General features: G+C 41.6%; 1 protein-coding gene across 3 annotated transcripts; it reads right to left on the minus strand.

Moving 5' to 3' along the window:
* Window positions 1–22,470: 22,470 nt before the first annotated feature.
* Window positions 22,471–34,252, minus strand: GEM (GTP binding protein overexpressed in skeletal muscle). Of its 3 annotated transcripts, none has more exons than XM_037803308.1 (5): window positions 34,124–34,252; window positions 32,414–32,753; window positions 26,210–26,286; window positions 25,224–25,428; window positions 22,471–23,779 (listed from the first exon to the last, which is right to left on the minus strand). In XM_037803308.1, exons 2-5 carry the CDS (start codon window positions 32,742–32,744, stop codon window positions 23,502–23,504), a joined length of 891 nt encoding a protein of 296 aa, XP_037659236.1. In that variant the 5' UTR covers window positions 32,745–32,753; window positions 34,124–34,252; the 3' UTR covers window positions 22,471–23,501. The 3 variants fall into 3 exon arrangements, with proteins under 3 accessions (XP_037659236.1, XP_037659237.1, XP_037659235.1); XM_037803309.1 differs by lacking the exon at window positions 34,124–34,252 and adding an exon at window positions 34,069–34,107; XM_037803307.1 differs by lacking the exon at window positions 34,124–34,252 and adding an exon at window positions 33,038–34,032.
* Window positions 34,253–72,089: the final 37,837 nt, after the last annotated feature.

A 72,089-nucleotide genomic window follows, 5' to 3' on the forward strand; every position in this document is an offset into this window, starting at 1 on the left:
TTCAAACTAACACTTGAACTTTTTCTATTTTTTTTTTTTAAGAAAATAGTTTCACTTTAACATAATGCTATTATCTTAAAAAAAAAAAAAAAAGTACAAGAAGGAAAAAGAAGAAGAGAAGAAAAGGAAAGAGCTTGGGCACTGGAGCATAACGAACCTGGGTTCTGACCAGATCCACCACTTACTTGTGATATAGACTTGGGCAAGTCACTGAACTTCTCTGAGCCTCATTTGCTTCATCTGTAAAATGAGGATAGTACCCATCTCAGAAAGTTCTTGTAAGGAGTACACATAAGGAAATAAGATTTGTAAAGGGAATTGTGCAAGCCCAACAATCAGTAAGGGCTTCTGAGTGGCAAGTATTGTTGTTATTCCTCTGTTATATTTATTAGCATCATTATGCTTGCCCAGCAGGTACTTATAATAGAACAAATTGGGAGAAACTGTCTTGTGTTTTTTTTTATTTTGTCTTCAAAAGGTGAATGGGGTCTGTGTCTTTGGTCTTGGTCTGAATTAGATTCACTTAAACATAGTACAGTTTGATAACCACCACACTTAGCCCCCACTTTATTCTCTCAATTTATCCCAAATGAACAAACAAATGAAAAAGAGGCATGAGGCAAAAAGGCTCTTTCTAAAATGCAAAACTGTATGGAAAAAGTGTTGCATGCAAGATTGTTAAGTGAGGTACCTCAGCCTCTATAAAGCAGCAGAGAATGCCAATGACCTCATTGTCTCTCTCTCCCACACAACACACACACACACACACACACACACATACACACACACGAGCAGGTTTCATCAAAAAGTGAGTAAAGAAGCATCCAGATATTGATGCCAAGTACCAGGGCTATTGTGGTATCCTCCAAAGGGGCCATATGCCAGATGAGAGCAGCTCTGGGCATCATGCATGGATTCCAAATTAGGATTTTATTTTGTCTTCATTAATGAGAAAAAATAATTCATTGATTTAGAAAGTGGGTGTTATTTATCTAAGATGCTATTTTTTAAACTTTGAGATAGATATTGTTATGTCAACATTTCACAGATAAGAAACTTTTCGGTTAAGTGACTTGCCGCAGAATCCATCAGGTAATAGATGGAAGAATGTAAATCTGAACACAGGTCCTCAAATTCCATATCCCTTATGAATTCTATTCATGCTGCTCCAGAGCTAAAGGAAACAATAAGGTCAGAAAATGTCTCTAACAGAAGAAACCTGTGACAGTGAGAGTGTAATATTGCAAGTTGTTCCATGATTCCATCTCTGGTTAGGGAACTGCAGGGAGCACCACTCACACAGACACACATCCAAGCCTGTGGCCTGCAGGGCATATTCCCATAACCCCCTCCTCCTAAAGAGACCTGAGGGTGCTTCTGTTAACAAGACATGCCCACACTTCCCAACCCTCCACGCCCCCTCGACAGTCGTTATTTGTCACAGATTATTACTGAGATCCTGGAAAAGCTCTCACACAGGCCATGTGCCTCACCTCTTCTCTCTTAGCCTAACAGTTGCTTATAATTTGTGGCAGAGCTTTTCCAAACAGCTGCTGATAGGCAGGCAGTGATGACAAGGCTGCTCTTTGATTTCTAGCTTGGTGACCCACTACAGGACTCCCCTTGCAAAACCATGTCCTTGGCTCAAGCTCAGACCACCCTTGTTTATGGCTGAGTGTTCAGAGGGTGGGAACAGTGAGATGGAGATACACAAGAAGGTGATTGGAATAGAACTTCTGATGTTTGCTTTTAAAGTTTGTACTAGGATTTGGGTTGGGGAAGAAAGGTCTCCTTTCTTCTCCCTGTGCCTCCAAGCCTCTGAACATCATACATGGTGAAGACAATCCTATTCCTGCTTTGGGCCAGTGCCTGAACCACAGCAGGCCCAGGGGTGTGGGGAGTGGGTGAGAGGTTGACTGCACAGCAGAGCCACAGGCATTTGGGATGCAGACCTGGTTGAAAATCACACCCCAATCCATGGGCTATGACCCACCTGGAATGTACAGGGCAGGCCCACTCTGCCGTGGCCATCTTCTGTACCTGTACCAGTGAGAATGACAGGAGGACCCACCTTCCCCGGCTTAGTAGACCACTGCACATTTGCCAAAGCTTGAAAATCACAGCTAATTTGGAAAACAATGCAACGTCAGTCAGGCTAAGCCAAAGCAACTATATGCAAATACTAAATTATAGTTGCTGAAAGGGATTTCTGGAATGATCCGGAAGCAGAAAAGTGGTTGCCTTCATTCAGAAATTACTATTACTAGCACTAAGATTATAACCCTGGGAGAATTCCTGTAAAGAGGACACAACACCAGAAAGAAGACAATAATATATTAATTCACTCAGACTATCTATGATGTAGGTACTATCACTGTTACTCTTTTCTAGATAAGGAAACGGAAGCCCAGAGAATTTAGGTAAACCTGTACAAGGTAACATAACTAGCTAAGCAATACAGCCAGGATGTGAACCCGAAAGTCTGACTCCCAACTCTGAACACTTAACTGCTCTGCTATACTACATTATACTTGTGTAATCTTTTATGTTTATAAGACATTATTACATCTTTTGAGATTTTTGATTTTTTACTCCCCTATCTTATTCCGCAAAACAGTATCACATACACTGGCTTAGAATAGAGACGATAATAAAATTACATGTTTCCTAAATATCTCATAATTTAGGATTTTCTTCCCACTTAATAAGATCTTCTCCATGCCTTTCCTCCATAATTTTCCCAATATATGGTTTTTATTGGGCTGGCCAAGTTTTAACACAAGGAAATTTCTGTTAAAGGATTAGATCACATACTAGACTTTCAATCCAGTGCTCCCTCCTTTATACTACATTGCTTCCTTTAGGTCATATTAACTTTTGCTTGTTGTGGGAATGTTTCTATTTTATCAGAATTAAAACCTTAATTTAATTTCACATATCACTGAATATAAGATGAGAGGAAACTGACATGAGAGAAAGTTTTTTTGGTTTTTAGAAGGATTTTTTTTTAATTCAACATCTTCCTAAAATCATACCATGGAGATAACTTCATTCAGCATCTGCAGGTAGGTAACCAGCCAGTTCAAAGGTAAATAGAAATTGTCTAGGGGTTTTCAAAAAATGTCATTCCAATGCCTCAAGCAGTCCTTGTGGTTTTACAGCACAGCCAGTGCTGTGGCTTGGCTCTTCACTTCCTTGCTGTTATATCATACCCCTCAATTTTCTCAACTACAAAATGTAGTCAATAATATTTACTTCTAAGAGTTGCTGCATGACTAAAACAGCAAAGATAAAGTCCTAAGACAAAACCTGGCACAAGTAAGGGTACAACGACAGTTATATTCCCCTGATTCCCCCTAGTCTGAGCTCTACCAATCAGAAGTGACTTTGGATGTGCTTAATTCTTCTAAGATTCTGTTTCCTCATATGTAAGTCTAGATATCAAAGGGTCTTGCGATGCTGCCTCCCTGTGATTCCAAGGGATCCTCTGTCCCCGACGTCTCACTGTGCTGCTGACTGCCCCTGTGCTGCACTCAGACCTGGCCCAGGCTGCTGCCAGCAGATTTTTGCATCCTCACTCACATATATTATCTCCAGGACATCAGAACCGAGCTAAATATGCCAATTATGCACTACTCAAGTAATTGCTCAAGTTTGAGGCTGCCTCTATTAAAATGAATGTGTGGGCTGAAGAAACAACTTGGAAAAGAAAGAGGATACCCAAGTTGCCAGAGAATTCTCTTAATGCTCTTTATAATCTGGAGTTGGCAGAGTTGAGGGTTCCCCCAAGCAAGGAAGTGTCTCTCTTCTGCATTCTTCCAACACTGATATGCTACAGCCTGGTATAATTGTACCACTGGCTCTCTTTATCTGTAGTCATCACAGTTGCTTTGGAAGCTGGACCAAACAGAACATGAACTGAGGGTAAAGTTCACATATTGTGGGATGCTGAATGAATAAAACAATAATTACATACTAGCCATCATTTACTGAACACTTACTATCTAAGTACTTTACAATCATTTAGACATTTAATCCTCACAAAATGCTATAAAGTAGGTAAATAGCTATGATATAGGAAGTTTAATTATCCTTATTTTCCAGATGGGAAACTGAGCAGAGAGTATGGTCTGAATTCAGGGTCCACTTCCTCACCACATGACATTATATTGCCAATGATAACAATAGCAACAATAACAATAACTTGTATTTAGTGACAGGAAGGAGGAAACTGCTCATTTAAAAAATGACTTCTAGATATCCATATTTTAGGGAAGAAGAAAAATTCTTCTCCAAGGTACATTGTACTTTAGTCTACTCCCATGGTTTTCAACCCAGACTATCTATTAGAACCATCTGGGAATCATTAAAAAACAAAGAAAAACAATATCCAAAACCTTCCCCAGACCTAGGTATGGGGCTCAGGCATCAGTAATTTTTAAAAGCTTTGCAAGTGACTCTGATACACAGCCAGGCTGAGAACCACTGACTGACTTTAGCTAAACTTATTTAGGACCACTTTGGGTTGGGAACATAATTGGAAAGGAGAGAATGTCAACAAAGAAAAATAATTTGTTCTGCATGATAAAGCAACAAGAATTTAGAATCTTCTTCAAATAGGAAGAAGAGCTGGTGGCCCTAGAACAGGAATAAGAAAATGTTTGGAAAAAGATCTAGGTAGCCTAGAAAGAGAAACTGAAGGCCTGACAACAGAACGATGAGCAATGTCCTGAGGGTAAAGATGGTGTGGATAGTGTGGTTGGTTGAAAAACACAGATACAAGGCTGAACACCCTGTATCTACACCCTCTGCAGTATGACTTTGCAGCCCTTCCCATCAAAAGGCGGAGTCTATTTCCTCTCTCCTTGAAACTGTGCTAACCCTGTCTCTTTCTCTGACCAACAGAAGGCAGTGGAAGTGACAGAATGCCAGTTCCAAACCTAGTCCGAGAGAACTTGCACGCTTCCACTCACTTGCCAGGTGAACAAGCCTAGCTCGGCCTGTTGCAACTTGAAAGACCACATGGACCAGAATCTAAGTGTCCCAGCCAAGGACCCAGACACATGAGAGAGTTCAATCAAGATCAGCAAAGCTGACCCACAGCTAATTAAAGACTTATATATGAGAGTACAACTGAAACCAGAAGAATTACCCAGCTGATCCTAAATTGCCAATGCACAGAATTGTGACCAGGAAGTTTGGGGGTTATTTGTTATGTGGCACTAGCTACCTGATAGAGATGGCTAATGACATGGCCAATGGAACAGCTGAGAGACATTAGAAAGCTAATGTCTAATACTCAGTTTTACATTGTTGCCTGGTCTGTGCTATAAACCCCCTTAAACCACCCACGATTTGACCCAACCCTTCAGTAAATACAACAACCCCAGTAAATACAAAGGAGAACTGTCTTTGGGGGTTCGGCAAGTAAGACAAGGGTAGCTATAGCAGGAAAGATGCAGATGGTGGCTGAAATTTCTGCAGAGGAAAGAAATCAGAATGAGAGGTCACTAGGGGAAAACAAAATCCCCCCGAAGAATTCTGAGAGACGTGAAGGAGGGACAATCTGGACCTCCCACAGTATGTGGAATGGGTCTCCAATAAGTCTGTTGGGAGATGAAGGAACAGGTCAGCATCTTAGGCTAGAGGACTCAGGAACATACCTGAAGCAGAACCTTGAGTATGTGGTGTTATTCCATGTGATCCTTGTATCAACCCTAACAGAAAGAGATTTATTACCCTCCTTTTATAAATGAGAACCCCAAGGATTAGAGAGCTTAAATAACTTTCCCAAGATGACTCAACAGGTAAGTGGTGGAACCAGGCCTGTGTGGCTTGAGCTGTCTCAAGTATATCTAATCTCACTAATTTGTGAAACCCAAGCTCCTGGGCCTCCCGGGATAGGTGTGCCCTCCAGCACCATGGCCTTATTTAAAGCCTGAATAAAGTGACCCAAAATCCCAGAATCCAAATCCTGCCATGCTAACCAGCCACCTGGGACTTTTCTCTCCAGTGTTTAATCCCATTGTCTTCCCTCAGTCCCTCCACGGTGTTTCCCACAGGAGCCAGTGCCTCTGAGTTCCCGAGAACAACTCCTGCCCCTCCCTTACCTGGTGGACCCAGACCCCAGAACAGGAGCCCCAAACCAGCCTGGGATCACATTAAAGTTTCCTACTCCCTGCAGTAATTGAATTGAACCCCGGGAAGTGACCCTTCTCCCCAGAGCTTATGTTTGGTTCTGAAGCTCACAGCAAACCTCGCATGCACCACCATGATCCGCTGACCCTCCATCTTGTCAGAGGTTCAAAGTCATCTGTGTGAGCTGGACATTTCCCCCCCTTTAAAAAATTATGCCTTGGCACTGGCACAAAGATAGATATATCGATCAACGGAATCAAATTGAGAATTCAGAGACAGACCCCCAGATCTATGGCCGACTGATCTTTAATAAGACCCCCAAAGCCACTGAACTGGGACTTAACAGTCTTTTCAACAAATGGGGCTAGGAAAGTTGGATATGCATATCCAAAAGAATGAAAGAGGACCCCTAACTCACACCCTACACAAAAATTAACTCAAAGTGGATCAAAGAACTCAATATAAAAGCCAGTACCATAAAACTTCTAGAAGATAATGTAGGGAGACATCTTCAAGACCTTGTATTAGGAGGTTACTTCCTAGACCTTATACCCAAAGCACAAGCAACAAAGGAAAAAAAGATAAATGGGAACTCCTCAAGCTTAGAAGTTTCTGTACCTCAAAGGAATTTGTCAAAAAGGTAAAGAGGCAGCCAACTCAATGGGAAAAAATTTTTGGAAACCATAAATCTATCAAAAGACTGATATCTTGCATATATAAAGAAAACCTACAACTCAGTAACAGTAGTATAGACAGCCCAATTATAAAATGGGCAAAAGATATGAAGAGACAGTTCTCTGAAGGGGAAATACAAATGGCCAAGAAACATGAAAAAATGTTCAGCTTCACTAGCTATTAGAAAGTTGCAAATTAAGACTACAACGAGATACCATCTCACACCAATTAGAATGGCTGCCATTGAACAAACAGGAAACTACAAATGCTGGAGAGGATGTGGAGAAATTGGAACTCTTATTCATTGTTGGTGGGACTGTATAATGGTTCAGCCACTCTGGAAGACAGTCTGGCAGTTCCTTAGAAAACTAGATATAGAGAGTTACCCTTCAATCCAGCAATTGCACTTCTCGGTATATACCCGGAAGATCTCAAAGCAGTGACGCGAACAGATATCTGCACGCCAATGTTCATAGCAGCATTATTCACAATTGCCAAGAGATGGAAACAACCCAAATGTCCTTCAACAGATGAGTGGATAAATAAAATGTGGTATATACACACTATGGAATACTATACAGCAGTAAGAAGAAACAATGTCATGAAACATCTGACAACTTGAATGAACCTCAAAGACAGAATGCTGAGCAAAATAAGCCAGGAACAAAAAGAGAAATATTATATGCTATCACTAATGTCAACACTGCTGGGGGAGAATGCATGGGGTGTTGGGCTTCCCCACCTCAATGGTTGCTGATGTGCTCACAGACATTGGAGACTGGTGGTTTGATGGGCTGAGCCCTCAATCACAGGGCTTCCCCTTGGGAAGACTGTTACTGCAAGGGAGAGGCTATAATTGTGCCTAAGTGTCTCCTCCTGAATGCCTCTTTGTTGCTCAGATGTGGCCCTCTCTCTCTAGCTAAGCCAACTTGGCAGGTGAAATCACTGCCCTCCCGCCTACGTGGGATCTGACACCCAGGGGTGTAAATACCCCTGACAATGTGGAATATGACTCCCGGGGAGGAATCTGGACCTGGCATAGTGGGATGGAGAACATCTTCTTGACCAAAAGGAGGATGTGAAATGAAATGAAATAAGTTTCAGTGGCTGAGAGATTCCAAAAGGAGCTGAGAAGTCACTCTGGTGGGCACTCTTACGCACAATATAGATAACCCTTTCTAGGTTCTAATGAATTGGCATAGCTAGCAGTAAATACCTGAAACTATCAAACTACCACCCAGAACCCATGAATCTTGAAGGCAATTGTACAAAAATGTAGCTTATGAGTGGTGACAACGTGATTGGGAAAGCCATGTGGATCACACTACTCTTTGTCCAGTGTATGGATGGAGGAGTAGAAAAATGGGGGCAAAAATAAAATAAAATAAGTTCTTTGGAAAAAAAAATTATGCTTATTTGGGGGGGTGGGGACTGTACCACCTGATTTCTCTTTCAAATTGCAAGAGAATAAACTTGATTTTACCGCCCCAGGTCTCCAGGTGCTAAGAGAGGGACAATTAAGCTCATTATTTGCCCATCTTCTCATTTTTTGTCATCTACATTTTGTGCATCTCACAGAAACAATCTCCAGGCCTTGGGAATCTAGAAGGATGCTGAGCTGTGATTCCCTCTGGCCTTGCCAGAGAATTTAATCCTTACAGCAGAAGCAGAGGCCTCCTCTTAGGACATTAGGCAGGTCAGATAAAAATTAATTGAATCTGAAGTGCCTTCTCCTCATGCTGACTGCAAATCCAGTTTGGCGCCTCGCATCTGGGAAGAGCTTTTATGATAATTAATCATGTATTTAATGGGAGGACAGCTTTGGAGGTAGCTTTGACAGGGTTCCTGGGCTTACAGCAGCATGACTGTGAGTGTCTCCAAGGGTGACTCACAGATGCATGCCTCATGCCCACCTCCCTGGAGACTGTGACCTTCGGCCAATAGCGTCTGTCACCCAGAGGGTGACTCCACCAGCCATCAAAGCTGCTGCTCCGGGGGCTGCAGGACTTGGATCTTTCCCCCCACAGCCTGTGGATTCATCTCCGGGATGCCCTGCTGACGCCACCTTAACTGCTCCCAAGCTGCAGGCTACCTTAAAAGGTCCCGTCTGAGCCTCTGCACAGCCCACGCACATCCTGTTGCTAACAAAGAAGCCTAAGCTTATCATGGCTGCTTGCAAGATAATTAAAAGCCAGGGCCTGGAGGGTCAGAGTGTGGGGGCAATTACCCCAATTATCCATCACCTAGCATAAGGAACCCCTGGGCTTCACTCACATCCAGTTAGCTGTCCACCTCACTTGGATCCCTATAAATCTGGAAAGTTACAAAGTGTTGGGAGGGGTGGAGGATGAGGGGGCAGTGGGACATGGTGGGACACAGTTGAAAGAACCTGGCTTTGGAGCCAGAAGGACTTGAATTCGAATCTTGCCTTGGTCACCCTCTAGATGAGTGACTTTGGACAAATTATTTAACCTCTCCAAGCCTTAGGCTTCTCATGTGTAGAATGGAGACCTGCCTCACAGGGTTGTTGTCAAAGAGATCAAGCGTCTATAAAGACAATAGGTGTGAACTACCATTATCCTATGGACCCAGTCCCTCGGGAACTAAGGTTGGGAAATCAGGCCCAACTACTTCTGTACCTGGTTGGTAAGGTAAAAATTTCCATTCCAATACACAGCCCCATCTGTGTACTGGGGGTGCGCCCCACCACTTTTAGCCTCCCTACAATGGCATGAGGCTAAGCAGAGCTCCGAATGAGGACATGCTGGTCAGAGGTTAATTAGTTTGCACAGCCTCTGAGTGAATAAAGGAGGCATCCCAGGCAGGCTTTAGGAAGAGGAAAAGGATTTTCAGGAGCCTAAGGGTGGGAGGAGGGAGCCCAGGATGGCAGGCACAGAGGGAACAGGAGGGCCTCAACACCTAGAAGCTGCTTCCCCAACCAGTTTACATCACCCCCTCTGAAAAGTCTCAGGTACTTCCGCCTCTTACCCTGCATTTGTCTAGGAGCCCTGGGCCTATGCGACCTGGGACATCTCTGGGGCTTTTAAAGTCTATCACGTTTCCCTATGGAGGCTCCAACTTCAGGGTCTACAACCTAGGAACAGGCCCTGACCAAGGTCTCTCCACAATTAGCTCCCAGGAGTCTTCTGGCTCCCTCCTTCCTCCAGCAGAGCCTCCGGGAGGACCCTACTAAAGGCACAACTTTCAGCTCTCCAGGAGAATACAGAGCCCATTGTCCTTCCAGTCTCCTCTCTCCTCAGTTCCAGAAGGTAGTACAGCATAGCAGCCCCAAACAGACCTGGAATTGAATGCTGCCTCCAAGCTGTGCAACTCTGGACAAAGTACCCAACCTCTCTGAGCTCCAGTTTCCCATCTGTAAAATGTCTATAATAATAGTACCTAATGAGGTTGTAACCGAGAAGTTAGGATTTAAAGGCTGATTATGATTACTGAATCATTACATAGATATTCCTTTTTACTTTCTGGTAGATTAGAGCAGACAGAGAGAAATACCTGAAACCTGAACTGTAACTCAGCTGCCGTGATCTCTGAAAATGATTGTATAGCCTTTATCTTGTGCCCCTGTGATTGTGAAACCTTGTGACTAACCTTCACTTGTACCCATTTATCCAATTTTTCAACTTTAAAGTCTTCTGATCACTAAAGGCAGCCCCTAATGTTTATTAATAAAGGGTCTTGGGTCAGCCTAGAATTAACCACAAGTCCAAAGTTATCTTGATAACTGAAGCTGGATCTAACCAAAATGGGCCCACCCTGACATGCATAGTAGCCAAGACTTAAACCAGTAAGTCACCTATACCTCATTGTAATACTAAAAATCACACCCATCATCATATTAAGGCCATTTTCTTATACACGTTCTGTGACTAAGCATGCAATCAATCTGTGCATGCTCAATAATTAGATCACCACTAATTACATAATCTGGGGCCACTGTACTCATTATCCTAAAACCTGCCCATCTTTTGATGCTTTAAAACTATCAGAATTACTGCAGTTCGGAGAGGCAGATTTTGGACCGATAGGCCATCTGATCTCCTGCTTCGCGCCCAACAACAAAACTCTTTCTCTCTTTGAAACCCCTGTGTCTCAGAAATTGGTCATTTGAGAGCATCGGGCAAAAGGATCCACTGCCTTGGTCCAGTAACATGTTGCTCTCAGGTCTCCATGAGGTACTGCCTGCAGTGGGACCCTAAGTAAGTTCTTGGCAAGTGATGGCTATTATTACATTGGAAGGGGGAAAATCTGGGAGGGTGGGGGCAGAGTCATAGACAGCAAGCTACTGTGCAGAGCACAGACCTGAGAATCAGAAGATCTGGATTCAAATCCAGTTTTGTTGCTTAATAGCCATTAGTTAAGTCACTTGACCCCACTCAGGGAGAACAACAACACATCTCACAGTGCAGTTGTATGGCTGACCCCGAAAACACATGTGAAAGTACACAGTGCCTGTTCAAGGGCTACCATGATTAGGCATTATTTTATAAACTGTAGGATGTTAGAGCAGTCAGAGACCTCAGAAATCATCATCTTCTCAAGCACACGCATCATGTCTTATTTAGTGTCACATCCCTCCAGCAGTCTGGTACATAATCAAAGATCAGTAAATGTTTATTTTTGAAATAATTGATTTAGCCCAACTCCTTTTGTTTTACAGACAGGGAAAAACCTGAAGCACAGAGGTGACAGACATTCATGGAAGAGCAGAGGCTAGGCCCCAAGTCTCCAGGCTCCTGCTTCCTGTGTCACATCCCAAAAAACACCACCCTTGTAACTGGAGCACACCCATAGGCCCCAGCTTCTTGCACTCAGTTTGTAAGTCATTAACCTCCACCCTTCACCTCTGGGGAGTAGGTGTAGTGTCTAAGATCAGAGATTAGGAGGCCACTTTCGAGCCTGCAAAGCCTCAGTTGTGCCATCCCAAATCACCCTGTCAATATGCATAAAGTTTTGGAATGAGAAAAGCAGGAGCTCCCCTCAGTCATTCCCACCTTACCTGGAGCTGGTGGGGGTGCTGAAACAGCTGAGTTCATGGCAGGGAGCCATTCATTTCTCCCATACCAGGATTTATGAAATGGTAGAACTACTGATGTCTGCTGCAATTTGGAGAAGCAGGAAGGGATGGTGCTGGAATCAAAAAACAAGGCACAAACTCTTAAATTCACAAAAGATCCCCAAATCAGTGATGGATTCACAACTGTGCCCTTGGGAAGGTGAGCCTTTCCTGTGGTCACAGGACACTGCCCATTAGCTGGGCCTTCAGCCTGCCAGACACTCAAGAATGAGCAGACCAGGCCTCCAGCCAAGGTAATGCCAATACCCACCAGGCCACAATAACCAGATTCTCTCCTCTGGGTTTGCTTCCTAAACCCAGCTCTAAGGGGTTGGGGAATAGCAAATTTAACAAATCAGGGTATGCAAATGAAACCATGTATGTTGTTGCTGCTTTAGAAAAAGTATGCTGTCCATTTTTGGAAGCTGGGATACCAGCTACTGCATTTTTGAAGACTGAGCTCTTCTACCCCATGAGGGTTACCAGTGGTTTGTCCCAGAGTCTAGACCAGTGCTCATCAAAGCGTGGCCAGAGGACCCGCAGTATCAGAGTCTCCCAGGAAGCTTATTCTGGGCCTCACTGTAGACTAACTGAATCAGAACCTTTGGAGACAGGACTTGGGCTCTTCTAAACACCTTCAGGGGGACTCTTGTGAAGTTTGAATTACTAGTCTAGGCTCCCCTATCACCAGATATGGTGTTTCAAGCCCTTCAAAAGGAACTAAAGTGGATCACTAAGTCCCAGAAGAGGAGGGAAGCTTTGATACTTTGAAGGTAAGAAAGAGAAATGACTCAGTGTCCAATGGGATTTTGGAGCCCCAGAGCCTGGGGAAGGGGGTGCTCATGTAGGTCTGTTCCAGGCTTCCACTACTGTACTCCAGATGCAAGAGAACCTCAGTTTTGGGTTGGCTGCTTGGGCATACAGGACACTAAGAGAATTCTGGGAGCCCACTAAGAGCCCCATGCTGATCATGAGGTCAGAGAAGAACAGTGCAACAAGGGGCATCTCAGTGCCCAATACATGGTGGGGACCAGCCCCTGTAGGGTACTGTGTATCAGAAAAAACAACAGTGTTGGAGGCAACCATTCTCTGAAGACTAAAGACCAGCTAAGGAGGATTTATGTAAGTTCCATGGTATCATGAACAATCCAAAGGAGTGGAGGTCTCCCAAAATGACCAACCATGACAAGAGGGGAGCTGGACTAGATTTAATTTTATTTAAAACAATAATGAAATGTGTCATTTCTTGTATCCCACTGGCAAGGAGACTTCTGTACCTGTTGCATCGATACTACCCATTTTAAAAAATCTGTTCTCTGCACAGCATCCCTCTTATGTTTACATCCTGCCACAGGGAAGACCCCCATCCCACCCCCCTGTGACAGATGTACCACCAGGGTGTGAGCTGGGTGCCCTAAAATATGCCCACCGGAGTCAGGCTGCCTCCAGTGAATGTTTACACATGCTCAGGACAACAGGGGAAGGCATGTCCTGGCTGTCCTCTATCTACTAGGGGTTTGTGTTTTATCCCAGGCTGACACCCCTGGTCCTAAGCATAGGATATATTTGTGGGTCCCAGGGAAAGCTGACAGGCTGTGCTAGGACCACCCCTAACACAGCAGGTCCAAATCCACTTTCATCAGTCTTTGGATGTATGAGCTGTGTATCCTTTCCCTTTGTGTATGCCAATATGGAAATTCAAGGGGATTTGGGGACACACTGAAGAAAAGGACCAACTAGGATTGAACTTGCTATTGTAAAAGTACATAATTCTTGTCAAACAAATGCTATGGTATAATTTTTATTAGCCTATGGCAGCATTCCCCAAAACATGTTTTTGTGAAATGATAATCCTGTGAGATACTCCTAAGGGTTCCTTGGATGAATAGGTATGGGAAATGATGCATACTTTTTATTTCACCCTCCCCAAGACAATAAAGCAATAACAAAAAGTCTGAGAATGTCTCTAGTGAATAAAAGTGGTGGGTATCTATTGTTTTGGCCAGTCCAGCATCCTTTCTCCCTTCCTTTGGTAACAACATTCAAGTTTTCCTTTGGGGAAAGTTTTTCCTTTCCACTGCCCTCCCCCCCATATACACACACCAACACACACACACCACAGCCAAATGTAGAATCCAGAATAGAATTATAAACACACACAAGATTATTGAAACGAATTTGTCCCTTAGAGAACCCTTAGAAACAGTCTATGAGTTCCTGTCACTGAAATCCTTAAATCTTTTTCAGATCCTGTACTTCCAGAGGTTTAGCTGTTCAGCTTTTCCCTTAATTTTCATGAATTATGTAGAATCATTTTAATTTTCTTTTGTCCTTTTTGCCCAAGTCAGTTTTTGTTGCTTGCATTTAATAAACTCTAGTTGATGCAAGAAACCTATTTCATTTTCCTCAACCTAGATTTCCCTGAATGTGTTTGACCATGGAATGCCCCCTTTCCACAGAAATCATTAATCCCACAGAGAGCAAAGGTCCTAAAGAACACACTTTGGGAAAGGCTGGCACTGGGACTGGACCTTCAAGGATAAAAACCCCATGGCAGAGTAGGGCAAGGCTGGTACATAAAGTCTGGAAGAAACATAAGGGGCCAGTCATCTAGGGAAGGAAGATGCCTGTATCACTAGAACTACAGAAAGCAGAAAAGGCATCTACTGCTCGGGGTCTTGATATCAGGATATCTAAGAGGTAGCTCCTGAGTGGGGATCCTTAAGAGGAACCCTCTATTGGAGACAAGATTGGAGGCTTTGAAATAAGAAGCCCTGGCAAGAGGTTTGAGAAGCTACGCCCCTTAACATGCACCCCAAGAGGCTGGGGGCTAAATACCTCTGACATTATAAACTAACCTGTTTTCATACAGAATCCAGGTTGCTTAGCAACCTCAGAAAGTAATAAAGGCTTTTGGAAGAATTCAGTCTTCGGTCAGCTACTAAAGGGAACTCTCTTGGGTAGAGAGTTGGGTCCATTTGTCAGCCAGAGAATTTAGGGTGGATTACGACCCACCCCTACACACTCTACTCCTAGTACCAGAATGCTACATAGACTGTCCAAGGGGAAGATAGCAAAGAGAATAACAGAGTAGATTGTTCTCTTATTAGGCAGCCCCTTCTTACTTGTAGAATTCCTCCTTGGAAGCCTTGGAAAGCTCTTGGGTTTTGCTCTAATAAAGAAAACAACAAAACACAGTAAAAGTTTCTAAACTTTCACAGTGTGCTAGAGACTGTGCCAAACACTGTGTGCATTTTCCCATTTATTCTCTGTAACAACTCTATGAAGCAGATCCTTTTAAAAATTTACTCAGTTTCTCCATTCAGATGAAAAAACATTAGAAGAATTAAGTGACTTGCAGCTGGGAACTGGTGGAACCAGATTCAAACTCAGGCAACTCAACTCCAGAACCTGCCTTCTTCACCACCAATTTCATCCCATCTTTTCAGCTTCCTTCTCACACAGCTACACAGTCCACATGTTCTTTCTCAATCACAAAGGAAGTGGATTCTTTGTGCCCTCTTCTGTCTTCGTTCGCATAATTACAATTATACCCAGGAGCATCTGTGAAATCCTAGAGTCCCATTTATCTGTTGGATGAAGCACTGTTATGCGTAAAAGCAGGGGAACAGACTAGGTCACTATCTACCTGTTTTTTTAATGAGTCAAATGTGTTCATCTTCAGCACCTAAAACAGCAATTCTTGTTGCCCACTCTGTATGGAGACTCAAAGACACAATAAAGGAAATCAAATTAAGAGTCCCCTTCTTTTGCTGCCAGAATAGACTGTGTTGCTGTTTTCCCAACTGCTAATGTTTTCCACTGACTTTATACACTCAAAGGGACAACAATCAAGGCTAGTCCAATATGTCAGCAAAGCAGGTGAACGTCCACATGCTGTAATCCAGAGGGTGAACTGGGGGGTAGGCAATGAGAGGCCCAATTACTCCAAAAGAACTTTCCGCATGCCAGTTGGACACGTGCCCGATGTTCTCCCTCAAACATCACTGAAGGCAATCGATGTGCAAACAACCCCTAATACAGCCTCATATGTGCACAGCACTTGAGTAAACTTTTAGAGATTTAAATGACCCTTTAGAAATTACAAAGCACTTTTACTTATCACATTCTGTCATTTTACAATTCCTGTGAGGTTGGTGTCATTTGTCTTTATTTTATATATGAGGACTTTAAGGCTCAGCTAGTAATTGGCAAAGTCCAGACTAGTACCTAAGGCTTGTTACTCCAAGCTCAGTGCTCTCTGGATATGTTAACTCTCAGGAACACCTCTCATGTAATTCTGTCACCCAGCAGAAGCCTGAGCAGGGGACAGATGGGAGTTCCCCTAACTGTTCCCTAACTGTTCCCATCACAACTGTTCCCAAGTTGTGACGGGAAGTTAGAAGACCAAAGTCTAGTGTATGGCAGAAGGAAAACCCTAGAGAGGTGTTAAGAGCTCTTCTCTGCAGCAGAAAGAGGTGGTGGTCCCATGTGGATGGCACCATATTCTTCTGGAAGGAGCTTCAAACTGGACACCTGGAGCCCTGGGTTCTGCCAAACTTGGCTACTGAGTCACCTGGAGCAAATCACGGCTCATCTGGGTGTCAGGGTATAAGAGGCACAAGGAGGAGTGCTGATACCCAAGGCCCTTTCAAACTCTAAACTCGTGTCATCTTTTGGAGGCAACAGGGCTACATGTGCTGCCATGTGGCCTTGGGAACTCAATAAACATTAGCTACTACCATCCTTATCAACATCATCTTCTTGGCTGTGGCTCAGATAATTCACATGTGACAATTCAAGCGTTCCCTTTACATAGAGTGCTAAGTGATGGTGTAGATAGGATGATATTCCAGCTGCCTGCCTGACTACTTGGATTGCATATTCAAGGCCTTGCAGTTCCATTAGAAAGAGTTCTGGAGGCTCTGGTTTCACTTTTGCCCAATTTCTCAAAAAATCCAAGTTCCTCACACTGCTACTGCCAAATACACGGCAGGCCACCAACTCGATCTTATAATCAAATAGATGAATTGAAGGACAATTTCCTTTGGATTTTTAATAGGATTTCCACTCCTACCTCATTGCCTTGTCCAACCTCATGTTTACTCCCCCATCCCCTCAAAATCACTACTTTCAAGCATATCTGGTTGAATTTTTTAGTCAAATAAAAGCTGACTAACTGCTTGAGTTGTACTCCTTGTAACTCTATTCCTTGCCCATTTTCTGATATTCACACACTCACTCTTCCTTTGTGTCTGATAAGGTACTCTTCCTTCAGCATTCACATGCTGGGCCATAATTCTTCCATTGGATATTTATTTTAAAAGTCTGCCATCTGGTAGCATGTTGTGAGAATAACTAACAGTGCTGAAAGGTGTGTGAATGTGTTGGAAAGGGGAAGCTCAGAGTCACATATGTCACCAGAAGGAAAGCTGGAGGTTAAAAGATGGGAATGTATAAAACAGTGAATCTTGTGGTAGACAATGTCCATGATTAACTATACAAATATTAGAAATCTCTCTCATGAACTAGAACAAATGTATGACACTGTAACTAGAAGTTAATAATAGAGAGGCATATAGGAAAAATATATACACTTATTGCAAACTATATACTACAGTTAGTAGTATTTTAACATTCTTTCATCAACAGTAACAAATGTACTATATACCAAAACTATGAATCAATAATGGAGGGGGTTGGTTAGGATATCAGAGGATTTGAGTTTCCTTTTTTCATCTTTATTTCTTTTCTGGAGTAATGAAAATATTCTAAAAATTGAAGAAAAAATTAATTGTGGTGTTGGATGCACAGCTGTATGATGGTACCATGGGCAACTGATCGCACACTTTGGATCTTTGGAAAGTTGTATGATATGTGAACAATCTCAATAAAAAAAATATTTTAAAAAAAGTCTGCCATCTGTACTACAATTATTCCCTATCATTAAACTACTCTGGTTTAAAATGCATATATGTACACACACGTGTATATACAGGTATGCATGTATATGAATATAAATTTGCAAATATTCAAATTCTCTTCAACCACATGCCCTCCAAAACTCTTTCCAATTACCCACAAGGAGGCCAGATTTCTCCAACTCCAAGGACTGGCTTCGGCCTCTGGGTGATACCAGCAAGAGTATCACCGCCCCCTACTCCCAACTCCAGTCCTGCTATATTTCCATTTTTCTAAAGGCCTGAGTATAATTTCTCTACTTCAAAGCCTGTGGTTAAAAACTTTAGTAAAACAGAAGATGCAGGCACACTTTTATTTTGGCTTATTTGACCCCCATCCAAGCAAACTGAAATTACCACTTGCCTTGAGTTTCAGAAAGAGTATGTGCCTCTCGAATACTCGGTTACCTCTTGACACTGAAATACCTAAGACCTGTGATGGCATTCCCATTTTTCAAAAATACATACTGAGAAGTGGAACAAGATGAGGGTCCAGTTGCTACTTGAAATTATTCTACTTGCCAGTACTGCCCCTTTTCCTTTAACTGTGAGCCCTCCCTTTCCCACTCCCCCCCACCCCCAACACACAGGTGCACACACACCAGCACGTGCAGAGCCACCTGTGTAGACAGATGACGGCATTCCTCTGTTAAACACCTCAGGGCCTTTGTTTATATACCTTTTTTTCCCCTGGCCACAATACAAGGAAAGCAGATGTTTAATATTTACTTTCTCATTTCCCCGGGAGTTCAGACTGGACGATTACTGCAGGTTTGGGGTCTGCTACCATTGTCGTGGTTGTTTCCCAGGCAGTCACAAAGTCAGAAACGGCATCTCGGCTCCAGCGTAACTGTGTAACCAGGCCCTTGGCTAACGCTGTGACTCCCCTGTTCTGTTTCCTTTCTCTCCCTCCTCTATCATTTTGGACTGCTGACTGGCTCTTGTCGGAATCCGGGCTTCATTGCTTTGTGAGTGCTCCCGGTACAAAACCTTTAACGCTGCCAGACACATGCACTCAAGTCCAAGAAGGACGTCGAATGCACTTCCTGGGCGGGGCTTCTCGCGATGAACGACTTCCGACTTCCGTCTCTGCCTGGAGCCCCGCGCTCCCTGCCCTGAGCTCTTGCTGGCCGAGGCCGTGGGTCTCTTGCCTTCTGGTGCTTGCCAGGCTCCGCTCTTCCGGGCGTTTTCCTGAAGAGGCACCACGTTGACCTTTTCACATTCCCATTTGGAAAGATCCAGGCGCTCCCATTGCCTTCTAAACCAGGTCCAAACTCCTTGGCCTGGAACTCAGCATATTCTACAACTGAATCTCAATTTATCACCCCAGTTTGCTTGCACTCCACCACTCGGACAATGAGTTCGGCGCCGTACATTTAGTCCTCATGATAATCCTATGAGACGGATATCATTCTTGTTTTTCTTATGAAGAAATAGAGGCTTGTGGAGGTGAATTTGCCCTAAATAAACCAAGTGAGAATTTTAAATGATGTCTCATGCGTTTAACCACTCCACTAAACTGCCTCCCAGAAAACCCCTGCCCAAATTGTACTCTTCTCATTTCCCTAAACAGGTTTTCTACTTTCCTATCTCCCTGCCTTTGCTCATGCTGTTTTCTTTACACAGACCAACCTTTCCATTTTTCTTCCTGTCTACCAACCCTACCGTGGAAATCGGAAATCACAAGTAGTCGTCAAGATCAAGCTCAGAGCCACTTCCTCCAGGAAGACATCCATGATGGCACCAACCAAGCAAGGAAGTTCACCCAAGCTCCAATTGCCATGGCTCCCAGTTTCTGATGGCCCTTATTACCTTCTTTATCATATTCTAGTTTTGTTGTGCACTTGTCTTCATTCACCAACACCCCCACTTCTTTCCAGTTAGATTCCTTAAACGTAAAACTGTTTTTTCTCCCTCCTTATAGTCTCCACAGCACCTTGCACAAGCAAGAACACCAACAATTAGGCCAAATTAATTAATCTTCCTTTTTCCCTGTATTGAATAGTTCATATATTTGTAAGCAAAAATGTAGGATGTTTAAAAAGCAACTTTTCTGCAATGCTCCCACTTCCCAAAATGGAATTTAAAAAAATAACCCAACTTACTTTTCGAGAGCTAATCCAATCATTTTATAACACTTTTTCCTTCATTTGAATTTTATCTAATGATAGCAAACTCAGTCCCTCCCAGGTATAATTCTCCCACAAATTTCTTCCTATCTCCAGTGCCACCTTCTTTGGCTTTTTGGGATAGGCAAATTTATTACTCTTGAGGTCTCTGAGGACAAGGACAATGTCTTAGTCATCATCGTATTCCCAGCACCCAGCCCTGCATGGATACCCAAGAATGTTTGAAGAATGCATGAGTAAATGAAGGTGTGAAAGCTGCAATAGAGTACAAGTAGTCATAGCTCACTCTGGGATAATAACTTACACTTTAGCAGGCCTACATCATCTTCCCTACGACCCTATGAGGTAGATGTGTTATTATCCCCATGTTACAGGTGGGAAACTGAGGCTGTGAGAACATAAGGAATTTACCTGATGAAATCAGATACAAACCCAGGTCTGTATGACTCCAGAGCTATAACTCTTAACCGAAAAGCTTCTTGGGTTGGAATGCAACCTCATTGTACTGCCTGGGTGAAGCTGAGGGAGCCCAGGTAAAACAATCCTGAACATGCTCTTAAGCCTGGGATGTTTGGGATCTGTTGGCCATTTATCTGGGAACGTCTGAAATAAGTGATGAGGAACGTTGAATCTGTGACAGTGGAGAACAACATGGACAAAGAATGTGTGTATGTATGTGTGTATGTGTGTGTGTGGCATGTGGAGTGGGGTATGTGTGGTGCGTGTGTATTGTGGGGTGTAGGTGAGACTTGGGGGATGTAAGAGGTGTATGTTGTATGTGTGTGTGGTGTAAGGGGGTGGTTGAGGTGAGGTGTGGGGTATACGTGTGCTATGTGGGGGGTGCTTGTGTGTGTGTATGGTATGTGTGTAGTGGGTGTGTGGGATTTGTGATGGGGTGTATAACGTTGTGGGGGTGTAGGGGGTGTGGTGTGTATGTGTATGTGGTGGGGGGTGGTGAGGGGATGGAGGGCTGTGTGGGAGTGTGTGGTATGATATGTGTGGTGTATATGCTTGTGTGTGGATGTGTGGAGTGGGAGTGGGGGTGTGTGCTGTGAAGGGTCGTGTGTGTGTGCTATGTGTGGGTTACACAGGGATGAAAAGGGCTGTGTGTTTATAGGAAAGTATTGAATACTAGAAAATGGAGAGGATTAGGACTCACATCTGGACTCCACTCCTAGCCCAGACCCATAGCTTCTAAACAAACTTGGACTAGTCACCTTTGCCTCTGAAGTTGTGTGCTGTAAAAATGGCCTGTCCACTTCATGTGGCCAGTGGGAAGAACTATTAAATTGAAGAAGAAACAGTTATGAAAGCCCCAATGTCTGCAAGGTACTGCACTGAAATGTAGAGGAATAAGAAGGAAAATAAGTAGTGGTCCCTCATTTGAAGGAGTGTCCATTTGAAAGGAGGGGCAGGCATATAAAACTAATGCTAATATATGCATAATGGAGGATGTGCAACAAAGATAACTAACATCTACTGAGTTCTTAATGTATGGCAGATTAAGACTTTAATCTCACAACCACTTTATAAGATAGGTATTATAATCAACTCCATTTTACAGATGAGAAAGCCAATGGTTAGAAAGTTTTAACTTTAACACAAGGACACACTAAAGTTAAATGGCACAGCCAAGATGCATCTCCAGGCCTGGGTAACATGAATCCTTACTCTTAGCACCTCCTTGTACTGCCTCCTCGAGCAACTGGAAGATGCAAAATGTACAGCAATGGGAACCTTGGCTCTCAATCTGAGGGCAGGAGCCAGCAAAACAGAGCAGGCAAAAACCTTCTAACACGGTGCTTCTGTAGGCAATATGGAAGATGCAAAGACTGTGTCTGTTAGTGTGTGTCTGCTACTCAGAAAGAGAGGCAAGTAACAGTGAAAGTCAGGGCAAGGAGTGGCAGAGAAGACGTGGTAGGGAAACCCCAGGAAGCCTCACTCTAGCAAAAGGGTTGCACGTGCTGTTGGACACATGCCACGTGATTAATGTCAAACTGCATTAATGTCAGAGAGGAGAATTTGGTTAAAGCCTTGCCTGGCTCACTCTCAGGCTGCAGATCACCACTTTACATTTTTTCCTAATCCTTTATAATTTCCTCTAATGCTTTCATCAAGCTTAAGACCATGAGAATTCGGGGAGCAAAGCTAGGCCCATCTGTTCCATTAGGAATTTGCCTGACCAATATAAGAGATCAATCTTTTACTACAATTCATTTAGATAATCCCCAATACTTCCCAACTGTATCAGCCAAAAATAACTTTGCATTACTGTAACTCACAGTTCCAAAGGATCAGATGTAGGGGATATTCTTTAAAACAGATAATGACTGGACCACTGCTAATGAAAAGAAGAAATTAATAGATATGTCTCTTTAGAATGTGATTGCTCAAAAGCTATATAAAAATAATCATAATCATCTTGTTTTGGGGAGGAATAACATTTAAGAATGACTTTTATTTTCCAAATTTTATTTCTGTTATTACAAGACATATAGGTAAAAACTTGCATATTCTGAAAAAGATAGAAAATGGTAATAAAACGGACATTTTTCCTGTTAAAAAATATGTTCATAAATATACTTTATCAAATGTTAAAATGGTTATTATTTTGCAAAATAATAATAAATAGAGCAGAGCTGTGGTGTACAAGGGTCAACCCAAAGTACTGGAAGAATTTATGTTATGTAGTTTATAAAACTTCAGACCATTTATTCTATTTTTAAAATTTGGCATTATCTGGATTTTTTAAATATGATTGTGTTGGCTCTATGATTTCAAAAATAAAGAAACATAAAAGGTGGTTTAAGTAAAATTTGATTAAAATAATTTTCCCCTAAATAAAAAAAAGACGTAAGCCACATATAAGTGAGATATAATTTTTGAACCCATAAATTGTAAATATATCAGTTCCCAATTCTACAAATCTCTGAATTCTTAACTGTGAGTATTGAACAAAAACTGTTTGCTAAGCTTTAGTTTCCAGCAAGGTCCATCATTTCTTTTCACAGCTTTGTGGAGCAATAATAGTCATGATCATGATGAATCCAGGTCTATGATTCTAGCTCCAGGGAATATAAGGAACATAGAAAGTCCTCTCTCCTTTGAATAAGCCCTTCCATGGCTTTCCTGTATTTGGTTATGACCCACTGGGCTCAAAATCACATATCAAAACACTAGGCAAAATTTTAATAACGAAAAGTTCTCATTCTAGGCATTCTCTTGTAGGCTTCAATTTTCTACCGTCCAAAGGAGAGAGAAAACACATGTGAACACCAAAGACATCCTCTATTGAGTGTTGGGTGTTCTAGTAGCAAGGGCAAGGCTTTTCCTGTGAATAAATACAGACTCTACAAAGATCGCTCATTTCCCATGCATTATGTTGCCCATGAGGCTAACTCGTTAATTCCCAGCTGCAATGGGGGAAGCCACAACTAACAGCACTTAAGTATCCAATCTAATATAGATTATTGGTCCGATGGCCTTCAGCGATGTCTGGGGGAACATCTGGGTGACTCTGGGTGCCTAGAGCACAGAGAGGTCATGGCAGGATTTGGACTTGAGCTTGAAGGCCATATTTTTGTTGTTTTTGGCCACAATCTTGCCCCAGAAACGCCTGGCTTTCCTGGGGATGCTCTCCCTTCTTTTCTGGTAGGCCAGACGCCGCTCATTCTTCTCCTTGCTGTCCCGTCGAAGGCGCACCTGCCGCACAATGCCCTCAAACAGCTCTTTGACGTTGTGCTGGACAGCCGCGGAGGTCTCAATGAACTTGCAGTCGAACACCACAGCACATGCTCTCCCTTCTGGTAAGGAAAGGAGGGGAGCAGAAAGTCAGAGAGGCTGAAAAGTGTTATCCCCCAGAGCATGCAGCCAAGCTGGACAATTCCTGGTTTAAAATTGTCCTCTAGGTCCTAAGCCATTCATATTTGCAATGGATACTGGAAGCCACATGTCCTTCCAGGGCATAAATAGAAGCAAAGAGTGTCACCAAAGAATCTGTGGAAACCCAACTGCATCAAACATAGTGGCATTAATTATAACAGTGAAAAACAAAGCCTTAATTATAACAGACCTGCTATATGCCAGGAACTGGGTTAGGTGCTTTCTAAACATTTTTTAATGCTTAAAACAATCTTGAAAAATATTATTATCCCTATAAGATAGAGGAAGAAACTGAGGAGAGTTTACTAAACACTTGAGGAAGTTCACACAGCCTGCAAGTGGCAGATTTGAGTCCAGACCTGCTTTACTCTCAAGCCCATATTCTTAACTCTACTTCCTGATTCAATTTTCTGAACTTTAGAATTCTACTACTTGGATTTTCCCTCCTAAAAAACAGAAGGTTTTATGAGATATTTTGAAAAAAATTTGAGGATTGTACAAAGCTATAATAGAATTACAGCAAACTATTCAAACAGGCTTTTCTGGAACAGTCTCAATTCCAAATATTTCATCTCATTGGAAGACCATGTGTTCAAGTTTTTTTTTGGAAGAAAATGATTACTATACACAGTCATTTCCTAATAGGAAGGTATTCCCAAACTAGCTGTGTACATTTAGCTCTTTATTGTTTTTTTCCTCCTAAATAGCTCCCAGAAATATAGTATCTTATTTTTTATGATTGTATCAAGACCAAACCTATACTAGGCCAATAAAATCTCAAGGGCCATAAAAGAACATGGGTGTTTATTCAGCAATCATGAATTATCCATAAACTAAGTTTGAAAAAGTGTATGTGACACTATTCAGACTGAAGTCTTAATTGGAATTTAGGAAAGGGGTGGGGTTGTTTCTTGGGTCCACACAGACCATAGGCAGCCAGAGTATAATTCTTATTTCCAAGTGAAACTTTCTCACATATCCATTAAATCAGAAATCCCCATCTTTGTTGCATGAAGATGTTACTCGCACTACCCTGACTTTTGAGATCTCCCTGGAGAATAAAAAGGACAAGGAGAAGAGGTTCGGGGTGCTGCCAATAAAGCTTGGCTCATAATATCTCCCCTAAAGGAATTCCAGAGAACCCCTTGGAAGTGGGGGAACTAGATCCTGCAGGTAGACCAGATGGACAGGGAGCAGCAACCAGCATGGAGAGGACCCTCAGGAAAGGGAGTGGTCCATAAAGCACATGTAGTATTTTAATGAGTCCCTGGTTCCAGCCTCAGGAAAGAGGAAGAGACTAGCACCTTTGGGAAGGAAAAGCTTGTGACCCAGAGACTGTTTCTGTGGCACTGGCATCACTCTTACCTGATACAGACACTTCTCGACACCGCACCAGGTCACTTTTGTTGCCAACCAAGATTATAGGAATGTCCTCTGTCTGCCGGGCCCTGCGCAGCTGGATTCGCAGCTCAGACGCCTTCTCAAAGCTCGCTCGGTCAGTGATGGAATAGACAATCAGGTACGCATCCCCGACTTGCATGCAGTGGTCTTGGAGCCATTCATTCTCTCCCTAAAGAAATGAGAAGATTTTCTAAGAGCTCAGGCTGGCCTGGTAGATGAGACATGCTTTTGTTAAAAAAATAGTATGTTTACCCTAAAGCACCCTTGCTGGTAAGAGAAAGGAAGAAAACAGCTCCAGGCTCCCCAAAATGCAGCTGTCTTCCATGCTTACTAGATGTCTGATGGCCGTAAAAATTGATAGCCTAATTAGTACTTCTAAGATTTTACTTTCTAATTTTGCTTACAGCTTCAGTTGATAAATTACACAACTATTCTGCCAAATAATATTTCCAACTCCTATCTATCCTAACTACCAAAAATGAGCCTTTTCTGACTTCCCCCAAACCCCCTTTTGCCCTTCCTAAGTGATGAAACTAAGAGTTCTTTTATGAGACTGGGAGGGTTTTCAATAAACAGAAAGTCTAGTATGTATGTTCAAAAGCCCCAAATCTTTAAAAAGCAAATACTGAAGAATACTGATAATGTTGACTTTATATAAGATGGTTTTATGTAGTTTAAAAAAACAGACCATACTTGATTACACCTTCCCTAAAACAAATAGGGAATAGAACTAAGGGTAACTCACTGCAACTTGTTTGTTATTCAGAACTCATCTGTGAATGACCTGTTCCTTCAAACAGCCTCATTCTTCAGAAGTGTATGCTTTTAATCAAGAAAATGCACCCACCTCTTCTGGAACTACAGCTCTATAAGACAAGGTCACCCTCCCATCAAGAGCCTATTGGAAGGGAAGCCTGAACAATTCACAGAGAGCTATGGGCTCTGCATACCTTATTTTCCCATATGTCCAGGAGTATAATTGTCGCACTTTCTCCATCAACAATCAGGGTTCGCTCATATGTATCTTCTAGAAAAGAAAGAACAGCGATAATGGTGTCAGGCAAATATGTACTTTTACATGAGGATCATGAAGAACATTATGCTAGACAATAAGCTTACAAATATGCAATTAATTCTGTAAATACACAGATATTCACAAAGTTCAATTACCATTTTTTATTACCTTCAACAACATTCTACATATATTCCTTCAGTACTTACCAAGCAGCACACCTATATCTTCTGACTGTATCACAAACCACCTGAAGTGAAAGGCATTCATTTCATCATTCCTGGACATTTTATATAAGAAAATCATTTATGAGGATAAACTCATTTAAAGAGCTTTTCACTCATTCAATGAATGCTGCTGTGAGAAAACATTAGCTATCCAGTAAGACTATTGGCTGTGTTTCCATAAGCCTCACGTGGAAATTCATCTCTTCATGATGCCGTTCAGTGAGCTGATTACCGATCAGTCACTGATAACTTAAGAAGCTTTCAGCTCAGACACATTTCTCCTCTTTGGAGAAGTACAAGAAAAAAATCTTGAGATAATCCCTGCTTTGATGGATGTTCTCCTTTAAAAAAATTTAAAAAAAGTGGGGCTTGTTTTTCCATCTGAGTACAGCAGAAGCACAGCCTCCAGCTCTACTTGGTAATGGAAACTTTGCTCCCTGCACTTGAGCCCAGACTGAGTGTGGGTGAAGGGTGAATGCAGTACAATGGGCCAAAGCCCAGAAAAATCAGTGTGGGGTGTGGAGGAGAACTGGAATTTTTGCAAGAGGGATTCCAATCTACACCATACAATTGTGCCCATCCCCACTCTCTCCATTTTCACAATGAGATTTCCTGTTTTGAATTTCAACATTTGAAAATCATGATTTTTATAATGATTTTTTTTTTAAAGTCATTTTTCTTGCTGTTCCTTTTACTTGGAATCTCTTCCCTCAGATATCCACAAGGCTTGTTCCCTAACCTCCTTCTGGGTGAGGTGTTCTTTGATCTTCTATTTAAAAGTGTAACACCTCTGCCCCCAATATTTCTACTCCCTCCCCTGCTTTATTTCTCTTCATTGCACTTGTTGCCATCTAACATGCAATACAATTACCTTACTTATTTTATTATTTTCTGTTCCTCCTACCCCCGATCCCCAGTGTTAAGGAAGAAATGTGCATCCGTGTTGTTCACTGCTATATCCTCAGCACCAAGAACAGTGCCTGGTACACTGTAAGTGTTCAATAAATATTTGTTGAATGAATGGATGAGTGAATGAATGAATGATAAATATATCATAATGCCTATTAGCACAAGCAAACCTGAATTTGAACCTTATTAACTATGTGGCATTGGATCACTTAAGCTCTCTGAGCCTCGATTTCTTTATCTGTGAAATGGAACTGATAATAATAGCCACCCCTTAGAGCTGTGTGACAATTACATATATTAAGCATAAGCACAGAGTAGAAACTCAAAACCTATTAGCCGTTATCACTTGTTCAGATGAAGGAAGATGGTTCTTGCCATCTTTGTGTTTCCTACTATAGGTAAATCATAGCTTGAAAGTGCTACGTTGGTTCGAAAGAAAAGAGTGTTAATTGGGGGAACCAAGGCATTGCTTGTTTTATAAAAGTGAGGAGCTTATGAAAAGCAATGCTCCTGTTTTAATGTTTCTTCATCTAGGAACTGGAATCAGAAGAGAGAGAGGAAGGAAAAAGTGGGCAAATGAGAAGAAAGTTAACAGCAGATGACTCTTTCTGGCAGTTTCTCCACCTCCTAAAACGTCATTCTTCTAATCAATGGTAATTGTTTCCCACTGGTTGGATTAAAGACCTGTTATGCCCATCGTGTCTGCCACAAGATTGAGCATGAATGGGATTCAAAGTGGGTATGAATCCAGAGGGAGGGGCCTCATTACCTCAATATGCAAATTTATACAGCCATATGCAAATCAGCAGAGACCAGGCAGCACAGATCCCGGGGACTGACTGCCCCTTACTACCACAGTTTTTGTATTTTCTCTAAAACCCCTATCTACACTCAGAAACTCTCTCACTAAAGCACATTTTCTGCCCTCAGCCCACCACTCACGACTCAAAAGCAAGTCAAGCAATTCACTTGAGCCCCAAACAACTCAAATGGAAATATACTAAAAGCCAATAACTAAGAAAAAAAACAAACTTTCACTTGGTTTAAGGGATATCAAAACAAGCATAGAGGAAAAAGTGGATTAAGGATTACAGCCATGAAAATAAAGCCAAAATGCTTTCCCATTCTGGAATTTTCCTGACAGGCTCTTTCTGTTTTGCTTTGCTTCTCTCTGCAACTAATACATTTTACTCTGCTTTGTGTGAGTATTCTGGCACCTGGGTTTATGTATCACCTCTAGCATTGCGCCCCTAGGATTCTTCAAACACACAACACATCATGTTTGACAGCCTTCAGCTAACCATGGGTGGGTCTATATGTGACCAGAGCTCTAGGTTTCTCTTCTTTTCTTAGTCACTTTTGAAAGTACTGATCAGATGAGGAGAGGAGAGATAAAAGAATATGAAACTCTTAGAAAAGCTCTTTGACATTTGCTTGGGTTAAGGTATACGGAGAAGGGTTGAGGCCTAATGGCTTGTGAGGCTTTTGGTAACCTGGATTTGGGGCAGGCCTCACTTCTGCTCTGCTCGAAGTGAAAGCTGGGGGTGTGTGTTTACACTCTGTATAGCTAAAGAGACATCCTGATGGGGTGGATGGTGGCTCTAGGGAGAGGCAACTGCAGTCAGTAGCCATTTTTCCTGGACTAGTGCACCTCGGCTTGTTTTGCTTATTTGATTCCTGATCCCCCTTGTGCCTTGAGGCTTCCCTAGCTCACGACTGGCTCAAGCAATGTGTGTGGCACCCACACAGGAGTCTCCCATACACTGGGACTGGCTCCTGCCATCCCTGAAAAGTTCTGAACCTCCAGCATCCTTCCCCAAAAAAGCTCCAACTGCTTTCAGCATTCATCCTCCAGGAGCCCCAGGGAGCCCTGGAAGAAGCACCTGCTCTAAGTTCAGCACTCCAATGACTTGTGTCTCCTCTGCACATCTCAAAGGACCCCAGCTGAGAGTGACCAGAGTGCACGGGGAACACAAGCAGCGAAACTGACAGTTTGGAAAGGTAACACATGGAAAGAAAATGGGAGATTCTGAATTAGCTCTGATTAATGTTTATTTTGCCCTTACTATGTGCCAGGCACTCTACTGCATGCTTAATACATGTTATTTATCTCCTTTAATCCTCATAAAATTACCCCTGCTTTCTAATGAGGGAGCTTGAGGAGGTTAAGGAGCCCAGCTAAGTAAGTGTCAAAGCTGGCATCCAAACCCACATAGTCCAACTTGCAGCCCACTCCACATTGTCCCTTGATTTACAGTCAGTGTATATCTGATCTCCACTGCATACTTAGAGCATCATTACAGAAGGAGCCTCATGCATCTCTGTATACCCCATAGTACCTCACCAAGTTCCATGGTAAATATGCAGTAATTGTTTAGGAATGAATGAATGAATGGCATTAAATGTGTACCAGAGAGTCATACAATTATTACAATATAACTGTAACAACATTCATCTTTATTAGGAGAAATAATAAGAATATTGTGTTTTGTTTTGTTTTGTTTTCTTTTGGCTAATGCCGAAAAGGAACAATTTGGGGGCATGCCTTTGAAAGGCTAACCCTTCCTCTTTGGAAACATAAAGCCAACTAACAATTCCAAGTCACCTACAGATAAAGGATATAATCCTAGATGGTATAAATTAAGTTCCCCAAATAGGACACATTAGATTGGATGGGTTACCAGAGACATTTCTCATTGTCAAAGATTCTCTGAGGAAGGGATTCTCTCTCTCTCTCTCTCTCTCTCTCTCTCTCTGTGTGTGTGTGTGTGTGTGTGTGTGTGTGTGTCTAATCTATCTATCTCTGAAAAAAGAAGAGGCTTCCCAAGCATAGAAGGCTGTCTTTCCCAAATTCCAGGTCTGAGTTGGTCTTCTTAACTCTCTATGCCTATGAGAATACCACCCTCTGGATAGACACCATTCCATTCTAATCAACAAACATTTTTGAAAATCTACTATCTACTAATGTTTTCAATTTCTCCCTCTAAAAAAAAACAAAAACAAAAACATCTGGTTGATCTCTTCCTTATCTCAATCCCCATGCACCTTTACTGTCACTTCTCAAGGTAGTCATTACTTTTACCCTGTCCTGTATCATAGCCACTGATACTTAGCAGCTTTCTAACAGGGGCTATCCCTTATCCATCCCTGTGTACCTGAGAGCCTAGCCCAGAGCCAGGCACATGGCTCATGCCCAACCAAATGTGCTATATGACTTAACAGAATTTGGGGGACTAGGTCCTGGGGCCACATGGTATAGTGAAAGAACACAGGATTTCAGGTCAAACACAACGAGGTTTGAATCCTGGCCATACCATGTACTAGCTTTTCACCCTGGGAAAGTCACTTGGCTTTGTAAGTCTCCATTTCTTCACCTGTAAAATAAGGATATTATTACCAAACTGGTTCAACTTTTTAAAGTATTATAAAAAACATGTGTGGGAAGTACTTAGCAGAGTGCTGGCACATAGCAGGTGCCTCACAAATGGTAGGATGAGAAAAGCACTGAACTAAGATTCCAAAGTCCTGAGTTCTAACCCCAGCTTCACCAACAGGTAGTTCTAAATAAGCTACTTGGTCTTTCTGAGACTCGGTTTACTCATATGACTACAGGAATTTTGTGAAAACAACAACCACCAAAAGCAATAGCTTTTTCTGCCATTGTATATGCTCATTCTAAATGTTAGTTCCTTCCTCCCTTTCCCCTTTTCCCAGCAACAGCTGCCCATCAACCTTTTCAAAGAAAGAAAGGATCAATTGTACAATACTGGCCCTACTTCTTCCTTGATTCTTGGTTTAGCTATTGTCCCTGAGGTCCCAGGAGTAAGGAGAAAATCTGTGTCACATCAGTGAGTCATCATTTATAGCTGCCTCATGATGAGGTGAACACCCTGACACTGGAGATAGTCAAAAAGATTAAAATGTTTAGTTCAAAGGACTGTGGGCAGTGAGCACCAAATGGAGGGTAGAAATGAGTCATCACTAAGGCATCTTCCTACTCCAGGAGGGTGTGATTCAGTTGTGAGTCGCAAACGAGACTATGGACAGACCATGCAATTTGGGAAAGCACTGGACTGTTCTTCCTTCATTTCTACAGCTGCAAATAGGGACGTGTGGCTACCTTGATCACGTATGGCAAGTCTCTGGCAAGTCTCTGACACTGAATGAACACCATCGGCTATTCGGATTCACATGTTACTTCCCAGAATGTAGTGCTGTGCTTTACAAAGAGTTAAGGAATATATCTATTTATGAGATGTCACCTTAAATTAGTTTTGGAAATAGGCAAGCCTTAAATAAACAGATATTTTAAATGAGATTATACAGGGAAAATTGTTTGGAAAAGCAGTAAGACTTTATACAATGTATTTACATCATTATACTACAAATATAAATAAAATGTACTATTTCAAGTACGAATTTTAGCCTCCTTTAATTTCCCCAAAAGACTCTAATATTGGCAGAAAAGAAGCTGATGGCGCCATCCTAACAGTTTTTCAAATTGGTTTGGTTTTAGGTATAACCATGGAAACAAGGCTGTACCATACTTGAGCTCTTGGAAAAAGGTGCCTCTCAGGCTAAGTCACGTGTAGCTCCCACCCTGGCCACAGTCCACCTTCCTCCAAGGGGTGCAAAGCACTTTTCAAAATAAACCCTCAGGGGGAAGAACTGAGGCAGGAAGAGGGAGAGGACAAGGTCCAGGTCAGAGCCCTGACTCTCGGGCTCTGCCCTCTTCAATCAGACTTCCCCAATTCCTTTAAAGTTGGAACACGAGAAATTCCCTTTCTGGCGCAAACGCAACAGATTTTGGTCCTTCTCTATAAGCGTTTTTATTTTCTTGCCCTGAGGACTTATGCCAGGGCTCTTCTGGGGACTCAGCTCACCCAGCCATGCCAAGAATCTCAGTACCCAATTCTGCAGACAAATGACCCACCCGCTCGCCCTTTCTGCTCAGTCTTTCTGACCACTGCTGATGGACAGAAGCCCACTGGGACTGAGCCACCTACCTCCCAGCACCTCACAGTCGCTGTCCATGCTGTCGTGCACGCCTGCAAAGATGTTGGCCAGAGTGGACTTGCCCACCCCCTGCTCCCCAATGAGCACCACCCGGTAGTAGGTGTTCCCTGATTCAGAGGAGATGACCGAGTCTGTGGAGTCAGAGGACCAGCTCCGGCGGCAGGGGTCCTCAGGGGCAGCAGAGTGACGGTTGCGGTGGTTGTACTGGTGGGGCTCTTTCTGAACCATCAGATGCCTGCCATCAGCCGGGATGCTCCAGCGCTGCTGCTGCGGCTGCATGGCCACGGTGCCCTGGCGCATGGTGACATTATTCAGAGTCATCGTTGGGTCCTGGGGAGCAAAGCAGCCAAGATGCCAATATTAGGTAGGCATAGTCAAGAGCTCAGGGGGCTCCAACACAGGCAGTCATTACTAACATTTTATTAGAAGGGGTGAGAAGTGAACATCCCTGACATAAAGAATACCAATGAAGCAGCCCCAAACCCCAATCAAGCCAAGCTTTCAACCTGGTGCGTGCGTGCACACACACACACACACACTCTCCCCACACTATTAGTAACCACCTCCTCATGGAGGCTTCCTAAACTGTTATATTAGCAAAGAGAAAACAATACCGTTAATAGCATCCACTGCCTGCCAGCTTCCTCCATCCTCAAAGCAGCCTTGGGATTCCCACTCAGAGCCTGCACAGCAGCAGCCAGAAAGAACCAACCGCCTCCAGAGATAGCGTGAAAAGCAACAAGTTAATGGAGCAGGGGACCAGCTGGCCAGGTTAACGGCTCTTGTCTAAACAAGGCTCTTAAGTGCACCCGGACCAACAGGCTTTTGTGCCTTAGTGGGGAACACGTGGCAATGACATCACTCCCCCAGCTGAACTGGACAGGCACTTATTGGAACTTCCATGTTTAGTAAAGTTGCCTTGACGCTCTCCAGCTGTGTGACTAGGCTATTATTTGGGGAAAACAGAATTTCTGTTTGAAGATTATGCCTCAGCTCTTGCCCTCTTGCCCACAGATATCACATTTAAAACATCCCAGACCCAAGCCTCCCCATTCTCACTTGGAAATGACCTGGCCACGTTCAGACCTATCAAATTTGCATTGAAAGTGCTTCACTCTGTTAAGCTACATCCACTCTTGGAGTTCCTTAATTCAACTCAGATTTCCACCTGAAGCAAATCAGAAGTCTCAAGGCTCTCCTAAATGACGCACAATAACTTGTCTACAACTTTCCCCCTTGCAAGACTCCCACCCCTTGCATAGACGTCTGCTCTCCCACGCTACTTTAAAGTAGTTTCACATCACAATCAGCAAGAGCCACTCACGGGAGCGTGATATACACTCCCACACCCCCACACTCCACACGCCAACACCTCGGCCACTGAATCGGAGAGCGGGCTGGTGCTTAAACCGTAAAAGCAGCGCCTTAGTTGGCAGACTTGCGGTCAAACAACAAAAGCAGCAAGTATCGAGTGCTGCCGTCTGACCTCCACCTAGGAGGAAGTGACCCTCCCACTGAATTGAACTAAGTATCCTTTACACCTTAGGCTCTGCCCCCTACTAGAAAACCACAGCGCAGACAACTGTGGGTCTGTTCTCAACTCGACCCTGGAAGCAGTCCCGCGGGCTCGGAAACGCCCACTTACTCCTCCCGTAACTCCTGCGGCGCAGGCAGAGCCCTGCCCTTAGCGCCCCCCTTACTTGGCACTGCGGGGGGTCAACCGGGTCGTCGTCGGTGCGTCCGTGCGTCCGTCCGCGCTGGGCTGCCGGAGCCGCGGAGCGCGGTGGGCTGCTCGCGCCGTGACCGCCCTCCGGTGCCCGCCGCCCGCAGCCGCCACAGCCCGGCGGTTTATAGAGTCCGGTGGACCCCAGTCGGGGCTTTTCCGTGACGTCAGCGCCCCCGCCGGGAGGGGGCGGCTCTGCAGCAAACTCCCAGTTGCAACGACTTCGCGCTGAATCAGTTACTCGCAGTCATGTGACCCCTCTCCCCTTTTAAAAAATGACAGTTCAACTCCGGGCTTCCTTTATTTTGTTTTAATTTACTTTTACCAGGCGGAAACAGGAAAATGGAGAAATACACGAGATGCCGCTTCATCGCCGTTCCCAGCAAAGCACTTGAGAGCTGTCGGGATAAAGGACGGAGGAAGAAGCAGGTATGAGTTGCGAGCCCAGCTTTACAAAAAAAAAAAAACAAACAAAAAAAAAAACATGGACCAGCCCAGCGGGGCGAGGTGTTAGCTGCATCTTCTGCAAGGAAAACAGCCTTTGCGGGTCTCCTGTCACCTTCTTTCTGCATAAGGGGTGAGGAAAGAGGGAAGCTCCACACTGCCCTGTTCCCTTTGTTTGGCAGGGACCCAGAGAGAAGGGGCCAGAGAAGGGGGGAGAAGAGGGGACAAGACCTTGAAAGGGGCAGTTTGGAAAAATAACTTAATTAGGGAGCTAAGCAGATTGTCCTAAATATTGCCTGATCTTCTGCTCCGGGCCAGGAGGCTGAGTCTCCTCAATCAGGGAATTTAATCAGCATCCCAATCAGCAGCATCTACTGTTCCAGGATTTCTGGCACACTGGGGCTTGGGCCTGGAGCCAATGTCTCCCAGCCCTGGGGAGGGACACTGAGCAGAGGCAGGGGGCCCAAGTGCCCTGAGAGACTCCTGTGAATAAAGGGCACAGGATAGTATTAATACAGCAGTGATTACCATTTTCTGAGTACCCTTTACTGAAGATGTACTGTGTCCTGTTAGTCCTCTGCAGACCTAGATTCTTAAAACAATTCTGCAAGGTAGATATACTGCATACCCCACTCTATCATGGAAGAAAATGAAGCTCAGCCAGAGAACTTGCCCAATGTCACACAGCTTGAATAAGAGGCAGCGTCAGGATTCAAAACCCGGGTTGCTTGACTCTTTGCACTGCACCACCAGGAGAAGGATTTTGATGACCTCTTCCTAGGGACACGGGCATTTCCCAGATGCTGTGTTTGGAAATGACGCTGGCCTTTCCAACACATCCATCCACTATTCCAGCCAGCTTCATCTCTGGGTTGGCTGGTGGCTCCAAGAAGCAGCTAAAGGTCTATTTGAGTACCTAGACTCTGCTGTGATTAGAATTTATATGGCGTTTCAGTCCATTTTCAGTTATCCTGCAGGCAGTTATCTGTTTTAGGGATTATCCCAGTGACCAGCTGCTGAGATGTGCCAGGCCTCAAGCTGGCCAAGGTGAAATCAGAGCATGGCCACAGAGCAGTGAAAACTTAGAGCACCTTTAGTCCCATATGTAAGGAAACTGGGACCCAGAGAGATGACAACCAAACAGTAAATGGCAGAGCTGGGACTAGGGGTGTCATAATTTGCTGGCTAGTGCCCTTCCTTCTGGACTTAGGAGGGAATGCTACAGAAGTGGGAAGGAAAATAGGGGACGGGGAGAGGGAGAGAAAGAGACTCCCTCACTCCATTTAAAAACACATGTAATTTGTGAATTGTCTGCATATCAGAACTATCCATGCCTTTTCCATGCTAAGCCTCCTCCTCTGTCAACTGGTCTCAACAGGAACTTTATGAGGATGAAAAGTAAGATAATAAATCAGAGTTCATATGCATATCACACATCTCAGTTTTACTTTTGCCCACTGATAAGAACCTAAGATAAGAACCTAATTCTTCACATTAAAAAGAATAGAATTCTGTGTCTGGGCAATTTACAGTGAACTTTTTTTCGTTATCATATTTGAGACACAACAAAGAAAATGATCTCAAAGAAAATGTGTAGGAGGGGAGTTGGTTGGCTTTCAGTCCATTACTGATTCAACATGTACAGCAATGTTTTGTTTGAATAAAAGAATCTGCCTTCTTAAATGTGCTGTCCCACAAGGAACCAGATGAAGACAAATGAGAAAAACAACTACTTAGGGAAGTTTCAATAATACGACAGTGAAGTTGGTGTGAATGTTTAGAGAGAAATCACAATTGCACCACATGAAAAGGAAATTTGAGAGCTAAATCTTATCCAGTAGAGTCCCAGCTGCCCTGTCCAGGATTCCATTTTGCTGGGACTATCGGAGGGTAGGAGCTGGAGAAAAAAAAGGTAGAATCAGGGCAAGTGAGCAAGTGGCAAGTTCTAAAGAGGAAAAATTGGCAGATAGTGTAGTTTCTTATTCTATGAATTATTGTTTCCATATTCTTTCTGCCAGAATTTGAAGACTTCCTCAGGTCTGGACTAAACTGAAAAAGCCAAGAGTTAGCTAGGTGGCAGAATTTGAAGCAACATTTACTGAATAACATTGTTCTGATTTGCTAATGCTGCCAGAATGCAAAATACCAGAGATGAATTGGCTTTTAAAAAGGGGGTTTATTTGGTTACAAAGTTACAGTCTTACAGCCATAAAGTGTCCAAGGTAAGGCATCAACAAAGGGTACCTTTACTGGAGAAAGGCCATTGGCATCTGGAAAACCTCTGTTAGCTGGGAAGGCACGTGGCTGGCATCTGCTTGCACAAAGTTGTGTTTCAAAATGGCATTCTTCAAAGTATTGCTCTTGGGGCATTTGTCCTCTCTTAGCTTCTCCAGAGCAAAAGTCTGCTTTCATTGGCCTACTTCAAACTGTCTCTCATCTGTAGCTCCTCTCTCAGCTCCTGTGTGTTCCTCAAAGTGTCCCTCTTGGCTGTAGCAAACATCTGGGCTTGTGTGGCTCTTTTTAAAGTACTCCAGTGATCCCTGAATGGGCAGGGTAACACCGCCAGGGAAATTATCCAATCAAACGTTTCACTCACAGTTGATTGCATCACATCTCCTCGGAAACACTCGATCAAAGGATTCCAATATAATCAACGCTAAATACATCTGCCCCCACAAGATTACATCAAAGAACATGGTGTTTTGGGGGACATAACACATCCAAACCAGCACAGACACCCATGGCTTATCTCATTGAATCCTCATCACATCTGCAATTATCCATATTTTATGGATGAAGGTGCTGAGGGATGAGATTGAATGACTTGCTGAATGTCCCAGAGCTGCTAGGTGGCAGGGCTGCACTCCCCAAGGCCACAGTCTTAACCACTGTTTTATTTGTTGTAGGGGTTACCTGTCAGTCCTGTTCCCATGCTAGCCCCACCTCTTCCCACTCCTTTTCAACTACCCCTCAAAAGAGGAGTTTTTGTCTGATTGGCCAGAGCCCATGACCTTCACTGGGTCACATTTTGCTAACAGGCAGGATTAGTAAAAGACATGAACCCATGCTTTCATGCTTTTCTCTTTTTATCTCCTGGGTCCATGCCCTGGGTGAGAAAGAAAGTGAACTTGGGGTTCCTCTGAGGGCCTGAACATCTCCGTGTGGCTGTCACTCTCTCTCTCTCTCTCTCTCTCTCTCTCTCTCTCTCTCTCTCTCTCTCTCTCCATGCACCCTGAACAACCAGGTCCCATGATTTTAAGCAGGATGAGAGAGGGAGGAAAGAGGTGAAGAAGCAGGAATAGAACCTTTGACCGGACCTGTGAAAGAGGGCACTGGGGGCTTGTACAACCATTAATAAAATATTATTTTGAATTCTATCCCTTGCGAATTCTCGGAGAGGAGAGGTGATGGGTAGTCACAGGCTCTGTACATCCCTGGGTCTGTGATACTGTCCTAAAAGCTATAATACCGTATTGTAAAAGCAACAAAATGGCACACTTAATCTTTCATGCACTACACTGCCTCATCTATACTGTACACTTAGTACAACTACAGCAGTGCTTTCCCATGCCACCAAGTAAATGCTACTCAGTGGTAAAGGTGACATCTCCCTTTTCCACCACGAGAGGTAACTTAAACACTGGGCACCGTGAACATGCCAAGAAGGGGTTGTTTTAGTGCTTTTTACATGTTTTGCGTTTTAACATCTTTAAGCAAGGCATGTGCTCTCCAGTTCCCCCACAGTCCTCACAATCCCTAAAGTATCCACCTCAGCCAGCTTTTCTCATTTATATTATCTGCCAGGTTCCCAAAGGCACCTGGCTTTATGACCCCTGCATGGGATTAAGGAGAAGAGTAGGGGATTTGGCAAGGACGTGCCTCTTCTTAGCCATGTGATACAGGGCATCTCACCAAACCCCAGAGGTCTTGGTTTCTCCTCTGCTGTTCTAAGGACTAAATGAGCCACAGAATGTGGAAGTGCTTTATTAACCATGGAGTGATTATGATTATGATGCAGGGGCTCGGGCTTGGAGCTTGGCCACCTGCGCTGGGCTTTGCTGCCTCTTAAGCCACAAGTTAAATTGACCCAGTAGAATTCAAGACACATGGGGTGGAGGGAGGACGGGTGGGGAAATGTACTCACATTAGATGTTACTAGGAAAAAATAATTAGCAAGGAGAGTGGTGTGGTTAAGTTCTTTGTAAACAAGCAAGGCGATAGGGGTCACATACCCAGAGCATAATAGGTCTCCACCAGCCACAAATACTCAGAGGAGGAGTTGGGTGGGAGGCAGTGTTCACTGTCGGAGCACAAAAAGAACCACCCGCCCACTCCGGGAAGTCTAAATGAAGGAAAGAATTACTATATGGAAAATCATTACTTTACAGAGGGGAAAAAAAATGGTTCCAATTGCAAAATCAAGAGAGCCCTGATTAAGAGAATAAAGCCTGAAGAAAAGATGGCTAAGAATAACCTTTCTACGTCCAAAGGCCTGCGAGATCCAGATGGACTGCCCCTCCAGCTGTATCCTCCTTCAGACCAGCCCCTGCTTCTCATCGGACCCCTGTAGAGCAGATTTAATTTTCCATTGAAAAATGGCTTAGCTAGCACCCCTCCCCCACCCCATTAGCTGAGCCTGCTGCAGGGCCTTTACCACATCCATGGCAGAGCTTGCAAGAGCCATTTCCTTCTAAAATCCCACCCAGTAAGTGCAGAAATGTAGTGCATACCCTTTGTGACCCATCTTATAATTGCAAAAGGAGACAAACACAGGATGCTCATCAAAGCATTGTTTGTAATAGCAATAATCAGGAAACACCTAACTGGTCATCAGCAGGGTAATGAATAAATGCATTGTGGTATATTTATGTAATAAAATATTATACAGCAGTGAAAATGAATGAATTAGAGCTGTTTGTATCACAAAGTTAAATACTGAGACCATAATGGTGACTTGATAAAGCAAATTGGAGGACATCTACAGGGTAATAATTTATATAATTTTTTTAAACCACACTACATATTGTATGGTTATATAATTATTTTGTGCCAGTATAATAACAGGAATGAGAAAAATATACAGCAACTTCAGAATAGAGATTATGCTAGGGGAGAAGAGAAATGACAATTAGATTAACAGCAGAGGTCTCAAAACAACCAAGAAGCAAGTAGTCCATTGCATAAGTTCAAAGTGCTTAGAGAAAGTAACTGTCAATCTGGAACATTATGCCCAGCGAAATTAGTTGATCAACAATTTGCGCTAAACAAATGTTTATTAAGTGCTTGTTATTATGAATCAGTATCCCAGGCCTCAGAGACACAGAGTTATAAGACAAGGTGCCTGTCCTCAAGGATCTTAAAATCTAGTGTTCCTTTCCCTAGAAACTACCAATCATCCAGGAGCTGCATTAAAAGCTTTGGCCCAACATACATTTGGTTCCCCAACCAAAACAGTCAGTGTTTCCATTGGGGCCGCTTCCTTCAGAAACAGAAAGACGAACGAGGCTATTTAATCCAAGGAGCTAAAAGCAACCTAAGACAAAATCCTTTATTTGGCCAAATACACTGACACGGGAATTCTTCAATTATAAATCAAAAAAGGCCAAAAGAATGAATAGTGAGTTGAGAACCCAAGCAATTAACACTTTTCATAGATAGTTATAAGTATTCCCATTTGCCTGCTTAGCTCACTTAATCTCCCTATCTTCTTGATTCTCTAAGTCTTTATTTAAACCATTGGATGGTTTCTTTAATACTTAAAAGGCAGAAAAACTGCATTTAACACCCTGCAATGAATATCATCCAGAATTTTCTTAAAAGGAAAATGAAATCAGCCCTTGATTAAAAAGAAATTACAAACCTAAATTGTTATTTTTAAGAACTTTTCATAATCAATTTAAAATCTGGCAACAATCTTTGACTAACAAGAATTTCCTCACTAATCCAAAGAAATCCTTCTTGTACCTGATTTTTCTGTAAACCTGCAACTTCTCTAATGAGAAAAAATTTTTTAATTAACTTTAAAAAATTTTTTTAAATTTAAAAAAAAAGAAAGCCTTCTTTGCCATCCTTTCCTGGTCTTTTCCCTGGAAATACAGGTCTGAGGATAGCTCCAGCCTGTAGCTATAGCTCCCCTCTCGAGATCATGAGGCAACATTCGGATGGTGAAAAGCCAATAGCCTGGGTCTTTAATGACATCAATGAGCTGCTGAACTACCCCTGGAATCACCCTCCTCCAGATTTTGTGTTAGGTAAATAATAAATGTCTTTATGTTTCAAGCCTCTGTTTTCTATTAGTTATAGCCAAAACAAACTGATAGTAGACAAACTGATAGTAGACAGACAGGTGACTTTAATTCTGTAAAGAAAGTAAGAGAAAAAAATGGAATTTGGCAAATCAAGTCATGTTCTTCAATCCAGCAAAACTAGCTATAAAGCTGGTATTTTGATTTCCATCTGTCTCCTGAGTCTGTATCTCAACTGGTTGAGAACGTTGAAGTTTATCACTTCCTCAAGCCCCAACTTCTATGAGGGTGGGGATCATATCTGATTTATTTACCACTGTGCAGCCATTGTCTAGCATGGTCCTGGCTCATTATTGGCATTTAATAATTATGTTGAATGACTGAGTAAAGGGTGAGATTACTTCTAGCTAGAGTGATTGAGAAAGACCTCATGGAACTGATACTTAAGATGAGCATTTACATTTAATATTAATAATAACATTAATGAAAGTATCAACTAACATTATTGAGATCCTTCCATATTCTAGGCACTGTGAATGTGGAGTACCTTTTTCAAGCCTCACAACTATCCTATGAGCTAGGTACTATCATAATTACCATTTTACAGATGAAGGAATTGAGCCATAGGAAGTTTAATTAATTTGCCCAAGATCATACAGCCAGAAGTGGTAGAGCTAAGATTTGAACCTCAACCTCTTACTCCAGTGAAAATGGACTTAATCCATGAGGTCATTGGGAGCCATTAAGCTAACAATTCAACTCAACAATCTCAACAACTCACCTATTCTGTGCCAGCCTCTAGGAATACAAGGATATTTAAGAGACAGTCCCTGTACAAGATGGTTGGGAAGAAAAACTGTGCAATTAATATTAATAGCTCAACTTCAATGAGCAAGGTATTATGTTGAGCAATTTACAAGTAACATCTCATTTAATTGTCACAACTGTAGGGGCCAAAATTAATACTCCCCCATTTCACAAATTAGGAAACTGAGGCACAGAGATATTAAGTAACATGTCCTGGATCACACAACCCAGTGGTGAAGCTGTAATTTGCAGTCAAGTTATTTGACTTCAGAACCAGAGCCCTTCACCTGAAAACCATCAATGCACAGGGGCATGACAGATGCTATCACAGAGGCGGGTATTCAGAGTAGTGACGGCAGCAAGATGGGAGTGATGAACTATGCTTGAGTACGTCAGAGAAAACTTTCATCTAAGTTTTGAAATATAGATAGAAATTGACAGATGTGTACGTATGTGTGCCTGTGTATGTGTTCACATCCGTGTTCGGTGCATGTGCACACACCACCACATGGACAGGGTCTGGGAAATAGGAAGCATTCCAGGCGGAAAGTAAAACAGCATATGCAAAGGCTCAGAAGTAAGGGCATTCAGGGGACTATGGTAATTTGGGATGGGTGGAGAACAGGGGAAGTGTGGCAGGAATGAGAGCGGGAGCTGGAAAGGTGTTAAGAGGTCCTCAAAGATTTCTGAGCTATGGGGGGACAGAGCCAATGCTCTGTTTAGTCCTATCCCAGTTACTCAGAGTTCCAGCAAGAGCTCAAGTGTTGGGGTCATGGGAGGCCAACCTCTGCAGGTACAGAAGCCAACAGGAGAAGCCGGCTCCAACAACTTAGGGCCAATGGGAGCAGGAACCACGACATGTGGGGTCACGTCCACCCTTTCCCTTACAAGGGGCAACAGGCTCTCACAATTTTTATGAGGGAGCAGCTCCATAAAATGGAGCTAAGAGGTTCATGAGGCTGCTGGCTACACTGCAGTGGTTGAGGCTGGGATCCTTGAGGACCAGCCAGGCCACCCAGGAGGGATGTGCCCACACACAGCACCACCAGCGGGAGCTGGGAGAAGTTGCCTGCCCAACCACAACTTTTATTGCATCTTCCGCTTTCTCCACCCCCACCCCTTCTTCACACCTCTCCACTTCTTTGTCCTTTGTCTACATTATTCTTCTCAGCATCTAATACAAAGGAAATATAGTTTGTGCTCTGCCAAAGGATTGCCATCTATACCTGTTCTAGTTTGCTAATGCTGCCGGAATGCAAAACACCAGAAATGGATTGGCTTTTATAAAGGGGGTTTATTTGGTTACCAAGTTACAGTCTTAAGGCCATAAAGTGTCCAAGGTAACACATCAACAATTGGGTACCTTTGCTGGAGGATGGCCAATGATGTCTGGAAAACCTGTTAGCTGGGACGGCATGTGGCTGGCATCTGCTCCAAAGTTCTGGTTTCAAAATGGCTTTCTCCCAGGACGTTCCTCTCTAGGCTGCAGTTCCTCAAAAATGTCACTCTTAGTTGCACTTGGGGTATTTGTCCTCTCTTAGCTTCTCCGGAGCAAGAGTCTGCTTTCAGCGGCCGTCTTCAAACTGTTTCATCTGCAGCTCCTGTGCTTTCTTCAAAGTGTCCCTCTTGGCTGTAGCCCCTCTTCAAAATGTCCCTCACAGCTGCACTGAGATCCTTCTGTTATGTCAGCTCATTTATATGGCTCCACTGATCAACTTAGACCCACCCCGAATGGGCGGAGCAACACCTCCATGGAAATTATCCAATCAGAGTCATCACCCACAGCTGGGTGGGGCACATTCCAAAGAAACACTCAAAGAATTACAATCTAATCAACACTGATAACGTCTGCCCACACAAGATTACATCAAAGATAATGGCGTTTAGGGGACACAATATATTCAAACTGGCACAGTACCCAATGCAAGACAGCATGGTTCGATGAAGAACAGATGTTTCTTCCTATTAAAATTTATATGAAAACTATAAACATTCCTCTGACTAGTGAAATAAATAGAAGCCTTCAAAAAATTGTGAAATCACCCCCTCTGGGGAATTCAGCAAGAATAATAAGGGACCTGATGGCAACTCGGTATGCTATTTTTCTTTCAAAATTAAAACAAATTCTGGGATAGAGAAAAGCAAACCCCATGCAAATGACACAAAACCCAATATTTTTATCTATGTTTCCCATACCAGGGAACTCATGCCTTCAGGGTTAAGAAATTGCACAGTGAAAACAATCATCATAATTATTACTCTGAAGAATTCTATTAGGCATCCATCCATTTGTACGCTCAGTTTATGTTATTTAATATATGTTTGGTTTCAGATTTTATGTTCTGTTTTTGTACCTTCAAATTGTCAAATTTATTCAGTCTTTCATTTAATATATTTTGGTTGAGGGCCTATTAGATATTGAGCCCAGTGCTAGGCTCCTGGGTACACCAATAATGTAACACATACTGTGAATTCAGTAAAATCACACATTTCATACATTGAGCCCACATTTGTCACTGAAGTGTCTGTTTACCAGTAAAGCCAAGCTCCTTCAGCATGGAGGGGCAGGATCATAGTGAGACTTCAAATGGGGAAAGAGTGATCTCTGAACCTTAGAAACTGGTCTTGGGGCTCCTCCATTCCTACTGTACCAAGACACACCCTGCCCTCCAAAGACACAAAGACACATATAAAAGCAAAGGGTACTCAGAAGACAAAACAGCAGAAGTGTCCTCAATAGAAATTGGTATTTGGTGTTTGAAAATCTAAAGCAGTGGTTTCATAGTCCCATATTCCACTATCCATTATTATGGAATAATTCCATTACATGTCAGATTATCCAGATATATTTGTTTATTAGTCCCTTTTAGGTTGCAAGAAACTGGGACACAAGAAACCATCTTGATAGCTGACTTGCTGGGCTTCATGGAGAACACAAATCCCTGGCAGCTGTAAGTCCTTATTGAGACTCTTCATTGCAAAGACTGGAAACTATTGAGCCACCTTAACTTTAAAAAAAAAAAAAATTATAAAAATACAGGTATTTTGTGGCCCTAAAGGACCTCTGTGAGGGATCAAAGCCAAGATACAAAAAGCTATTAGAAGCCAAGACTCACACACTGGCTTCCCCACTCTCTCCACATGGGCTCTCCACATCTGCTTCTCATTGCATATGTTTCCTCCTTTTCTTTTCACATACCAGTGTTGGCTTCTCACTCCCACAGCCCCATGGCTCATTGCTACAGCCACAGGCAGAGACAGACTTTCTCTCCATCCCAAATCCCAAGTCCCAAGAAAGAATCTATGATTGGCTCAGCTTGGAACTACCATCCTTGGTCCAATCAGATGAGGCCTGGACAGTGGGGCCATGTAGCGCAAACATGGCTGCCTGCCACAGAGAACCCTTACGAGCATAAAAGAAGGAAGTTCTCAGAAGAAGGGATTATTGTGAACAGAGCAAACACCATAAGATTTCTACTGATCTCAGGCTATTTTGTTCTCTCCCACCAGAGCTTTCCCTAGCTCCCTGTTCTGGGCTCTACTTTACAATGACTCAGGTACTGATAGTCTCTGCTTCTACTCTACTCACTAGGTTCTCCAGTCTCTCTTTCTCTACTTCATGCCTTCTGCTTACCTATAGCTACTAGTGTTCACGCCTTCTACTTACCGTTTATCTCTGTGTCTCTTGGTTTCTGGGACACTTTACTGCCTGCATCTCTCTGAGTGAATGGAATTCACTCCTCCCCAAAATATACTTGATTGGACTATCCAGTCAGCCTCAACTGGGAGCTCTCTTTGGGTCAGTCATCGATCCATCGGTCCAATCAGTTGTGGTCAGGGTAGTGTTCCAAGGCTACACAATAGAATCCAAGAGTGAAGACTTGTCTGCTTCTGCTCTTCCCAAAACAGAGCTGCGGGCCTGCCAGTTTTCCTAAACAGAACCATGATCTTCTAGAACTCTGATTATAGAACACTTGCCTTCACCTCCAAGACCATGAATGAAGCAGAAGATTAGCTCCTTATGAATCTCTACGAGCTCTTGTAATTTTCAAACAGTAACTAGTTTATTTCTTAACATTTAGTAGAAATACAGCTGTACTATTCAGATTACTATTTTACCCTCAATTGTTATCTTAAGTTTTTTTCTCAAACACCTAGTTCTGAGAGTCTTAAAGTAAAACAGGACAACTGATTGATGGATTAAAGGAAAAAATTCCTCACACATCACAAAATCACCAAGACCCATACATAACTTCTTGATGACTAAGGCCTTCTATCTTGGTAGTAAGATTGCAATTCTTCTTGTAATATCCTCTGTAAATTACTTATTTAAATAACTACAGGCAAGCAGTATACAAGTATCTACTCTCTCTCCTGCCACACACTGCAGAAATATGAGCTAATTAATGTTAAATGTTACAACACTCCATTCTCACTATAAATGAGGGGAAAATGTAAAACATAAACACAAAGTAACAGGAAAGCATATATTATTGTGAACAAAAGAATATATCGTCTAGAACCAATGGGAGTTTTAGAAAAAGGCACATCATGTCACACAAAAGATCCTAAATATTTTGATCTCCTAAATACAAGCCTAACTTTCACTTCATTTATGAGCTAAAACATCCAGTCACTGGTAAGCACATCCCTATACGAAAGAAGCAGAAGCCCTGGCATCTGAAGTTCTCTTACCCTGAGTAGAGACAGCATCATCCTTGGTGCCAGCTCAGGATAGTGCTTCCTGACTAGGAAAACTCCCTTAGGGATATTGTATTATCTGCTGGCCAGGGAATGGTGAACTCTCTTACTTGCCACTCAATAAAGATTTCCTTTGGGGGCTCATTTCCATCCCTGAATTGTAAAATTATATTTTAAATGGTAATGGAGTGCAAAAGCATGACCCAACTTCATACAGTCCTTCAATAAGGAGGGACACCAGTCAGAATTGCTCTAAGGATCAGACCCAGCAGAGTACTCTGGAACATCCAAGCTCAGGAGTCAGCAGGAGAAGTAGCCTGTCCAAGAAGAACCATAGCCCTCTAAGACTTGCAGTCAGCCCAAATCCAGTTTATACAGTCCCTCCATACCTCAGACCCTCCCTCCCATCTTGTGGTATAAAACAGCTCTTGCCAAGCAGAAATCCAAGATAACCCCAATAGTAACTTCTCTTGACACACTGGATCTAAAATTGAATAAACCCTTCTTAGCAAAGTCCAAAAGCAGCATGTGACATCCAGAAAATCTGGACTAAAAGGACAAAGAAGCCAAATAGAATGTGAATGTGAGAAACCCAATGACATGCATTTTATCAAACTGAAATATAGAATTCCTGCATAAATCTCTTAAAATGATAAAGCCATGGGAAATATATTGTGGTATAAAGACCACTCCAAAACTTAGTGGCTTAAAACAACAATAATTTATTTGCTCATAATACTGTGGGTCAGCAGTTTGGGCTAGACTCAGACGGTGGGTTCTTTTCCTGGTCTCAACTGGGTTTACTCATACAGCGACTGTCAGCTGATGGTGCAGCAGAGGCTGGGTGATCTAAAATAGCCTCGCTCATACGACTGAGTTAGTGCTGGCTGTCAGCTGGGCGTCTCCTGCTCCACGTGGTCTCTCATCACCAAGGAGGCTAACCTTGGCTTCTTCCACGGCAGCGGCAGCATTCCAAGAGAACAAGCCTGGAAGCTACAAGGCCTGGAACTCCCACAGCTTAGAACTCCCACAGTGTCTCTTGCCACATTCTGCTGGACAAAGTGAGTCACAAGGCCAGCCCACATCCAAGATGGTGGGAAACAGACTTCACCAATTAATGGGAGGAGAGGCAACGTGACATTGCTAGGAGCTAATATACAGGGATGGGAGGAATCTGTAGCCACTTATTGCAATCCACACAAGCAGGAAACCACATCTTAACAAGCCCTGTTCTCCTTGCACCTAATATAAAGTTTGGCACAAAGAAGGTATTTCAAGTCTGTTGGTGTAGAAATATGCAAGTCTTTAGAAATATAGTCAGTCAGTTGCCAGCTAGGTGGAAGAGGAATTTCAAAATTAAAACAGCCAGTGCTTTTTAAAAACTATGGTACTAACATGTTGCTCAACTCTACACTTATGCCTCCATCCTTCCCCTTTTCTCTACCTATGTTGGGCTGGAAACTTGTTTTCTCTAAATATCTAAGCTGGGATGAAACGAATGTTAACATTTCCTTGAAAAATTGTTCCAGTTTTCTATACTAGCTTCTGGTAGCATCAAAATAATTCTAGATAGTATTATATAAACTGCTTATAAATATAATGAGATGTTCTGCCCCACAACATCTGGAAGGACCCACAACCACAATTTATTGCCAGAAAGAGTGCAGGTTTACTTGTAGATTATCACAAACAAACTGGGAGTCCATTTCATAGAGATACTGTCTAGGAAGGGAACCCAGAAATGACCCCTTTTACAATCTCCTTCCTTCCTATTCCAAGCACATGCCCCTCCTTTCTCAAGAAAGGTAGCACATGTTTGCAGCTGTAGGTTTATCAGCCTGTTTCCTACCTCTAGAATTTGGGGGATCTAACAGCTTTCCTTCATGTTGTGCACTGTTCCTTCCAAGCTGGCAGCGTTTCTGATGATATAAAATTCTCAAGAACCTTTTGGGTGTTTCTTGTATGTTACAGGGTTTACTCCTTTAGGCAAGAGGCTTGTCCACAGATCTTTCCTAAATACTCCCATATCTATTTTTTGCTTTTGCTGAAATGACTGAGGGGCCACATACTGAATTTCCTAGGTGCTCTCTGATTTGTTTGAGGGGCTCTGTGAGTCACACCCTTATTTTTTGTGTGCTACTGAATACTCTGCCTTTTGATCTTTCTGAGTGTGCTGGTTTAGATATATCATGTCCCCCAGAAAAGCCATGTTCTTTAATGCAATCTGGGGGGGCAGACTTAGTAGTCTTTTGATTAGGGTGGACACTTTTGGTTGTGTTCTTGGAGCTGTGACTCGGCCAACTGTGGGTGAGAACTTTGATTAAATTATTTCCATGGAGGTGTGGATCCCACCCATTCCAGGTGGGTCTTGATTAGATCACTGGAGTCCTTTAAGAAGAGAAGCTGAGAGAGACATTTTAGAGAGAGAAGCTAAGATGCGTGGTCCAGAGTTTCCTCCCAAGAGAAGCTAAGAGCCAACACAGACGCTGATGCTTGGAGACGCTTGGAGATGCAGACAGAAGGACATTTGGAGATGCTAAGTAAGAGATGAAGCCCAGAGTTTGCACCAGAGAAGCTAAGAGAGGACCCCTTGATGCTTGGAGATAAATGCGCTGGGAGAACGAAGCAAGAATGCACAGGAGCTGAGAGAGAGGGGCAAAGACGGAAGCCCATGGACATTTTGGAGAAAACCATTTTGAAACACAACTCAGGAGCAAAGGACCAGCAGACACCAGCCACGTGCCTTCCCCAGCCAACAGAGGTGTTCCGGACACCATCGGCCATTCTTCAGTGAAGGTATCCTCTTGCTGATGCCTTGGTTTGACACTTTTATGGCCTTAGTACTGTAAATTTGTAACCAAATAAACCCTCTTTATAAAAGCCAATCTATTTCTGGTGTTTTGCATAACAGCAGCATTAATAAACCAGAACCCTGAGACATTAGGGAAAGTGTGCACAGCCACATACTCAGCTTTTTCCTTAGAACATACTTTCCAATCAATAAATCTCTTAATTTTAGTATCTTCTGCGATCTGAATGGGCTGATAATTTCTCAAACCATCAAGTCTTGGAGTCCTCACCAACAGTGTCCTTAAAGTCCGGATACCTGTTAATCATCTGTTTACAACCATTTAGGCATTCTCTAAGACGATTCTTCTGAGCCCTCACCAATAGACATTTTAACATCCATATTTCCACCAACATTCTGTTCAAGGGAAGCCAGGCTTTCTTTATTCTTTTCTTTTCTTTTTTTTTAATGGTCTTTTTTGAGAATAATGTGCCTCAAAAGTCTTCCAGCTTCTGCCCACTGCTTAGTTTCAAAGTCACTTCAGCATTTTTAGGTATTTGTTGCAGCAGTATCCTGCTTGCAGGTACCAAAATCTGTATTAGTTTTCTATTTCTGCTGTACCAAATTACAGATTTCACAGCTAAAACAACACAAGTTTATCATCCTACAGTTTAATAAGTCAGAAGTTGACAGTTATCTCTGGGTTAAAATCATGGTGCTGGCAGGGCTGCTTTCCTTCCTGGAGGCCCTGGGGGAGACTCTATTTCCTTGCCTTTTGCTAGCTTCTAAAGGTCACCCACATTCCTTGGCTTGTGGTTCCCTTCCTCCGTCTTCAAAGCCAGCAACAGCAGTTTGAGTCTTTCTCCTGTCACAGCTCTCTGACACTCCTTTCAGGCACCTGTCTCTAGGACCACAGATGGGAAAGGTTCTCTGTTTTTAAGAGAAATAATCCAGGATAATCTCCCCATCTCAGGGTTTGTAGCTTTAACCACAACTGCAAAGTCCCTTTTGTCATGTTAATTTCCAGAGATTGGGGGGTGTATATATATATCTTTGAGGGGCCATTACTCTGCCTACCACAGAAAGAAAATTCTATCTTGTCTAAGTCACTGTTATTTTGGTCTTTGCCATAGCAACCAAACGGGTATCCTAACTGATATAATCCTCCCGTCCAGTTTCATGATTTTGAGTGGTATTAGGGCCAGCCTTTTTAAAGTAGTGTCTATAAGGCAGGATGAGGTAATGGGTCATTGAGAAGGAAAGATAGTAAACTATAATAATCTAAGTGTACCTCATTTAATATAAAAGTTTCATGGGATCACATATATAGATATAACTGCTATAAGTGGAATGTTTTACATAATCTAGGAGAAATTGCTATTAGAGAATCATTTGTAAAGTGAAACAACACTTTGTAAAGCCAATATGCATCTCCTAATATATCTTTTTAGATCCGTATTTTTATATTTTTTTTACTAAAGCAGGACATGCCTGCATATAATATATAAACATATTACATAGCTACTCTTTATTTTTGGATGCCTATAAGGCATTAGGCTTATTTTTCCCCCCAATTTCTCCCTATGTCAATGGGAACATTAGGCATTAGGCTTTATGCTAGTTGTTTTACAAAACTCAGAAGATTTGTCTTAATAGAGTATTGTTTTAATTTTCTCATTGCTAAAGCAAATACCATGCAATGGGTTGGCTTAAACAATGGGAATTTATTGGCTCACGGTTTTGAGGCTAGGAGAAGTCCAAATCAAGGATTTATCAAGATGTTTCTTCCCAAAGACTGGTGGCCTGGGGCTGGCTGCTGGTGATCCTTGGTTTCACTTTTCTGTCACATGATAATGCACATGGCAGCCTCTTCTGGCCTCTCCTTCTCTTCCGGGTTCTGGTGACTTTCAGCTTCTCACTGCTCCTCTATGGCTTTCTTGCTCTCTCTCTCTGAATTTCATTCTGCTTATAAGACTCCAGTAAAAGGATCAAGACCCACCCTGATTGGGTTGGACCACACCTTAACTGAAGTAATCGCATCAAAAGATCCTAGTTACAATGTCTTCACACCCATAGAAATGGATTAAGTTTAAGAACATGTATTTTCTGGGGTACATAGCTCCAAACCACCACAAGTATATAATGTCTATTTCTTTATTATTTAGAATATCCAACTCTGCTTGAAAAGACAAGAGAAACAAGCAGAATGGATGAACTCCTTAAGAAATGTTAAAAACATAAATAGTAAGTAAGCTATATGAGATATAAGGTAAAGGATTTGCCAAACACAGATAATGAGTAAACAAGTAGCTTGTGAGGATTCAGCAGAATGCTTAAGATACATTAAATGTAAAGAGTAAGTAAATCAGTAATCTGTCAGAGCTGTTAAAATAGATAAGTGAAATACATAATAGAACGAGCAAGAGCATTACTTATAGTTAAAAAGAGGTGGAAAGACGCAGCCATAAGGTACAATTATGCCACCTTTGAGCTCAAAGCCCCTCACTGGCTCCCCTTGCCCTTAGCATAAACACCATGATATTTGAAAAATTCCGTAAGTCCCTGGAAGACTAGTCCCTGCCTCCCTCTCCAGTCCCACCCCCTCCTCATTCTGGCCCCCTTTCTTTCTATGCTCTTTCAAGTACTGTGCCATCCTTTCCATTGCTAGAATATGCCAAGCTCTTTCCTCCCTCAGTGCCTAGGCACCGTCCTCTACTTGGAACCCTCCTTTCGCACGTCCTCCAAGTTAATTCTCACACATCCTTCAGATCTTGGTTCCAACATCACTAGCTCAGGGAAGCCCTGAACCCCTGTGGCTAAGCTAGGTCCCCTGATGTTTACTCTCTGGACTGTCTGTAGTTTTCTATCCTAGGGATTACCATAAATTCAACTCATATTTATTAAGGATTTATTGAGCATTCTGGCCCTGTGGATACAGCAGTTAACAAACTAAAGTCCCTGTTCTCATAGGGTTTATATTCTACTGTATTAACTTAGGTGGTTTTTAAAATAATATCCACCTCCTCCTCTAGTCTATAAGCTCCATGAGGACAGGCACCATACTTATTTACTCACCATATTATCTCCAGTTCCAGCAAGACCGTTCAGTAAGGCCTGGAATTCCATGCACTGCCTTATTTTTTAAATGCATTTTTAAAATTGTGAACTTTAACAAATATGTATAATAGCAATAACTTTCAAAGTACAATTTAACAAGTAGTTATAGAGCAAATTTCAAAGAACATTATGGGTTACAGTTCCACAATTTCAGTTATTTCCATTATTGTAAAATATAACATATATACAGAAAGGTGTTAACTTTCAAAATACAGCTCAAGAAGCAGTTGTATAGGTAATTTAAAAAAATGTTATGGGTTACAGTTCCATAGTTTCAGTTCTTTCCTTATTGTGAAATGTAGGGTCCATACAGAAAGGTGCTAACTTTCAAAGCACAATTCAATGAATAGCTATAGAGCAAATTTCAAAGAATGTTATAGGTTACTGTTCCACCATTTCAGTTATTTCCTTCTAGTTATTCTAATACCCTAGCGCCTCTCTCTCTCTCTATATATATATATATATATACATATATATAATATATATATATGCATATATATATATTTATTTATATAAAATTTCAGTATTTGTAATCTTTTGTTAAATCCTATCTTGTCTGTTGCTACCCCTTCTTCTCGTTTAATCACTTCCTCAATCTTCAGGGGTGTCTAGGCAGTGACCACCCTAGCTTGTTCATATTTAAATGGGGTGTTGACACTATGGGGAAGCGGGCTGCACCTGATTGTTGTTCTTAAAGATGCTCTTGCCTCTGAGTTTTAGGACCTGTCTGGCATAGGAACACTCTGGTGGATTTAGGTTTCTGAGCGATAAAACTTAGTGAGAAAATCTTTTGTAGAATCTCCAATAGGGACCTAGGTATTTGGGGACTACTTTTGTAAGGGTATGCCATACTGTGCCATGCACTGCCTTATTATATTTGAACCTCACAGGGCCCCAAAGGCCTAGCCATGAGTTCCCCTGCTCCTGCCAGATATGCCCCTACCCAGCAGGAGAGGCCCCCGACCCAGGTAGAAGTGCAACTGAATTAGCTGCACTTCTCCCCACCCCTCAACCCTGTCCTCAACTTAATGGGTTTCACCTTCTTGCCAGGACATGGAATTATTCAAACAAGCCAATCACATCCTCCCACCAAAACCAAGAGTCACCCCACTTTCTGGTCACTCCAAAGCCTGCCTCCCACAACCCCAGCTGGCCCATTCTGCACCCAAGTGCATCTCCCACATGGTCCTGCATGGCGTGCAGTGTCCTCCTCCCTGCTGTGACATAAACTGTTGCCAGTCGTGTCTGTCCAGTGCCAGGTGTCGTGTGGTTGCCCATCTTGTACTACTAAGAGTGAGTAGTGCTCCTTCACCAATGGCATGAATAGGAGATGGTCAGAACACAGACACAGAGAAGGCACTTAGTGACTATTTCTTTAACAGATAAATGCACCCTTAGAGCCAACATCCTTTAGCACAGATCATATTTCCCACCAAAATCTGGTTTCTGCCTAAGATTCACACCTTTTCTGGAGCCCTTGTGCTTGAGGCAATTTTAAGAGTAGCTTCAACGATGCTGACCCTTCTGAACAATAGCTTCAATTTATATCATAGTTTGCAAAGCGCCTTTTTATATTATCTTTACAACCAGGAAGCGAAGCAGAGGCAGTATTTCTAGCCCCAGTTTTCAGATGTGGAAACTGAGGCTCAGCGACATCCTAAAGTGTGCACACTAGTAAGTGATGAGGCAAGGGTTAAAATCTTAGGTCTACTGCTTTCCACCTTTAAAACTCTTCTAAACTGCCTCCCTTCTCTAAACATAAAATCTTATTCAGTTGATAGTTGATAGAGAGAACTTAAACCTTTGAAAATTTAACAGGCCCTTATTTTAGTTTCTTTTGGGAGATGAGGGAAGGAAGTTTTTCTTAAGGTTTAGCAGCAAGGCAAGAACAAGAGTCAGGGGAGAAAAATGGGAAGAGATCTGTCAGCAATGCGCATGGTCCCATTTGCAGAGGACATTTTGGGTACTATGGTGCCTGGGGCTGACATCTATGGCGCTCCAGTGGTAAAATCAGAACATAGCTTTAGATAAACAGTAAGTCTTCATCAGTATTTAGCAAGGAAAAGGCTGGACATGGCAGGAGTTTAGCAGCTAACTTTCAGCAAGTGTGGATGATTTGCCAAGGACAAGGAAGCCGTTAAAATCAACAGTCTTTAGAAATATTCAAAGAAGTTAAGAAGTTAATCTATCTAGGAGGCTTCTTATCCAAGATGGCAGATGAAAGAGCCCTTTACCTGCCCCCCTCCTTAAAATCACATTGATATGACCGTCAAGAAGAATAAAAGGGAATGAATGTATCACATAAAGGCTTCAGCAGGTCAGAAATTTGATAGAGTTCTGGGAATAAAAAGAGCAGATGGGATTGTACTGGCAGACAAAACAGAAGAAACAGAAACAGCCCAGAATGTACACCAGAGAAAGCTGTAGCTAAAGTTGGGGTCATTTTGGTGAACCTGATTGGCTCTGAATTTAAAGTCAGCTGGAACAGAGCATGGAAGTAGGACGTGGAGCAGGAATCAGGGTAATGATCCGAAGGCCTGCCACTGGAACAGTTGGGTGAGTCAGGCTGTGCCCCCACCCTTACAGCTGGGGAACAACTGTCAGTGGCAGGATTACCCCCAGGCAAAAAACAGAGATGGGCTTGCTAAAGCCAGTGAAGGATCTCCCTAGCAAAGGCTGTGCCTGCTGGTTCTGGTGCTGGAAACTACAGTGGGCACCCATCATTTTGCCTGTGCTGCATCTATCCCATTCCCCTTTCTTTTAGTACCCCCAATTCTGCTTTTGGGAACCACCCATCTTCCATTGGCCCAGGCTGGTTAATCAAGAAACTGAGCCATAAAAAGAAAGAAACCATGAGCCAAGGCGCCCTTCCTCCCTTGGCCACTAGGTGGACATCTGACCCAAGGAAGGCCCTATCAGCTCATCTATTTAACAGACTGATGCAAAAATTAAAACTGGCTGAAGTTCTTTCTCCTTCCAATAGTTCCCTAAAGAAACTGTTGGTTTCTAAATCTTAGTTGTTGCCAACCGGTAATTCCCTTGGAGATGTTCTGTTTCCTGTGAGTACTGACTCCTGCCCTGCCTGAGCCTGATTTTTCCACTTTATCTTAGACTTTATAGACTACCACATTTCTTTTCTGTAAGTTCCCCTTGTGTCCAAAGAACCTTAACTGATACATAAAACCAGGGTCAAGACCTTCTTATTTAGCATTTGCCTCTTCATCCATCTACCCTAAGCAAAGATATGATAACTAAAGGTTTAAAAATCATAAGAGGACATACCATCAGGGAAACCGGATACTGAATATTTCCTCCTTCTGTGACCTGAGCTTGTTCTCGTGTGGAAAAACCTGAGTGGGGTGGCCTAGGAGGTCAGATGCCTATACAACAAAAAACTACAACCTACACTAAGAAAAATGAAGTTATGGCCCAGTCAAAGGAACAAATTTACACTTCAGCTGAGATACAGGAATTTAAACAACTAATGCTAAATCAATTCAAAAAGTTTAGAGAAGATATGGCAAAAGAGATAAAGGCTATAAAGAAAACACTGGGCATACATAGGGCAGAAATCGAAAGTTCAAAAAAACAACTGGCAGAATCTATGGAAATGAAAGGCACAACACAAGAGACAAAAGACACAATGGAAACATACAACAGCAGATATCAAGAAGCAGAAGAGAACACTCAGCAACTGGAGAACAAAACACCTAAAAGCCTACACACAAAGGAACAGATAGAGAAAAGAATGGAAAAATATGAACAATGTCTCTGGGAACTTAAGGACAAAATGAAATACAAGAATGTATGTATCATTGGTGTCCCAGAAAGAGAAGAGAATGGAAAAGGGGCAGAAGCAATAATAGAGGAAATAATCAATGAAAATTTCCCATCTCTTATGAAAGATATAAAATTACAGATCCAAGAAGCGCAACGTACTCCAAACAGAATAGATCTGAATAGGCCTATGCCAAGATACTTAATAATCAGATTATCAAACGTCAAAGACAAAGAGAGAATCCTGAAAGCAGCAAGAGAAAAGCGATCCATCACATACAAAGGAAGCTTAATAAGACTATGTGCGGATTTCTCAGCAGAAACCGTGGAGGCAAGAAAGAAGTGGTGTGATATATTTAAGATACTGAAAGAGAAAAACCACCAACCAAAAATCCTATATCCAGAAAAACTGTCCTTCAAATATGAGGGAGAGTTCAAAATATTCTCTGACAAACAGACAATGAGAGATTTTGTGAACAAGACACTCACCCTACAGGAAATACTAAAGGAGCACTACAGACTGATAGGAGACAACAGGAGTGAGAGATTTGGAACACAATTTTGGGAGATGGTAGCACAGCAATGTAAGTACACTGAACAAAGATGACTATGAATATGGTTGAAAGAGGAAGGTTAGGAGCATGTGGGACACCAGAAGAAAAGAGGAATGATAAAGACTAGGACTGTGTAACTCAGTGAAACCTTGAGTGTTCAACAATTGTGATAAAATGTACAAATATGTTTTTTCATGAGGGAAAACAAATGAATGTCAACCTTGCAGGGTGTTAAAAATAGGGAGCCACTGGGGGAAAAATACAATCAACATAAACAAGAGACTATAATTAACAGAATCATTGTATTATGCTTCCTTTAATGTAACAAAGGCAATATACCAAGGTAAATGCAGATAAGAGGGGGGCATGGGGGAAGGGTGTGAGACACTTAACATTGGTGGTGTTGTCTGACTCTTCATTCTACTTTGATTTAAGGTTATCTTTCCTTTTGCTGCTTCCTAGCTGTCATGTATTTTTTCCCCTCTTTCTTTTTTCTTTTTCTTTTGCCTCTCTACCTTCTTTGACTCTTCCTCCTCTTTGTGGAAGAAATGTAGATGTCCTTACATAGATAGTGGTGAGGGTGATGAACACATAAATATGTGACTATACAGGGAACCATCAGTTGTTTATTAGGATGGAATGTATGGCATGTGAACAAAACCATCTTAAAAAAAAAAAATAGGTTGATGACGAAAACTTGACGGCAATATACTGAGTGAAATAAGCCAGACACATAAGGACAAATATTTCAGGGTCTCACTGATAGGAACTAATTATAATATGTAAACTCATAGACATGAAATATAAGTTACCAAGATATAGACCGAGGCTAAAGAATAGGGAGCGGTTGCTTAGTATGAGCAGAATGTTCAGCTAGGATGAACGTAAATGTTTGGAAATGAACAAAGGTGACGGTAGTACATTGTGAGAGTAACTAACAGCGCCGAATGATGTGTGAATGAGGTGGAAAGGGGAAGCTCAGAGTCATATATGTCACCAGAAGGAAAGTTGGAGGTCAAAAGATGGGAATGTATAAAACTGCATCCTGTGGTGGACAATGTCCGTGATTAACTGTACAAATGTTAGAAATCTCTTTCATAAACCAGAACAAATGTATGACACTAGAATTAGAAGTTAATAATAGAGGGGCATATAGGGAGAAAATATATACCTATTGCAAACTATATGCTACAGTTACTAGTATTTCAATGTTCTTTCGTAAACAGTAACAAATGTACTATACCAATACTATGAGTCAACAATGGAGGGGGGGTGGTTAGGAACATGGTAGGATTTGAGTTTCTTTTTCTTTCTTTCTTTTTTTTTTTTTTTCTCTTCTTTGACTTTATTTCTTGTCTGGATTAATGAAAATGTTCTAAAAATTGAACAAAAATTAATTGTGGTAATGGATGTACAGCTGTATGAGGGTACCAGGGGCAATTGATTGTACACTTTGGATCTTTGGATAATTGTACGGTATGGGAACAATCTCAATAAAATTTTTTTAAAAATCATTAGAGAGACAACAAGAATAAATCAAGGAGATCTCCTAGAATAGAGAGTAAACATCAAAGAGAAAATACAAACAAAACGTTAAGAGTCACATAGAAAACTTGTCCAGGACGTATACCTCATGTGAGTTTCAGAAAGAGAAAACAGTGAAAATGCAGAAGAAAACAATGAAAATACAGAAAATGAGGAATAAATAACATAGGAAAATTTCTCAGAGCTGAAGAAAGATATATCACCTCAGATTACAAAGGCTCAGCAAATACAGCACAGAGAATAAAAATAAACAAATAAATAAATAACCCACACAAGAATACATCACTGTGAAATTTCTGAACACTAAGGCTAAAGGGAAGATCCTTTTGCCCAGAAACACTCCCCCCGCTAAAAAAAAAAAAAAAATGGAGGCTAACTATAAAAGAATAAGGATTACATTGGTATCACACACATCAGCAACAATGGATGTTAGAAAATAGTTATCAAAGTTATAAGGGAAAAAATTATTTTGAACCTAATATTCTGTAGTCAAACTCTCCATGAAGTGTGAGGTAATGATATTATCTCAAATAACGGAACTCAAAAAAATCTCACACAATCTCTTTTGGAAAATAAAAACAGTATCCCAGCAAATCAAAAGAAAAAAAAAAAAAAAGAAAACATGAGATCCAATAAACAGGAACCTAACCCAATAACTAAAAAAAAAAAAAAAAAAAAAAAAAAAAAAAGAGCCCAGGGGAACAGTTGTGCAGCAGTTTAGGAAGTAACCAGTCCAAATTCAGCAGTAAATATGAGAGCTCTGAGAATTCAGATTAATAGATAGTCTGACTTTAAGCAACTGGATGATATTGATGATAATGTGATGTTATATGCTTCTTTTGTTCACAGGAGAAAAAAAGACAACCAGAGACTCCAGGGGCAAAGAAAGTATGAAAGTAAGAAAACCACAACCCAAATGTGAAACCAGCTAAAATGCAGTATAATTTTGAAATTGTGAAAGTGAAGAAAAGAAAGCCCATTTGATCTTGATGCTTGGAGCTTTCTATTTTGTGTAGCTCAGTGTTCATGGCATAGGACGACACTTCTTTTCAATTGCAAGCTGATGTTCTGCAGTAAATAATATTTACATGATTCATAATATTGTAAACACTTTTTCTTACAATACTTCCCCATTTAAACCTTTTTATTGTAAAATAAAAATACAGAAACCACACAAAAGTAGAGCTTAATGGGTTATTATGAGAAGAACATCCATCCAACCATCACTCAGCTCAACGATAGAACTGCCACATACCCAGGAACCCCCACATGTTCGCGCCCCCAATCTCAGCTCTCCCCCTCCTCCTCAAAGAAAAATAATCCTGGCTTTTATAGCAAAAACATTCCTTGGCAACTTTGTCATTTTATCTCCCAAATGCGCAGCCCTGGTATTATAGTTTAATCTGGATAATTTTAAAAATTTGATGTCTTTTAAGGCTTTAACTTACAGGTTTCCCCTCCATTTTCTTCTTTTTCTAAAATGTGTCTATGAAGAACACATAGCCTGGGTTTTGCTGACTGCATACTACTGGTGCAGTACAGCATGTACCTGTCCTCTTTGTTCCCGCAAATGGGCAACTGGATCAGACGCAGATCCCACCCTTTTATAAGATCACAAGTGGTGATGTGGGTCTTGTCTTTTCCTCCCCTTCTCTCCCCTCCCCTTCCCTTCAGCTTTATTGAGATAAAATCCCATTCAACTTGCCCATTTAAAGTGTACAATTTAATGGCTTTTAGTAAGTTCACAGGATTGTGTGACCATCACCACAAGTTTAGAAAATTCATCACCCTGGAAAGAAACCCTGTACCATTTAGCCATCACCCCTCAAACCCCCACCCGACCCCAGCCCTAGGCAACCACTAATCTACTGTCTGTCTCTATAGATTTGCCTATTCTGGACATTTCATATAAATGGAATTATATGATATGTGGTCTTTTGTAACAAACTTCTTTCACATAGCATAATGTTTCAGGGTGGAGATATATCCTTTCATCAGGTGGCACAAAATGTCCAGTTTTTATTCTTTTTTTAATAGTAAGGGCTCCTGAAGCTCAATGTCTGCAATCAGGGATTGCAAAATGGTGATATTCCAATTTTGTCAATTCTTTTGCTTTTATCAGTTCAAATACTTGGATGAAGAGTTTTGTCCCCTCTTCTACTATATTGTTACACAGTAGTATAACAGTTCAAATAGGAAAGGCAGGCTAAATGCTCAAATCTTTACCTTTCTTTACCAATTTTCAAGATAATGAATTGTTCCTCTATTATCCTCCAAAGGTGATAAATTACGTTTTTTAAAAAATCTATCTTGAAGAAACCATGGATTTAAACATATTTGACAGATTTCAGTCAATTTCAATTACTATTCTTTTTCAAGCTCCAATTGTACTATCTTTGGTGAGTAGGAGCCTCTTCCAATTGGCTCCTGAGTCCTATTGACATGACTCTGCATGCACAGAAAAGTCTCAGGGTAACAGTACAACAATGACTGCCACTAATACCGAAAACAGTCAAAAATGGTGCTTCCTGTTTTTTAAATAATTGTACTACATCTGCATCGTTGTGCCTGTAGCCTTTTCATTCTATACTCCCTCCCTTTTAACTTTCTTTAGTTGTAATTCTACATGTAACCCTGTGTTTCATGCTCAGTACCCGTCTTTATGTCTGTGTCTCTCTGGCCATTTTGGCTCTCATTCTCTAGTAGGTCCTGCAGGAAGGGCTCAGAGTCTCTGATTTTTTTGCATATTGTTAACAGTTTTTGCCCTTATACTTGAAAGTCAGTTTTGCTGGATATAAAATCCTCAGATTAAATTTTCTTCCCTTGAATACATTACATGTGTCACTTCATAAGAAATAAGTATTGCTATTGAAAAGCTTCATGATAATCTAATTTTCTTGCCTTTATAAATCACTTGCTGTTTTTGCCCAAATGATTCTTTAGCCTTTAAAGTCCATTAATTTTACTAGAATATGTCTTATTATCCCTCTGAGGCAATATTCTCAGGGATGTGGTGTACTATTTCAATTTGTAGTTTTAGGTCTTTTTTTTTTTTCTTTTTTTCTTTTTATTTACGTATTTATTTATTTATTCATTTTTTTGAGGAAGCTTTTCTTTGGTTATAGTTCTCTGTGTTTGTTCTTTTCTCTTGCTTTGGTTTTCTTCTTCAGGAACTCATATTATCTGTATTTTGTATTTTCTTTGCCATCTACAATATTTGTCATTTTTCTCCTAAATCCTTTTTATCTCTTTCTTCATTTCTTTTAATTTAAACATTTTCCTCTTTTTCACTTTCTATTTATCTTTAGGTATTTTCTGTTATGTTTATTCAGTCTTGTGCTCCTTTTAGTTTACCATTCATTTCTGAAATACTTTTTTCTTTTATTTCTAATTATTTCCTGAGCTCTGTCACCTCAGTTCTGAATTTTCCAATTCTGATTTATGCTGTTCTTTCATATCATTTATCATTTTCTTAACATATTTTAGATCATTTTGAAAATAGAAGGCAACAATTTTGATCTGTTGGTAGGTCCTTCCGGCATGCAGTCATTGTTTGTAGAGATATCATTCTGCTCCTGTCCTTTTATTCTTGTAATAATTTTGTATAGTATTTGAACTCAGTCTTTTGCTCTTATTTATTTTTATGTGAAATCCATTTTCATGAACTTTCAGATAAAAAATTGGGGGTAGCTTTTTTTTTTAATTCAGTTTTATTGAGATATATTCACATATCATACAGTCATCCATGGTGTACACTCAACTGTTCACAGTACCATCATATAGGTGTGCATTCATCACCCCAATCTTTTTGAATATTTTCCTTATACCAGAAAAAGTAAAAATAAGAATAAAAAATAAAAGTAAAAAGAAACACCCAAATCATCCCCCCCACACCCTATTTTTCGTTTAGTTTTTGTCCCCATTTTTCTACTCATCCATCCATACACTGGATAAAGGGAGTGCAATCCACAGGGTTTTCACAATCACGCTGTCACCCCTTGTAAGCTACATTGCTATACAATCATCTTCAACAGTCAAGGCTACTGGGTTGCAGTTTGATAGTTTCAGGTATTTATTTCTAGCTACTCCAATACCTTAAAACCTAAAAAGGGTTATCTATATAGTGCGTAAGAATACCATCAGAGTGACCTCTCGACTCCATTCGGAATCTCTCAGCCACTGAACCTTTATTTCATTTCATTTTGCATCCCTCTTTTGGTCAAGAAGATGTTCTCAATCCCATGATGTTAGGTCCAGATTCATCCCCAGGAGTCATATGCCGCATTGCCAGGGAGATTTACACCCTGGGAGTCAGATCCCACGTGGAGGGGAGGGCAGTGAGTTCACCTGCTGAGCTGGCTTAGAGAGAGAGAAAGGACCACATCTGAGCAACAAAGAGGTACTCAGGGAGACTCTTAGGCACAATTATAAGCAGTTTTAGCCTCACCTTTGCAGTAACGACTTCCATAAGGGCAAGCCCCAAGACAGAGGGCTCGGCATACCAAACCGTCAGTCCTCAATGTTTGTGAAAACATCAGCAACAATCCAGGTGAGGACATCCAACACTTCCACATTTTCCCCTGGCTTTTCAGGGTGGCCTTGCATATGGGGTTGCTTTTTGACCTTATAGAGTTCCCTCTTCTGCATAGTAACAGTGTATGTTGTTTTTATTATTTGTGGTGGTGGTGGTGATGGATGTTTTTTCTTTTCTTTCTTTTTTTTTTTTTTTAGAGTGCAGAAATAAGGTGCCTTGATTTCTAAGAGCTTCTGTCTGTTGTCCTCTCCCATTTTCTGTCTGGACCTTTTCTTCCCTTCCTCTCTATATTCCCTATCCAGTGAAATTTTGATTCTACTCCCAGCAGTTTCTCCACAGGTTGGGGTCCTGCCCTGGAAGGCAGCTCTGGCTGGTCCAGCCCCTTCAGATCTTTCCATGGGCCCCTTGTATTCACTCACTGGTGGGGAGGGTAAAACTCCTCCTGCTTTCAAGTACTGTTCTCAGATGGGTTTTCAGTGACTATCTGCTGAGTTCTCCTGGTCTCATGCTGTCAGACCCACCATTTCTTCCCTCTGCTTTCTTTTGCACTGGCACTGATGCCTGCAGGTCTTGTAGCTATTGCTGGTTTGTCCTCACCTGCTTGTACTTTTAGGTTCCCAGAGATACCTTGTCACCTAGTGTGCTAGTTTGAATGTATTGTGTCTCCCAAACACCATTATCTTTGATGTAATCTTGTGTGGGCAGACATTATCAGTTTTGATTAGATTTCCTTGAGTGTTTCTTGAGATGTGCCCCACCCAGCTGTGGGTGATGACTCTGATTGGATATTTCCATGGAGGTGTGGCCCCACCCATTCAGGGTGGGCCTTGATCAGTGGAGCCATATAAATGAGCTGACAGGCAGAGGGAACTCAGTGCAGCTGTGAGTGATGTTTTGAAGAAGAGCTACAGACAAGAGGGACACTTTGAAGAAAGCACAGGAGCTGCAGATTGGAGACAGTTTGAAGACGGCCATTGAAAGCAGACTCTTTCTCCATAGAAGCTAAGAGAGGACAAATACCCCAAGTGCAACTAAGAGTGACATTTGTAAGAAACTGCAGCCTAGAGAGGAACGTCCTGGGAGAAAGCCATTTTGAAACCAGAACTTGGAGCAGACACCAGCCACGTGCCTTCCCAGCTACCAGAGGTTTTCCGGACACCATTGGCCATCCTCCAGTGAAGGTACCCAACTGTTGATATGTTACCTTGGACACTTTATGGCCTTTAGACTGTAACTGTATAACCAAATAAACCCCTTTTATAAAAGCCAATCCATCTCTGGTGTTTTGCATTCTGGCAGCATTAGCAAACTAGAACACCTAGTTTTGTTGTAAGTATCTATAAATTACTTGTCCATAAATTAATGCTTTTGCTACCTAGGTGCTCTGCCTGGTTTTATGTGGAGATAGGACAGAATGAAAAACTATTCCATCATAGCCACTATCTTCACCACTGCTATCTTCCCCAGAGTCCCATGTTTATAATTAAACTGCACCAATGCACAGTTCCACTACATTTACAGAGCACAGTATAAGTGACAGTGGAAGTGTAATGGCATAACTGACAGAGGCTGAAGGGAGGAAGGGAAGGAGAAGTGTAGGAAAGTGAATTGGTCACTAATTTCCTCATCTTATTCAGTAGGAAACAGAGATATTGTCTAAAGGTGTGGAAAAAATAACAACATGCTTTGATAACCCACAGACTCTGCCAAGGAACTGTTAAAATCAACAAGAGAATTTAGTAAGTTGGTTAATTGCAAAATTCATTGATAAAAATCAATAGTTTTGCAACATAATGAACATCATTTGATGTTCTAAATTCTTTATAAATATAATTTATATAATCCTCAAAATAATTCCATGAGGCAGTTTCTATTATTCTCATTTTATGGAGGAGGAAACACAGACACACAGAGAGGATCAGTAACTTGCCTGAGTTCACACAGCTAAAGATCAGATTTTAAATCAGGTGGTGTGGCTTCAGAACCCATATTTAGCCACTATGCTATTATACCACTGCTTCAAAAAAGAAAACACCAATTCAAAAATGCAATAGAGGACAATATCCCATTGATCAAAGCAACAAAAAAGATAAAATATTCACAAGAAATGTGTAGGACCTACACCAAGAAAACTTTAAATCTCTCTGTAGAAACGTAACATAAGGCTCAAATAGAATTATATGACATAAATAGAACAACTCCATAGTGTAAAAATATCAAATAACAATGTTTTTCTTTAAAGTAGCTCTGTGTATTCAATTTTCTCTAAATTTAATTGGATCACAATAAAAATGCCAACAGGATTATTTGGATGACTAGATAAATTGATTCTATATGGGTTTCATATTTAAAAAAAAATGCAAGATAAACCATGAAAACGATATTAAATAGAAGAAGCAAGACCAGATGTGGTGGAATCGATTGCCCTAAGACATATTTTTAAATAACATAAAGCTATAGTAAGTGAAACAGTTTAGCATTAGCACTAGATGAGAAAGACATATCAATGCAAATAGGTTCAAATACCTGTAGTATTCTATGTATGATAAAGGTAGCATTTCAAAACAATGGGGGAAGGTAGAATATTCAACAAGTAAAGTTAGGACAATTGGCCAATTATTTGGAAGAAAAGAAAGCTGACCCACCTTCTTTCTCTACACTAAAATAAATTCCAGGTGGATCAAAAAAGTAACTTAAAAAGATGGGCTCAGTGGTAACAGAAGACAAATCAGTGGTTGCTGGGGGCTGGGAAGCCAAGGGGTATGAGGAAGCTTTTTAGGGCTAATAGAAATGTCCTGTATCTTGATTGGGGTGGTGCCTGTATTTGTCAAACTCTACATTTAAAATGTGTGTATTTTATTATACATAAATTATACCTTAATAAGGCTGATTTTCAAATGGGTTCACAAAAATACTAGAGGAAAACCTGAGAGAATTTTTAATATTCTTAAAGTGAAAAATAAAAGTAATATATACACGTGTGCTTTCATTTGCAAATAAATTTTATAGATGAATGTTTAGTAACTTTTATAATAATATCTGCCTCTCAGGATGACTAGGCTAAAACGGAGAATTCCTTTTCATTTTGTTCCCTCTTGTACTGTGTGGATGTTTTACCATGTGGATGAATTGCTTTTTCAATGAAAAAAAAATGTAAACAAAAAGAAGTTGATAAATGAAGAAATAGAAGGTTAAGATCATTTTTTAAATGTTACTAAAGTACTTAATAGAAGATCTAACACAGTAAATTTTCCATAATAATGTAACTGTGGAGACACAAAGGAGAAGAGTACAAATAGTTACTGTTATCTTTTAAATGGGATGTCAGTATGTATGATTTAAAGTTGATACACAGAGAAATGGAAAAATGTAAGCAGAAAAAACAGGAATGATTAAAAGGGATCCCTCCACTGAAAAAGCCAGGGGTAGGAAGGAGTGGAGTTGTGCCATCTAGAAAATTACCTTGATGCAATTTTAGTAGCCTCCAAGAACACTACCAGGCAAGCTATCCGGAGGTCATGAATCAGAGTCACAGACCAAATTAAATGATTTTAAAATTCATGTAAAAGAGATGGGGTAGCCTACGTGGGATCAGACACCCAGGGGAGTGAATCTCCCTGGCAACGTGGAATATGACCCCCGGGGAGGAATGTAGACCTGGCATTGTGGGACGGAGAACATCTTCTTGACCAAAAGGGGGATGTGAAAGGAAATGAAATAAGCTTCAGTGGCAGAGAGATTCCAAAAGGAGCTGAGAGGTCACTCTGGTGGGCACTCTTAACGCACAATTTAGACAACCCTTTTCAGGTTCTAAAGAATTGGGGTAGCTGGTGGTGGATACCTGAAACTATCAAACTACAACCCAGAACCCATGAATCTCGAAGACAATTGTATAAAAATGTAGCTTAGGAGGGGTGACAATGGGATTGGGAAAGCCATAAGGACCACACTCCACTTTGTCTAGTTTATGGATGGATGAGTAGAGAAATAGGGGAAGGAAACAAACAGACAGACAAAGGTACCCAGTGTTCTTTTTTACTTTAGTTGCTCTTTTTCACTTTAATTACTATTCTTGTTATTTGTGTGTGTGTGGTAATGAAGGTGTCAGGGATTAATTTAGGTGATGAATGTACAACTATGTAATGGTACTGTGAACAATCGAATGTACAATTTGTGTTGTATGACTGTGTGGTATGTGAATATATCTCAATAAAATGAAGATAAAAAAAAAAAAAGAGATGGGGTAGGCTAACGCTTTCGGTTCTCAGAGAGAGACAGGACACAAATACCATGTAGCTACACTGTGTAGCCCTCATTGCAGCTCTGACTTTCTTCCTTGATGGCACGGTAGTGAGGACCAGAGTCGAGGTTGGAGGAAGGGTGCTCAAAAGACAGAAGGGATCTGAAGCCAACACGCATTCTTGTTCAAACAGAGAGATTCAGGCATGAAAACAATCTTGCCGATTGCCCTGCTGTCCAGGGTTTAACTAGCATTTCTAGGGCACAGCACAGGTGGGGCCAGAAAGGGAGCCTAATGGGGTTTCCAGTAGATGATACTCCTGTTTGTTCCTTTCTTTTTTTTTTTTTAATTTTATTTTGAAATAAATTCAAAGTTACAGGAACAGTTGCAAAAACAATACAAACCCCATACACAGACACAGCATACCCTGACTCCCCCTCCCCCGATACCCCGATCCATCAACTTTAACATGCTGTCACACCACCATTTCTTTCTTTCCCTCTGTGCCTACCTTCCTCCCTATCTATCATCCATCATCTATTGCTCTGTCTTCTGAACATATGAGAGAAAGCTGCACACATCCTTGAACAAACACTATAATTCACATATACAATTCCCATGAACAAGAACATTCTTTTATGCAATCCCATTAAGTGCAGCTAAGAAGTTCAAGAAATTCAACATTGATACAAAGCTTACATTCTATATTTCCTTTTTTTTTTTTTCTTATGTCCCAACCGTGTCCCTTTGAGCCTCCTATCCTCCATCCTCAGATCCCATCCAGGATCATCCTTGGCATTCAATTGTCATCTATTTAGACTGTTTTTTTTGTTTGTTTGTTTGTTTTTTTTCAATTGTGGAAACATACATACAGTCTAAATCTTCCCATTCCACCCCTTCCGTAGCATTCCATTAGTGGGATTAATCTCATTTAGAATGTTGTAATGCTATCACCTTCCCACCATCCATTACCAGAAATTTCCCCTTCACCTCAAACAGAAACCCTACACTCATTTCTTAACTCCCCATTGCCCCTTCCCCCACTTCTCATAACCCATACTCTACTTTTCATCTCTATGGTCATATTCTCTGATAATTTCTTTGAGTTTACTGGGGGGCTTAAATTCAACCTCTTAAATCCATAACAACCTTGGTTTTCTTTGATACCAACTTAACTTCAATAGGACCTGTAAACTATGTTCCTATACTCTTCCATTCCCCCACCTTTATATAGTTCTTGTCAAAAATTACATATTTTACATTGAGTCCAAAACCACTGATTTGTCATTAGAGTTCATGTATTTTATATCCTGTAGGAAGTAAATAATGGAGTTACAAATCAAAAATTATTGGCTTCTATTTGTATTCCATTGTGGTCAGAGAATGTACTTTGAATCTATTCAATTGTTTGTTTGTTTGTTTGTTTGTTTTTAATATATTGAGGCTTGTTTTATGTCCCAGCATATGGTCTATTCAGGAGAAAGATCCATGATCACTAGAGAAAAATGTGTGTCCTGGTGATCTCGGATGTAAGGTTCTATATATGTCTGTTAAAATTCTCTATCTCTCTCTCCTTTCTTTGTTTCTCTGTCGGTAGGCCTCCCTTTAGTATCTGAAGTAGAGCAGGTCTTTTATTGGCAAACTCTCTCAGCATTTGTTTGTCTGTAAAAAATTTAAGCTCTCCCTCAAATTTGAAGAAGAGTTTTGCTGGATAAAGTATTCTTGGTTGGAAATTTTTCTCTCTCAGAATTTTAAATATGTCATGCCACTGCCTTCTCACCTCCATGGTGGCCGCTGAGTAGTCACTACTTAGTCTTATGTTGTTTCCTTTCTATGTGGTGATTTGCTTTTCTCTTGCTGCTTTCAGAACTTGCTCCTTCTCTTCAGTACTTGACAGTCTGATCAGAATATGTCTTGGAGTGGGTTTATTTGGATTTATTCTATTTGGAGTTCGCTGGGCATTTATGCTTTGTGTATTTATATTGTGTAGAAGGTTTGGGAAGTTTTCCCCAACAATTTCTTTGAATACTCTTTCTAAACCTTTATCCTTCTCTTCCCCTTCTGGGACACCAATGAGTCTTAAATTTGGATGTTTTATTTTATCTATCATATCCCTGAGAACCATTTCGATTTTTTCTATTTTTTTTTCCATTCTTCCTTTTGTTCTTTCATTTTCTGTTCTGTGGTCCTCTAGGACACTGAGTTGTTGTTCAGCTTCCTCTAATCTTGTATTATGAATATCCAGAGTCTTTTTAATTTGGCCAACAGTTTTTTTTTATTTCAATAAGGTCTTCTATTTTTTTACTTACTCTTGCAATTTCTTCTTCATGCTCTTCTAGGGTCTTCTTTATGTCCTTTATATCCTGTGCCATGTTCTTCTTCATGTCCTTTATATTCTGTGCCATGCTCTCATTTTTTTATTGTAGTCTTTTGATTAATTGCGCCAAGTACTGTGTCTCTTCCAATTGTTTGATTTGGGTGTTTGGGATTGGGTTCTCCATATCGTCTGGTTTTATCAAATGCTTTAAGATTTTCTGTTGTTTTTGGCCTCTTGGCATTTACTTTGCTTGATAGCTTTGATCTTCCAGGACCTCTGCTGAGGGAAGGCTGTGCTACGTCACAAGTGCACGCCTTCCCTCAAGGGAACCCCCGAGCCGCCGGGCCGTGCAGGGGCACTCTCAGCCTGATGCAAAAATGGCTGAATGGGGCATCTCAACCACCACCACCCCCCCTTTTTTGCACAGCTCCGCCTTCCCAGCTCCGGGACAACTAGCTGTGGGTGCACCCGAGGCCACTGTCCACAGCCAATATTGTGGTGTGTACACAGTACCATGGGATACACTCCCCGTCAAACTGGGTTTCCTGGCATGGCTCTGGGCTGTGGGTGCAGCCCAGGCAGGAGTGTTGCCAGCACACCAGGAAGCGGCTGCAAGGGGCGCAGTTTCTTTCTCCTTTTGACTCTCCCCTCTGTCCCTCTGGCCCCAGGACAATCAGCAGCAGGTGTGAGGAGGGCTATCCTCCACGCCAGACACTGAGGTGTTGGCTACAGCCCGCTCCTGGAGTGCTTCACTGCACGGTTCTCACTGCCATATCTGCAGCTGCTTCTGGGTTTTTTTTATTTTTGAAGAACTAGTCCATCTCCAAACGCCAACCCACAGTTTCCCCACACCGCAGCATGGCTGCAGGACTTTCAGCTGGCTTACTCACTCATTTCAGAATGCAGACTCCCAGTTTCACCAAATGCATGGACCCTGTGGTTTTAGCAGACCTTGTCCAGCTGGTGCATCACTGGAAGTGGTGTTCTGGGTCACTTTCTGGTTTTTATCTAGTATTTTCACGGAGGTGTTTTTTTGCCCTGTCTCACCTAGCCACCATCTTAGGTTCTCCCTATTCCTTTCTTTTTATCTCCTGTAATATGTCTTACCGGTTACTAAACTACTATCTTTTTTTTTTTTTTTAATCTTCATTTTATTGAGATATATTCACATACCACGCAGTCATACAAAACAAATCGTACTTTCGATTGTTTACAGTACCATTACATAGTAGTACATTCATCACCCAAATCAATCCCTGACACCTTCATTAGCACACACACAAAAATAACAAGAATAATAATTAGAGTGAAAAAGAGCAATTGAAGTAAAAAAGAACACTGGGTACCTTTGTCTGTTTGTTTCCTTCCCCTATTTTTCTACTCATCCATCCATAAACTAGACAAAGTGGAGTGTGGTCTTATGGCTTTCCCAATCCCATTGTCACCCCTCATAAGCTACATTTTTATACAACTGTCTTCGAGATTCATGGGTTCTGGGTTGTAGTTTGATAGTTTCAGCTATCCACCACCAGCTACCCCAATTCTTTAGAACCTAAAAAGGGTTGTCTAAAGTGTGCATAAGAGTGCCTACCAGAGTGACCTCTCGGCTCCTTTTGGAATCTCTCTGCCACTGAAGCTTATTTCATTTCCTTTCACATCCCCCTTTTGGTCAAGAAGATGTTCTCCGTCCCACGATGCCAGGTCTACATTCCTCCCCGGGAGTCATATTCCACGTTGCCAGGGAGATTCACTCCCCTGGGTGTCTGATCCCACGTAGGGGGGAGGGCATAAACTACTATCTTTTTAACATATCTTATGAATTTTGACAATCTATCTCAAGCTACTTGCTTACTCACTATCTATGCTTAACACTTCTCATGTAAGTTTCATCCATCCTACTTGTTTTCTTCTATAGCGAAATTGAGTTATCTTAAATGATAGTGCAAATACATAATTGAAGTAGAAGACTGTCAGTTTTCTTTTTATAGCCTTTAGGACTATATGAAAAAAAGTTATAATGTACTTGAATTACTTTTAAAATACTAATAATTTAAAAATGACAACCTTCTATACCTGTATCAGTGCATGATTGTAGAGGTTCATTCTTAATTAAAAATTTTACATTTAAGTATTAATTTAACACTGTATAGCTAAGAGTTCTAAAGATGTTATGTCTAAGAATTTCATTGTATAAATCACCGAATAGGTCATGAAAGGGGAATACAATGCAACAGTGAAGCCCTCAGTCTTTGAGGCCAGATAAATGTGGACCTGAATCCTGGCTTGTCGCTTACTGGCTGTGTGACCTTAAGCAAACTATTAGAACTCTGTACCCCATTTTCACATCTGTGAAGTGGAGACAATCAGAGAATCACATCCTAGGGTCGTTGTGAGAAACTAAGCAATGCATGTAAAATGATTGGCATCCTTGTCACATAGTAACCTATTATTGCCACTACATGCAGGGCAAGGTCAAACTTATATTTTGTGTCCCCACAAAATGCCTAGTATTCAGGGGATTCTCAGTAAAATTTTAGTGAGTTGAATCAGCAGTAGCTACTGTAGAGAAAAAAAAAAGGTGTGTTTGTTAGGGGGGAAGACCTAAAATAAAAATGGTCAAAATGTTTAAACAGAAGCAATTAAGCAAATAGTTCCAGCTAATATGAACCAGCTACTAAAACTTGCAAAGTACCTAAGAGTTTCCCAACAATTGGTCCCTTATGAAGTTTCCTTTGTGTCCTAAGAAGAACTCTGAGATTTTATTTAATGACCTTGATTTTGGTCCTAGGTCTCAGCAACATTTTTCTGGCTTTCTTGACTCCACAAGGCTTAGGAACAGGCAAGTTGAAGCAGAGTTCCCTAGGATTTTTGATC

The sequence above is a fragment of the Choloepus didactylus genome, chromosome 14, assembly GCF_015220235.1.
Source record: "Choloepus didactylus isolate mChoDid1 chromosome 14, mChoDid1.pri, whole genome shotgun sequence".
Lineage (NCBI taxonomy): Eukaryota > Metazoa > Chordata > Mammalia > Pilosa > Megalonychidae > Choloepus > Choloepus didactylus.

Excerpts from the sequence above, each read along its gene's own strand:
- GEM (XM_037803307.1), bottom strand. The coding sequence starts at position 33,073 with ATGGAGGAAGCTGGCAGGCAGTGGATGCTATTAACG. Across the intron at positions 32,754-33,037 it reads GGCAGTGGATGCTATTAACG|GACCCAACGATGACTCTGAA; the intron begins GTATTGTTTTCT and ends TTTGCTCCCCAG. Across the intron at positions 23,780-25,223 it reads TCGAGAAGTGTCTGTATCAG|AAGGGAGAGCATGTGCTGTG; the intron begins GTAAGAGTGATG and ends TTTCCTTACCAG.